The sequence below is a fragment of the Centropristis striata genome, chromosome 7 (assembly GCF_030273125.1).
Source record: "Centropristis striata isolate RG_2023a ecotype Rhode Island chromosome 7, C.striata_1.0, whole genome shotgun sequence".
In the NCBI taxonomy this organism is placed as follows: Eukaryota; Metazoa; Chordata; class Actinopteri; order Perciformes; family Serranidae; genus Centropristis; species Centropristis striata.
Genome location: NC_081523.1, coordinates 34,622,405 through 34,677,849, shown reverse-complemented (window position 1 = coordinate 34,677,849; position 55,445 = coordinate 34,622,405). Strand labels below are relative to the sequence as shown.

At 38.9% G+C, this 55,445-nt stretch overlaps 2 protein-coding genes across 3 annotated transcripts; both read left to right on the top strand.

Annotated features, from left to right (window-relative positions):
• Positions 1-1,665: 1,665 nt before the first annotated feature.
• On the top strand, positions 1,666-9,459 carry ercc6l (excision repair cross-complementation group 6-like). Its single transcript, XM_059336266.1, has 4 exons — positions 1,666-1,829; positions 3,519-3,563; positions 5,028-6,762; positions 7,228-9,459. Exons 1-4 carry the CDS (start codon positions 1,774-1,776, stop codon positions 9,226-9,228), a joined length of 3,837 nt encoding a protein of 1,278 aa, XP_059192249.1. The 5' UTR covers positions 1,666-1,773; the 3' UTR covers positions 9,229-9,459.
• Positions 9,460-14,544: 5,085 nt separating this feature from the next.
• On the top strand, positions 14,545-41,959 carry LOC131974260 (phosphatidylinositol 3-kinase regulatory subunit alpha-like). Of its 2 annotated transcripts, XM_059336498.1 has the most exons (17): positions 14,545-14,737; positions 15,834-16,311; positions 19,259-19,388; positions 21,074-21,166; positions 21,672-21,743; positions 22,885-23,001; positions 24,978-25,176; positions 25,441-25,523; positions 32,462-32,567; positions 33,122-33,220; positions 34,236-34,416; positions 34,515-34,640; positions 35,309-35,451; positions 36,432-36,608; positions 36,710-36,784; positions 37,798-37,968; positions 38,764-41,959. In XM_059336498.1, the coding sequence occupies exons 2-17, from the start codon at positions 16,120-16,122 to the stop codon at positions 38,951-38,953; spliced, it is 2,154 nt and encodes a 717-aa protein (XP_059192481.1). In that variant the 5' UTR covers positions 14,545-14,737; positions 15,834-16,119; the 3' UTR covers positions 38,954-41,959. The 2 variants fall into 2 exon arrangements, with proteins under 2 accessions (XP_059192481.1, XP_059192482.1); XM_059336499.1 differs by lacking the exons at positions 14,545-14,737; positions 15,834-16,311; positions 19,259-19,388; ... (3 more) ...; positions 24,978-25,176; positions 25,441-25,523 and adding an exon at positions 27,771-28,321.
• Positions 41,960-55,445: the final 13,486 nt, after the last annotated feature.

Here is a 55,445-nt window from a genome sequence, read left to right as displayed (position 1 = left end):
CACAAAAAATAAATAATAATGAGGATGTGCTTGAGTGTTTTCTGTTTCAGGGTGTTTCCTTTACACAGATTGTTGAGGGACAAATAAAATAGTTTCATATTTGTGATTTTTCTGCAGCAGATAAAGAGATTTGACACAGTTATCAATGAATCTGTCATTGATATACAAACTCATTAAATTAAACAGAGTATTCAGTAATTTACTAAAGCAATTACATATGAAATAGAAGGAGTCATTGTTTGTGTGTGTGTGTGTGTCCTCAGAGAGAGTGCATCCTGAGCATCTCAGAGTTTCTCCGTCAGAACCCGCGAGCCTCGCAGGCTGAAATCGACACCGAGGTGCAGAAGAGAGTGTTGGTGTTCGCGGCTCGGGTCAGAGCTCTGGAGTCGGCGCCGCTGTTCTGAACTGTTCAAATATTCACCAAAAATATGTGAAAACACATTTTATATCTTCATGGCTGAAACTGTATGCTAATTATAAGTTTTAAAGATTACATTTTATATTTACCATATGTTTGTGTAGTTGTTATACTTAATGTTCTTGATCAACACTTTCCATCCAGAGAGGAAGAAGTGAGACTCTGCAGCTTTAAACTGGATGTTATATTGTACATGTTTGTTATTGAAGCTCTGTGATTCTCTTTACCTCCCTGATCTGAACCTCGGTGACTCTTCACAATAAAAGCTTCTGTAAACACATTAATGGAGAGATGGTGTGGGCTTTTTATTTATTTATTACTTTATTTGTATAACATGGTCATACTGGAGTTACACAGCTTAGAGGAAAAGACAATAAAACACAATATCAAAGAAACAAGTGAGGAAAAAGGTGAAGCATGTTCTTCTGTGCACTAGAAGAAAGATTAATATGGTTTATATCAAATTATTGTCTCAGTTATTATCACATCTAACCAGAAGATCCCATTGGGAATTATTCAAGTTTTTGTTTTTTTTTTTAAACTAATTTCTTGTAATTTGTTGTTTTCTTTAGTTGTGCTGTTACTGGGTTTTAATTTAGAGAAATGCCATATTATTTGTGTGTATGTATATAGTTCAATCTGCAGATAACATTCAGTCTAATATCATTAACAAGTTAAATTCTCTTCATATTTAGAAATAGCCTAAATCAAATTATAATTAATTTCAGTTTAGTATTTTTTAAATAGTATTTAATATAAAATATTCAGGTGTGACTTCAAATGCAGCTGATTAGTATTTTGATAAATGTGTTTCATATTCTGCAGTATGCATAATTAATTTATTATTATTCAATAAATAATTTTAAAAAAGGATAATAAACAAATCAATCAATAAATGCTTGTGATGGGGAATTTCTCTGTTTCGCTCTACTTTTGTATAATGAGCCGTTTTTGTAGAGCAAAGTCAAGGAACTTTCCAGAGCTGAAATTTGGGGAAAATCCCATAAAACACGAAACCCTAAAGTGTAGTGGAGGAAAATGTGACCGTTTAATTCGGAGATCATGTTTTCTTTTCTTGGCTGGCTAGACGCTGCTCATTGGCTGTGATCTGCTGTTAATCCCGCCTATTATTCTTGTCCGTTTTCTGATTGGACAACTGCATTGTAGCGTCACTACAGCGTCCTCTCTGATTCGCTGGGTGAATATGGCGGGGGGGGAAGCATCAGCTTCAAACACAACATTATAAAGTTATGTTCGGCTCTTCCCGCAGTTAGCTGTCTGTCTGTCTGTCTGTCTGCCTCGTATTGAACCACCAAACAAACCGGTCACTCACCTTTGTGAGCCAACACAGAAGGATGGATGTCTCTGACCATAATGGCGAGGTTACCAAGATTTCAGAGAAACTGGAAAAGTAAGTAAGGCTAAGGTTAACGGGTGGCTAACAGTTAGCACCAATGCTAACGCCCGGCTGGTTAACATTACAGGAAGTCTAGCCACGGTTATGCTAATGGTAGCTTGTGTTTGGATTTCTTTTTCTAGTCAGAAAAAACCGCACTGACTTTGAAAAACTATACGTCATATACAGTGATGCAAGAAGTACTTATAACCACTACTTAAATAATAATAACAATAATAGTAACGGTATTTGTATAGCACCTTTCATTCATAAAGTACAGCTCAAGGTGCGTCACAGTGTGGCATTAAAAATAACATCAAAAATAAAATAGAAATGAACACGCAACATAATAACATTAATAATGATACAATTGAGTGTCAGAAAATAGAAGTAGTAAACATGGACGTAGAAAAAAATCAAAACAAACATTAAGATAAGATCAAACTCTATCTGCATTGGGGAAATTTAGTAGTTTAGTAGTCTATCAAGATTACGGAAGCGCATTGCATTCACTGGATAAAAAAATAGACACCTTATCTCATAATTACGAGATCTTTTCTCGTAATTATGAGATCCTGACTCTCGGTTTGAAGAGGTTAACCATACCTTGCATTTGGGCAATGTTTTCTGATCTTTTCTCATAATTACGAGATCAGGATCTGGTAATTACGAGAAAAGATCTCGTAATTATGAGATAAGGTGTCTATTTTTTTTTATCCAGTGAATGCAATGCGCTTCCGTACAAGATACAGACACATAGATATAAACACAGAATGAAGAATAGAAAAATAACACATTTGTTTTCCTGAAAGTACAGATATTTTGCGCATTGGAGAAAATATATTTAAGCATGTTAAATAGGTTGTTGCATGAACATCAATGAATAAATATATTTAAATATATGCAGGGATATACACAGTGTAGTATAAGTGATATATGACATACATAATATAGAAAAAATACAGAAGGTCTAATGTGGTCGGATGTAAACGGAGATGGTGTTAGCAGAATGCTCCCTTAAAAAAGTCTAAATAGTCATAGAAATATTACAGTAAATACTGCTCTATAAAGTTTATTTAATTAAAAGTATAACAGTATTATCAGTAAAATGCACTTAAAGTATTAAAAGTTAAAGTACATTTTTTGTTGTGCTACTATAAAATATAATAACAATTGTTTTTTATAACTAATTTTTATGTTTAAGAGCATTGTAGTGTTGGAATTCATCAATAAAGATACTTTGTGTGCTATACTTTAATTTAAATGCGGTGTTTCAAGGTTTTAAAAGAGCTTGAATTTTGAATAAAAGGCTCAAAATTTAGGCTTGATAGACGGAAAGTCTACTAACATGAAACATTGTTGTGTATTAATTATTTTTGCTGTCATGCAGCATCATTTTGGTTGTTTATAGATCAGTTATAACTTAGACAATGTGAAGAAGAAGTGAAATAATCAGCATGCTGTATATTCTGTGTTGACTGTTAATAAATACACCGTGTACCACAGCTGGAAAGTGCTGGAAAAGCTAGCAAATGCACCTTGAACATGCTTGAATTTAACTTTGAAAAAGTTGTATGAACCCTGAGTGTTTCCCTCTGAAATGTAGTGGAGTAGAAGTAGAAAAGGCCTTGAATGGAAATACTAAAAGTAAAGTGTGTCAGTGGATACTTGACTAAATGTTTGTCCCCCTGACTGTCTCTACAGGTCTCTGTCCATGGACACAGAAGACAAGATGGAAGTCTATCAGAGGTAATTTAAATAATTCACTTTTATCTGTAAATTAAAGCTCATCATCGGAGCATCACAGTGTACCACTCATGTTCCAACATTTACAGTTACAGTTAATTTATTCTCATGATTACAACCTTCTATAAAACTTTGTCACCTTTTAACACAATCAATGTTTTCACTGCTGTTTTTTAACTTCGTTTTATTATGTCATTTTCTTTCTGCGTGTTCTGTCCTTTATGTTTATTACAACAACACGTGACCATAATAAAAGTTAGCGGTGGGGAAGAAATCGATACAGCATAGTATCGGGATATTTTGTGTGGCGATATTGTATTGATTCATGATCGGCAAGTATTTATATTAAGCGTTCCAACGGCCATTAGTATTTTCACCAGATACTGGTATCATATGAAACTAGAAGTTCTAAGGAATCTATAGGCACCATGTGAGTCAGGATATCTGTGTCGTTAAGCTTTAAGTTTGTGAAAGTTTGATAAAATGCTGCAGTTGTTGTTGTCCATACATGTTTGATATCAGTTCAGTTCTGTTTGACTGAATACTGAAAAATCGTATCATGACACTAATATCGGGATAAAATCATATCGATGGCCGATACGCTGATTCACAGCTCTAATAGAAAGTACTGACTTCTTGTATGACATATGGACATGAGCTGTGGTGTTTCCTACAGGTTTGTTTCTCTAATAATGTCAGCAACATGGCGTTTGACAGCAGTTGTTACCGACTATTCTAGCACAAATACAGTGTTGACGTACCGGTGAGATGTCGGGAAGCTGTGATGGTATAAAATAACAATTTATTAAGAACCAAACCAAATCCTGGTGTCGTCCTGTCACGATAACTCTTTTGTTAGACGATTTATATTCCCAGTCCCAGAAATAATTGCAATTAACAATATTATTGTAATCTTAAAACCTATTCATCTCGCTGATATAATGATAATATCAGGATTATAATGCAACAAACTTTTAATTCTTAAAGATATTCACACACAAATGTGAAGAAAACTATTCAAATATCCACAAAAAATTCAAGAATTATGCTGAGGCGCTTCACCCAGGCCTTATAATAGATAACTTAAGATATTCCCTTATTGATACTCATCAGGGAAATTTGGGTGTTGCAGCAGCGCAAGTACAGAGTGAACAGGTTAGGATAAGATAATAAATAAAAATAGAATAGAATAAAGACAGAACTTTAAGACATCACCAAACAACAAAGACACTACATGAGTAGAATAAACTGTGTGTGTATATATCGATATAGATTTATATATTATACACACATCAATAGTCATTAAAACCTGCTGTTTGTCAAACATCATGTTGGATGGAGTATTGGCAACATTGTTAAGTAAACACAACGGGAGATATCCAGGTCAGATGTCATACCATATGTCTATATGGTGATTATTGTGCCAGCCCTAGTTATCCTGTTAATAATCACTGATGTCTTTTTCAGATTATCTCAGGAGGGTAAAGATGCTGCCAGGCAAGGGGACATGAACAAGGCTCTAAAGTGCTTCAAAAAAGCGTACAAGATCCACCAGAGTGAAAAGCTGCAGAACCGGATTAGGAAGATTGAAGATCTTCTTGCTCAGAGTGACTCCGAGGAGGAAGACGAGGAGTTTGTGGACGTGAACGGCAGCGGTTTAACGCTTTTCAAAGAGTTGCATGACAATCTTTACGACTACCAGAGGAATGGAGTTGCCTTTATGTACAGTCTGTACAGAGACGGCCTTAAAGGAGGGATCCTGGCAGACGACATGGGCCTTGGTAAGACCATCCAGGTGATCTCGTTCCTCTCCGGTATGTACGACAACGAGCTGGCCAAGCACACGCTGCTCATCATGCCCACCTCGCTCATCACAAACTGGACCAAGGAGTTCGCCAAGTGGACCCCCGGCATGAGGGTCAAGGAGTTTCACGGTGTGGGCAAAGAGAGGACCAGGAATTTGGAGAAAGTTCAGAGGAGAAATGGCGTCGTTATTACCACGTACAACATGCTCCTAAACAACTGGCAGCAGCTGTCGTCATACTGTGGCAAAGAGTTCACATGGGACTACGTGATCCTGGATGAGGCACACAAGATAAAAAACCCGTCCGCAAAAACAGCCAAAAGCGCCTCCGCCATTCCCTCAAAGAACCGACTTCTCCTCACAGGAACTCCGGTGCAGAACAACCTGAAAGAACTGTGGGCTCTGTTTGACTTTGCCTGTCAGGGCACTCTGCTCGGCACGGCAAAAACATTCAAGTCAGAGTACGAGAACCCCATCACCCGGGCCAGAGAGAAGGACGCTACTCCGGGAGAGAAGGCCCTCGGGTTTCGGATGTCTGAGAACCTCATGGCCATCATCAAACCGTACTTCCTACGCAGGACCAAAGCAGAGGTGCAGAAGAACAAAACGAAGGAAGATGAACGTTCAGACAACAAAGACGACCAAGTCCCAAATCTTCCTGAAGACTCTGGAGCCGTCATGCCCAAGCTGACAAGAAAGAACGACCTGATTGTGTGGACTTACCTGAGCTCCATTCAGGAGGACATTTACCGACAGTTCCTGTCCCTGGACCACATCAAGGAGCTGCTTATGACCACCAGATCCCCTCTCGCTGAACTGAACATCCTGAAAAAGCTGTGCGACCACCCCAGACTGCTCTCTGCTGCAGCCATAGCCAAGTTAGGCCTGGAGGAGAGTGCGGCTGACGGTGAGCAGAACGCTGAGGAGTCGGACACGGGAAACATCGCAAACGTTCCAGACAGCACCTTAATCTCCGAGTCCGGGAAACTCGTCTTCCTGTTTGCGCTTCTTGAGAGGCTCAGAGAGGAAGGCCACCGCACGCTTGTCTTCGCTCATTACAGGAAAGTGCTCGACATCATCGAACGCATCCTAGGCAACAGAGGCTTCAAAGTCATGAGACTGGACGGCACCATTACAAACATTGCAGAGAGAGAGCGGCGCATCACTCTGTTCCAGAAGGATAAGAGTTATTCCGTCTTCCTCCTGACCACCCAGGTTGGTGGAGTCGGCATCACTCTCACGGCAGCAAACAGAGTCGTGATCTACGATCCCAGCTGGAACCCGGCGACAGACGCCCAGGCCGTGGACAGAGCGTACCGCATCGGACAGACTCAGAATGTTGTCATCTACAGACTGATCACCTGCGGCACGGTTGAGGAGAAGATCTACAGACGGCAGGTTTGTGAGGGAAAAAATTAATCCAGTTTCCAGCCTCTCCTGTCCTGTCCTCTCCCCTCTGCTCTGTGTAAACAGATTTTCAGTGAATATTTGTCACGTGACCGTTGGTCTCAGCAGAATCAATCATGTCTTCTCAGTGTCTCTGAGGAGCAGAATTTCAGTAAGCAGAAATAATCTGTTTTTAACAGGATCTGGTTAGTGCAAACACTTTATTTTAAATGACACATGTAGAATAAAGAGATTCTGACACAAGTATCAACATTTTAACACAACTTTTTGTCACTTCTGTAACCGATGATCCATTCAAGGACTGTCGGAAAGTTCAACTTTCGACAATAATGTCTGTTTTTACGGTTTCTTTCTACGATGAACTGAATTTTCTGTGAAGTTTTAAATAAAACATTTGTTTCAGTTCAGAGGGTTAAGAAATGATTAACTCAATCTAAATGTTTCCTTTTCCCACAGGTGTTCAAAGACTCCCTCATCCGACAGAACACCGGGGACAAGAAGAACCCGTTTCGGTACTTCAGCAGGCAGGACCTGAAGGAGCTCTTCACTCTGGAGGACGCGCAGTCCTCGTCCACACAGATCCAGCTCCAGGCTCTGCATTCCAGACATCGACGGACAGACCCTGAACTGGACGAGCACATCGCCCAGCTGCACGCCATGGAGATGTTCGGGATCTCTGACCACGACTTGATGTTCTCTCTCGACGTCAACAACGACGAGGCGCCGGAGGACCAAGAGGCGCACAACTACATCACAGGCCGGGTGCAGAAGGCCCAGGAGCTGATGAAGGCCGAGTCAGAGTTACAGCTGCAGCTGGCAGAGAGCATGGCGTCCAGCACAGAACCGGCCTGGCTCAGACAACCGGCCGGCAGCAGCAGAGAGCGGTCGCATGAGAAAAGACCAAGAAGTCCGAGACCAAGTCCTTCCTATCCACAATCTGACTTCAACGGGTCGCCAGTCGTGGTCGAGTCAGACCAGTCCAGTTCTGACAAGGAGGTCGGACAACACAATCTCAGTGACCGAGTTATTGATCTGACTGCAGATGAGAGCATGTCAGAAGGAAAACCTGTTGGAGAAGTGAGCCATGAAGAGAACCTGGAGTCTCCAAAACAGCCGTCCACCAAGCAGGAGAGAGAAAGTTTCTTGGAAGTGGCAGATGCCTCGTCGCCGGACGTGATGGAGGAGTCTCTGGTGATGGAGGAGTCTCTGGTGATGGAGGAGTCTCTGGTGATGGAGGAGGCCGGTGATGCTGCAGTCGCTGATGATGCAGATGTCTCTCTGCAAGAACTAAAGGACCTGTCTGCGCTGTCTGCTGGCAGCCTGGAGTACGCTACAGCAGTTGATGATGATAAACTGCTTAACGGATCTTTACACTCAAAACACAACTCCAAGATGGACTTGGAGCCTCCACGTGTCACACCCCTGCAGAACAAAAGACTTTCTGTCTTGCAAGCCTCTAATTCCAGCTTCAGAGCGAACACGTCACCCAGAGCCAGCCCCGGGCTCGAGTCCTTCGAAGGGAACTTCAAACTGCAGCTGGAGGACAGCGACATGTTGTTGGAGCATGATGCCCTGGAGGATCAGGAGACTGAGGAGGAGGAGCAGCAGCTGCTGTCTGTGCTGCAGCTGGAGGGCAGCTTTGATGTCAACAAATCACTTTCTGAGAAGCAACTTAAAGACGCACTTGGCCAAAGCCTCAGCGTCGTCCACGCCGCCGAGACAGATGAGTCCGTGAACGACTCCTTCGTGGTTACCAAGAGGAAGAGAGCACAGGTGGTTTATGACAGTGAGGAAGACGAAGAAGAAGATGAAGACCACAGGAGTCAACTCAACAACTCCCTCCCTGTTCGCGGAGCTTCTACGCCCAAATCATCTGGCCCCACCCCTCACCGGTCAAGAAAGAGCATCGGAGGAAACACCTCCGTGGCCTCGCGTCAGTCCCTCCTCCTGTCCCTGATCGAAGACCAGGACACGTCTGATGATGACGACGATGATGATGATAATGATGATGATAATGGCGACATGTCCGGGAGGCGTTCTGATGAGGCTGAAGAGGATGACATCATTGATTCAAATCAAGATGAGCTGCAGCTGGAGGAGACTGTGGGAGAGACACTAATGACGGAGGAGGAGGAGGAGGAGGAGGAGGAGGAGGAGGAGGAACAGGAAGTGAGCAGTAACATGGATGAGTCAAACAGCGAGCCGGAGCTGGCCTCCTCAGAGCAGATGGATCAGTGCACGGTTGATAAAGGAGTCAAAGTGAATGGGATGAAGGAGCAGCAGGAGGAGGAGGAGGAGAGCTTCGACTCCCTGGTCAGCCGGGGGAAGGAGAGGCGCAGCAGAGGGGAGCTGGACGGCGCTCTGACCTTCTTCCTGAGAGCCATCGACATGAAACCTGGAGATAATGAAATCCAGCTCCTGGTCATCCAGCTGTACCGGGAGCTGAGTCAGAGGTAACCCGGCAGCTTCACAAGCTGCAGGACCATCAGGACCAGACAGATCCAGTGTCCCCCGACACCAAACAGCTGAAAAGAATAATTTCCAGTTTTTTTATTTGTCCATTAGGACAAAACTGTAACAGTTGTCCTCATCTGTTGATGTAAAAGATATTTTCTGTGTAACCCGCTCTGGGTGATTATATTGTCAGTCTGACTGAGAAATTAAAATGAAATGTTGAAATTGTTACAATGTCACGTTTGTGTTCAGAAAAACCTAAAGAACATTTCTATGAAGGTGAAAAATTACATAAGTAGAAATAAGTAGATAAATGTAGAAATAGATAGAATAAAGTGTAGAAATAAAAAATAAATGTTTAATAATTAAATACATGTGGAAATAAAGTGTTAAATGTAAAAATAAGTATATAAAAATGTAGAAATGAATAAGTAAATATAGAAATACCAAAAATAAATAATAAAGTGAATGCAAAAATATCAGTTACATTTTCCCCCCATTTATTTATATATTTTTATTTCTATTTATTGAAGAAATGAGAAATCTCAGTTGTGGGCACAAAAGGGAAAAGGTTCAGTGCTGGTGCGATTTTAAATGTGTTTTATCATTTTGGATTTAAAGTATCCTGTTAATATTTTTCTTCAAATCAAGCAAGTAACTTTTTTCATGCTGCACTATAGATGATTAAACTCAAGTGATTAAGTCATTCTATTTGAGGAGCTGCTGCAGTGAAATTGTTTTGGGTGAAAAATGAATAAAAACAAGTTGCAAATTTTTTAGTCTAACAGATCTATACAGAGCTGTAAACCCTCCTTCAAGACAATATAGTTTTTATTCATACAGACACAATACCTATTTAAGGATAGATCATTTACTGGCTTCTTTACTTTATTTTACTTTAATACTTTATTTTTGGATAGGGACAGTGCACATTAATGAACATCGAAAAACATCTTTGTAAATATGCCGGATTATAGCAAGGCTGCTAGTTTGCATCCGTAGTCCCTAAAAAAATCAAAATAAATACAAATATAAAAGACAGCAAGTACATAGGTAAGATACACATAGAGGAGACAACACAACACATAGCAGACCCAGACAGGATATAACTATGCAATAAAAAGTAATGTTCAAGTAGTCTCAAGTTCAGTTAGTGGTCACACTTTTGATGTGATTTGAGCCTTTGTTTTAGATTTCCTTTAAAAGAAGAGTGAGGGGGACATTCCCTTATTGTGGAGGGAAGACTGTTCCAAATGCTAACACCTCCCAGAGTCCTTTTCTTTATATATTAATTCAGCGGAGCTAGACCATGGAGACTCTTGTATACAAAACAGGCAAATCTAAAAGTTTTAAAATTATGGAAACTTTTAAAAATATGCTTTTTAAGGGTCTTGCAGATATGGAAGGAGAAGGGTTTTTATCCAGAGTCTTTAGGGCTTTTTTATAAAGAGATTCTGCGACTTTATACACTGAAATTAATTCAGCTATGATTTATCGTAACTCTTTATCCGACCATTGTGTTATCACAGCACAGCTCACACTTGCCAAGACTCCAACTAAGGCCACAAGATGGCGCTTTAACACTTAAAAACGATGATTATTGTGACCATTTCAGAAATAATTGTAAAACATTTATCACAGAGAATGCTAACTCAGTAGAATACCCTCGAGTCTTATGGGGCGCAATTAAAGGGTTTGTGAGAAACAACTATTTCCTTCGCATCTTATCTCAATCGAACATGACTGGGCAAAATTATTTCATTTGAAAATGAACTACAAAGGCTTGAACAGGCTCAGCAGGGGGATGGCTCAATAAGGACAATAAAAAAGAAAATCGACACAGTCAGAATGAGATTGAACAACATTTTGAGATTACGAGCTGAATTTCAAATTCATCGGACTAGAAGGAGCTATTATTTTAATGGCTTGAGGCCAAGCCACCTGCTCTCTCTCAGTCTGCAAAAATGTGAAAAATATTATAACATTGCAGCTATCAGCTCAAACCAAAACTTGTTGACTGCTCCCAAAGAAATTAATACTGTTCTCCCAAAAATGTATGCAGAGCTATACAAATCTGAAATTCCATTAGATAAAACTAAATGTGAAACCTTTTTACAAGATTTAGAGCTTCCCACGCTTGATCAAGAAGATGCATGGTGCCTGGGGGAGCCAACCACTCTGACTGAGTTGAGAGGTGCTGTAGCTGGTATGAAAACAGGCAAGTCTCCGGGATGGGATGGGATACCCTCAGAGTTTTATCTCACCCTTTGGGAAGAGTTGGGACAATACTTTTGATTCATAAAGCTGTTGAAGTTGATTCCTTTTTCAGTGAAATGAATGCCGCCTTGATAGCTGTACTGCCCAAACCCAATAAAGAAACCACAAAATGTGGAAACTATCGACCATTGTCTATCCTCAATGCAGAAATAAAAATCTTTGCCCGTATACTAACCTCCCGAATAGAACCCCACATAGCCACATTAATCAACAGTGACCAGTCAGGCTTTGTGAAATCAAGACTTGCTTCTGACAATGTACGGCGTCTGCTTCATGTAATTCATGCTGCCAGGGATATTCCCTCTCCATGTGCAATATTGAGCCTTGACGCAGAAAAAGGCTTTGATAGGCTAGAATGGGAATACTTGTGGATGGTTCTACAGCGCTTTAAATTGGGTTCAACTTTTATTAAGTCAACTAAACTACTATACAATAACCCGTCTGCAATGATTAACACAAATGGCATCATATCAAGTAAGTTCATGTTATTACGCTCCTGCTGACAAGGATGCCCGTTAAGAACCTTTCTTTTTATTTTGTCATTAGAGAAATTTGTAAACCAAATATTTCCCCCATCACTTTTAACAACACCACACACTCCATATCGCTATATGCTGATGACATATTATTATATTTCGATAGAGCAACTTTATCATTACCGCATATGCCGCCTGGTCCCTTTTTTTTCTTCTTTTTTTTTTTATATTAAAAAAATAATATATATATATTATTATTAGTATTATTAGTATTATTTATTTATTTTTAATGTACCTTTGCTGCTGTACTTGTTTTTCTTTAAAAGCAATAAAAAAGTTGTTCACAAAAAATATTTAATAAAGTCCATCATTATTAATATAATTATTGTTATTATTTCACCTGCTGTGGTCGTAAAATTCCTGGAATAACATTATTTATTTATTTATTAATTAATTTTTATCCCACGATTTTGTAACCCATTTTTATTTATCACCTAGTTTGTCCTATTTCATGATCCTGGGCGCTACCTCGTCCCTGTCGGTCTGGGGAGAGCCCTGAACTGGCCACATGAGCGTGGGAGGATCACGTTATTCCCACCGGTTCCTCTCCCTCCCATCAGGCGCCCCTACCGACCAGAGGGAGGCTCTATAGCGACCAGGATCAATCAGTAAACACTGATTTATCACTTCTGTTGTCTGTCTTCTCTCACCAGGTGGTTGTGATCTCTGTGAGAGTGAGTGATCATAAAGGTGGATGTGATGAGACACAAAGTCTAGTCCCCCGTCCTCCCTGTGAGTCCCTCTGGATCTGAGTACCATCTGAGTCTCTGGACTGCTCTGCTGCTGCTCTGTCCTCCTACAGCGTCTCTGCAGACACACTGAGACTCCTCCACCTCCCTCTGTTGTTTTATTCTTTCATGCAATCTGAACCTCTGCAGATTAGTTCTGTTTATGACAACATGACTGTACATCAACATGCACATGGAAATAGACATTTCTGCTTGTTTTCTGATGCAGTGCCACCCTGTGGAGTGACGGGGTGTTGCAGTTAATTTCCACAGATTTCTAAATGAAAGAAGTTGATCTTACCTTAAGTTATTACTATCACCATCAGCTGCTTCTCATGTTATAACAGATACCAGATGTTTGCTTGTAACAAACAGATCGTGTTTAATGTTCTCGTCCTGTTACTGAACACTGCTGACTTTATGTTTGCTGGAGTTTTAAGACTGTTGTTTATTTGTTTGCCATTGAAAAGCAGATTCTGATATATCCTGGTACAGTGGTAAAGTCCTCTACTCACAAACAGCTTTCTTTGAGATGCTGCAGTTGGATGTTTGAGCTTTACTGCGCAGTTTGACACCAGGAGGCTGTTTTAAAGTGTGAAAATACTCTAAGTACAGCATACAGTTGAACTAATATTTAATTTTTAAGGTGTCAAATACACTTAGCTTCTTCAAATGGAAGGAAAAAGATACTGACTGTGGACTAATACCTCACATAACCACACTTCCAAAGATATCCCTTAACCCTTAACATTTTTGTCTCCAATGCAGAACTTCATTAATATTTCATTGAATTTTACGCCTTTGATGAAATGAACTGAGGGGGGTTCAACCCTCTTTGTGCCAAACTCCATTTTTCTGTGCATTTATGAATTTAAAAAGAAGATACTTTCGATTGTGTTTTTGTAAGTTGATTTTGTGGTCACTCTCTGATGTGAATAAAGGTTTAATTGTTTAAGTGAACTGTCTGCAGTGATGGATGGACGGAGGGAGGGAGGGAGGGCCATGCATGTGATGAGCAGTGTGTTCTGGAAAAGCCGCAGCCGCAGTCACATGATACGGGACTCACCCTGCTTTTCACTGACACAGAAAAAAAATTCACACACACACACACACACACACACACACACACACACACACACACACACACACACACAGAAGACTGTGCTGCTTGTATAAGAACTGAATAAATGAGGGCAGAATGAATACAGTACACCCCCATCACACACACACACACACACACACACACACACACACTTTGGTTGCTATGGTCCCCTGTCTTGACAGCCCTGCACACTGCATTAAAATCTAGGTCGCCGGATGTGACGCCACTGCCCTGCCTCCCGGCCCAGCTGTAATCGGTTGTAATCTTTTAAATCCGCCTTTACGGTCTCTTAACGAGAGATAAAAAGATGATTCTGCAAAAATCCTAACTGATACTTAAAGTCTGAAACACTCTGTTTCAGAATACTCACATTATTGTGTCGCTGGTTGTGTGTAACACGCATTAATTTTGCAACACATGCTCGCCAGTAGTATCTTATTTTGAAAGCGTACCGGAAATTGTCGATTCCGCTCCACACTGTTATAAAACTAATTTTAGCCCGTGATTCCAGCCAGTAAAGTGTGTAATTAAAGCGGGTTTGGAAGTAAGTTGTTATTATATGTTTCAATAGACCATATTTACTTAAAAAAGTAATCTTTATTTGAAGTTTTGCCATTTTTATACTATCAAAGTAATTTTATTGTGGAAGTCAGCACCGGAAGTGGTAACGTTCGCTATCTTGACGCCAGACTAGCTGCTAAAATCCAGACGGCTGAACCACGAGTGTTTTCTTATTGGAAATAATCCATCAATTTATCGGAATTTACCAGTTTGGATGATATCTGGACGTCGTTACTGCCCGCTGCTCCACAATGGCACCCGTTATTCGCTCTGTTGGAGGTTTTATTTGGTGAAAAACTAAAGAAAAGGTGAGCCGTTTGGAGCGACTGACACCGAGCTAGCATGCTAGGCTAGCACATTGTCGTTTCCCGTTTCCTGGAGGATCCAGGCTGCCTGTGTTTCATGTCTGACGCTTTTATGGCATTATTTCACAGGATTAAGCATAAATGCTTACTATTAGAGTGTCGATTAGGATTAAATACTAACTTTTGCGTTGTTTGTTTAACGCCGGAATCCGGAAAGTTCCGTAAATTCTCAGTCTGATCCGTTTTTTTTCTCGTTTTTCTGTTTATTTAACGAAAGCCCCTTTAAAATTCAACCGTTTGTGTGAATTTGAGGCAATGTTGATAATATACGGCTTTTTAAATAAATACAAATAGTTCCGCATGTTAAACACTTGATATTTATCTTTTCGGCTTTATTAATGCAGTCCTAAATTTCTTTATATTAAGTGTATTCTGCTTGTCAGGAACTGTTAAATGTGTTTAATGTCTAAACCAACACGTTGTTTATTGTTTCATGTGCATATTCGTTCTAAAACGACAAAACTAATAAAAATAATAGATAAGGAATAATAATTTAGATATTATTATTTCATACTAACACGACTCAGAATAGAGATTATTGTTTTCAAGTAATTTAATTAAGAAGAAATGTATTTTTCTCTGGCTATTCCTCTCCAATGGGCAGATTTAATAATTTTCTGTCTTTTATATAAGGCAGAAACTAACTATTAATTGTGTAGTTCGTAAATTAAAAAAAACATCTACCCATCATAGTTTTGTAAATCCAAAGAAGGCACTTGAAATCTGAAATGTATTGTTTTGTAATTTTAGTTTATAATTCAGTTAAAGATATGCGATTATTCTTTGCATATTAATTTGTTAGTTAGTTTATTTTTTCCTCATTATTTTCCCCACTTCCCACCATGGCATCCCAGACAATCCAGCTAAATATAAAGGAATTTCACACTTATTAGTCCTTTTTTGTATTTCTTTAAATATATACGTTTTAATATAATTATAAGCTAAAATGATCAAACAACATGTTCAAAGTCTTTGCCTCTAGTCTAAAACATTGTGCCGCAGCATCCTGTTAACCTTTGCCCTCTTCTCTGTCTCGCAGGTCGATCTGTCTCCTCCACAGATGTGGCCGCCACCTCTGCTGAGACTTCTGTTCATGAACGGCGAGGATGCTCTGATCGCTCGGCTGCGGCTTGGCCTGGAGGGATGACAGGACGTTAGCAGACATGGAGACAGGAGAGACACACAGAGAGCTGGAAACGCCACATTTACTCAGTCTACATTAGATCCACTCAGGATAAAAGCCTATTTTTATAAATATATATCTTTCTTTTTTTAAATTCCAAGCTATTTTTTGTAAGTTATCGTAAAGCCATAGAGACGTCAGGATGAGCTCTGAGGGCTTTCAGTACCGAGCACTGTACGACTACAAGAAGGAGCGTGAGGAGGACATCGACCTGCACGTCGGGGACATGCTGCTGGTCAGTAAAGGAGCGCTGCTCGCCCTCGGCTGCAGCAACGGAGCCGAAGAGCGTCCGTCTGAGATCGGCTGGCTGCCGGGCTTTAACGAGACCACACAGGTACGAAAACACTCTGACTGTCAGACACAGTTCAACGGGAGAGAGGCTGTTTTCCTTTAGACGAAAAGAAGTTCTCGGATCGTTTATTTTAGTGAAAATACGCATGAAAATATAACTTAACGCTCTCAACCTCAACAAGCTGTTTCAGGGCGTTTTTTTTGTTGCTCTTTTTTACATTCTCCTCTCTGTTTAGGTTTATTTGTTTGCACTGTTAGAATTACATAAAATGACAAAGATAACAAATAGTGTAAAGTGCAGGGAGAGTTTTTTTTGCTCTTTTTACATTCTTCTCTGTGTCCTCGTGTTTCACTGCAATATATAAAATCTCTATGAATCTATAAGTCCTGCAGCTCTATGGAATCAGCACAATCAGAACAACTCAAACATGTCTTTGTGCAGAATAACACAGTTAGAATGACCGAAATCAGAAAAAAAGTAGAATTTCTCTGATAAATTGTTTTAAAGTGTCATGAATGTTGTTACAAACACAAAATGACCAAAAAAACACAAAAGAATAAAAAAAGACACAAAAATGATGCAAAATGACCCCGTATAAACAGCATCTCCTGTCCTCTCCTCTCTGCTCTGTGTAAACAGATTTTCGGTGAATATTTGTCATGTGACCGCAGAATCAATCTCTGAGGAGCAGAATTTAATGTTTTTAACAGGATCTGGTTAGTGCACACGCTTTAATTTAAATGACACATGTAAAATAAAGAGATTCTAACACAAATATCAACATTTAACACAAGTTTTTGTCACCCTTTTATATGGGGAAACTTTCATAACCTATGAGATAGTTAGTATTTAATTATATACCATCTTTTATAAGTTGCTTAAAAGGCTTTGATGCATGTTTTTTTAGCGGACAATTTGGGGTCCTCCCTAAAGAAAATGTTATGTTTTCAAATTTTAAAAAGATGCAGTTTCACATAATTTTGGACCATTCTGATGACAATATTAGTATGAAAGCTTGAGCAGGTAATGAAGAGGAAAGCAGCTCTGCTTCATGTCACACAGGACTCTGAACTAACTATTTCATATTTCAGAGGTTAAGTGAAGAACATTTATCACTCAGTCACTGCAGTATTTAAATATTCATGTTTTTTGAGAAATATCCTGTTTCGAGCTTCGTCATCATTGTTTGACTGAAAGCTGCCGCCACTTCACCTCAGCTTTGTTCACAGAAACAAAAAAACAAACAACGTTCTCACACCTACAGGAAGTTTAAAGTTTCCATTTCACAGAACTCTCTGCTGGTAAACAAACAGCTCAGGAAACCGTCAGTTGAGGGTTAAACTCTGAACTGGAGACAATTTTGACATTTTAGTCAAAAAAAGTTTGAGTAATTTTGTTATTCTGCAGGAGACTTTCAGGTTATCTTTGAAATGTTCTTTTTGATAGTTAAACCTGATAAATAACTTTCTCTTTCACACAATCTGTCTTCTTTTCTCCTGTCCTCTCCCCTCTGCTCCGTGTAAACAGCCTCGTTTCAATGGTTTCAGGCAGAGGGGAGGGGACAGGAGAGGCTGTTTACACTGAGCAGAGAGGAGAGGACAGGAGAGGCTGTTTACACAGAGCAGAGAGGAGAGGACAGGAGAGGCTGTTTACACAGAGCAGAGAGGAGAGGACAGGAGAGGCTGTTTACACTGAGCAGAGAGGAGAGGACAGGAGAGGCTGTTTACACAGAGGAGAGGCTGTTTACACAGAGCAGAGAGCACAGGACAGGAGAGGCTGTTTACACAGAGCAGAGAGGAGAGGACAGGAGAGGCTGGAGACATGACAATACTGAGAATATGTACAAGATGTGGAGAAAACTGGTTTGGTCGTTTTGCGTCATATATAAATTTGTTTCTTTTTGTGTGGTCTTTATTTGTGTTTGTAACAACATTCATGACATGTAAAAATCATTTATCAGAGAATTCAACTTTTTTGAGATTTGTCATTCTAACTTGAATTGTTCTGATTGTGCTGATTTATATAGATTTTATATATATTGACAGTAAAGAAAATGTAAAAAAACACCCTGAAACGGCTCGTTGGGGTTCAGAGGGTTAATAAATAACTGGTGAGAAGTCTTGAAACACTCATATTTCCAGGCGTCTTATCATATCTCTGGTTATTAAAAACATTCAGCAGCATATTTCTGCTTTATTTTTATGATTCTTGACTGCTTTCTTGATTTCTTCATTGCTTTACTCGTTACTATGTTTATTTTCACTGTTTTGCACCAAAAATAACAACAAATTCTTCGTATTTAAGAATCTATGAAGCTGTTTTTGTCTCTCTGAGTTTCTGTGTGTTCTCCTCCCCCACACTGATCTTATCAATTCTAATGTCAAATTTTCCTTTCATTCTTCTGATATCATCTTTCTCACTCAAACAGGAAATTCTGAATCCTCCTCAGTTCCTCCTATCCCACATTTAAACTGCAAATAGTTCATTCAGCTACACTTTCTCCTCCAGGTTTCTTTTAAATTAATCAGCTCATAAAGCAGCAAAATTTTAATTATCAAAATTGGAAAGAAAAAAAACTCAATTCTATTGCTTGATTATTAAGCTTCGGCACCCCAATAAGCAGTTTCAAGGCAAACATTTCCATATTTAACTTACTGCAATATATAAAATCTATATAAACACCAAACATGTTTAACAGACTGAGGCCCGTCTGCTGCCCTCACACACTAACAGGTGTTTGACTGTCCCCAACTGATGCAGACTTTGCCCAGAGGGGATTGTGGGTAAAATCTGGCAAAAAAGCCTTGTAGTGTGTCTTCTGCTTCCGTGTGTGATCCCCAAGCTTTCAGTCGTCATATAAAAACCTGCTGAAACCTTCAAGCAGTGTGAACTCCGAGTCTTTTAAAACCTGTAACGGCTGACGGCTGAGCAGTGTGTCCCCAGCTTCAACCGTCTCTGCGTCTCTAATTCTGCGCTCTCTGGCCAACAGGAGAAAGGCGACTTCCCGGGGACTTATGTGGAGTTTATCGGCAGGAAGAGGATGTCCCCGCCCACACCGAAGCCCCGCCCACCCAGGCCCCCGTCGGCAGCGTCTGTGAGGACCGACTCTGAGTCCGAGGGTGAGTACCGACACGTCGTTCAGTGTGTAGATGGGCGTCCAAAATATTAAAAACACCTTTAACAGGTTTTATAGGTGTACTTCATCTGCTATGTGTGTGTGTGTAGCGGGGCATGTTTTTATTTAACTTGTTTCACTGTGTTAGTCCCATTGAGCCAAAGAAAACGCTCCCTTACCATGGTTTGTCATATTTAGTTATGTTTGTTATTCTTCTCTCATATAAATATATTTATTTGAGAAAAAGATTTTATTTCATAGGCTATTTTTGTTTAATATATATTTTTTATTTAAAAGTGCACTTTATGGAGATTTTACTTTAAAAAAGGTACTCTTGTTGTTATACAGTATTTATGTTCACTTAAATAAACGGTTTCAATAAAATACTCGTGACATGTCATATTTGGCTTTGACTGAACATTTGCTCTCACTTTGCAATGAAAATATCGGCATATATATCGTATATCGATATTCAGCCTAAATATATCGGAATATGACTTTTGGTCCACATCGCCCAGCCCTAGCCTCAAGTTAAAGTTGGTGTTAATTCTAACCTGACTTTTTCAATGAAGCGGTTTGTTTAGCTGTGTTGATAGAACATCCCCCCAAGACAGCAGCATAGAAAGTTACAAACCAAACAATAAAACAAGTAAACATGGAGATCTAACAAAGTATCAATATAATTTTGCTGACAAGCCATTTAAATGTGTTATTTATTATTAATCATGTTGTCGTTTGGAATAGTCACTTAAAGTCTATAATCTTTTTCTCTCTCAACCTGAAAATTTGTCTCGGTGTGACTCACACACACTTCAGTTTCCTTCAACTGCTGAGGAAACACTCAAACACACACACACACACACACACACACACAGCTGGGTTGTGGTTGCTGACTGAACAGATCTCCGCTCTGCACCAGTCGTACCAGAGAACACAAAGTGTGTGTGTGTGTGTGTGTGTGTGTGTGTGCGCGCTGCTCACCCTTTCATGTTAAAAGTTTTAAGTTTCTCATGTAACAAGTGACAATCTAAAAGGCAGTTTAACCCTCAAGCCCCCTTTTTTAAAATTAACATAAGCTGCATTTCCACTATAGTCCAATACTCAGAATGAGGCAGGTCTCCCTCGCAGAAACACCACTAATTTGAATATGAGCCGTCCTAAGCAGTTGTTTTACCAGCTGTTTTCTGGCCCTGGGGAAGAGCAGGGACGTTTTTCTCCCCTGAAAAAAGCCTGGTTGCTGATTGAATAGAACGCTAAGCAGGATGTGACGTAGTACTTGACGCCACAACAACATGGGCCATTTCTAAAAGCCAGCGAAGTAGCGAGTAGTCACAAGCGACAATAAACATAAGCCCTTTCATAGTGCATTCCCGTAAAGCCCCACTATATTGCTGGAAAGATCTGTGCCGGCTTTTCATCTTAGGGCGTTCATAGTGATCCCGCGTAGGCAAAGTGATATTCTGCCCTTAAATAGTGCAGTCCGGTGTCGCGGAACAAGGTGCACAGTGCTCATAGGCTAACAGTTAGCTCTGTAGCAGTACAGTGTGTATGTGGTGCTGCTGCAGGAGGTGTTCACTTAGCGATCTCTGATTGTTTACAACAAGCGCCAAAGTAACGATGTCGGACTTTATGAAACAGGAAGCAGAACAAACTCTGTCAACATTTAATGAACACTTTTTTTCTTTTTAGGTTTTGTGCTGCCGGACCTCCCGGAGCAGTTTGGACCTCCAGACACAGCCCCCCCTCTACTCAGCAGACTGATGGAGGCTGTAGAGGCCAAAGGTACCACACACCCACACACACACACACACACTAGATGGAGGATTTAATGTTTTTAACAGGATCTGGTTAGTGCAAATGCTTTATTTTTTAAATGACACATGTATAATAAAGAGATTCTGACACATATATCAGCATTTTAACACAAGTTTTGGTCACTTTTTATAGCGGAAACTTTAATAACTGGTGATGTGTTCAAGGACCGCCAGAAAGTTCAAACGCAGACACATTTGGCAGACAGGTTTTTTCGTTTTCTTTCTAGTATAAACGCTGGATTCATGTCGATTATTTTGAGAAAACATACTTGGTGGCGTTCAGAGGGTAGACATTAAGTAATATTTAATCTTTTATTAGTTGATTATATATCGGTGTTTAATTTAAAAACAAGTCAATTTCACAACGTTTTGGAATATTATTGCATCTTTCTGTGATAAACGGTGTGTTTTTGTAGTTTGTACATGCACATTGGGTTTGTTTTTTGTCATTGATGTTGTGTGTGTGTGTGTAGGTCTAGACAGTGTTGGTGTGTATCGCAGTCTGAGCGGTGGTGGTCTGGACACACGGCAGCTCGCCGATACCGGTGAGTAATAGAGTTGTTCAGATTCCGATACCAGTATCGGAAATGGCTCCGATACTGCAGAAAATGCTGGCATCGGAATCCACGAGTACTGGAGTCCAGGCACCGATCCGATACCACGTAATTGATTAAATGAGCTCTTAAAACAGTGATTTAGAGGGACAAGGAGGAATTGATTATGAAACACAGACACAACAGACACACACGTGTGTCAGAGCAGGTTGACACGAGGCTTGGAGCTGAGCTAAGTAGCACTATCATGTCGGCGGTGTGGCAGTATTTCACACAGGAACCTCCCACCAGCATGCGCGCAGATGGCACTAGGGACGGGGGGATATGCGCCCCCCCAGATTCAAAGTGATCCCGACCCCCCCCCCCCCCCCCCCCCTTCAGCGACAAACATCACTGGTAAAACAGAGAATTAATGTTCCGTTAGACAATTACATTGCAGCGCACAGAGAAAGTCAGGCGGCTAATGGTGCGTTCAAGGTCAACACGACTGTCAGAATTCTCGTTGTTCCGAGCTCCAAGTTTTGACTTTCAAGTTCTGACTTTGAGTGTTAGACCCGCCTTCAAAATAAAAGCAAACACATGTAGCTTTCAAAATAAGAGCACATGGATGTGTTAGCAGAGTCCACCACATAATTTACAAGAAGACAAAATAAGATGCCTTGATAAAATATGCAAAATGCCTTAAATAAAACATAGAAGAATCGTTATTCTCCTTTACAATAATACTCTAAAATATGCAAAGATTGAGATGGAATAGTGGCATAAGATTGTGTGAGAGGCACCAAATTTAGGCTTTTAGGGCAAAAATGTTCTCTGGGGGAGTATGCCCCCGAATCCACAGACTTATTAATTTAAGTTGCTGTTGCTCTACTGTTTTGTATACTGTTTTATTTAAAAAATAAATGTAAAAATAAATGGCATGAATCTGCTCTATTTATTCATGTTTTTACAAAGGGTTTAACCTGAGCCAGGCCAGACAATGATTTTTTTTTTATAACGTACTGGTATCGGATCGGTACTCTGTATCGGCTGATAGCCACAACACAAGTATCGGAATCGGTATCAGGAGGAAAGAAATGGTGTCGGATCAGGAGGACATGCACTGTGAGTCTGTGTGTGTGTGTGTGTGCAGACCTGGAGCAGCTGGAGTTGTCGTCCGTGTGTGACGGCGTGCTGCGCTTCCTGCAGGACCTGCCCGGTCCCGTGCTCCCGTCCTCGCTGCAGGCCGACATGATTCACACAGTCCAAGGTGAGAGACTGGAGCCCGATTTGCTGCTTTGTCCAGGAAATTATTGCCATAAACATTATTGTCATTTTTTGAAGTTTTTTTTAACATTTGTATTTATTGGGTTGTTGATTAACGTAGCAACAAACGTACACTTTAAAGTACATGTCACCAAGTTTTATGATGATCTAAACTATATGAAATGCAAACTGTTCCCCCTGTTTTATTAATTTAAAAAATATATATATTTTAAAAATAAATAAATTACTAAAATGAATTAAATAATTACAAAAATTCTAAATGAGAAAATAAATACATTTAAAAAAAATAAAATAGTTAAAAATAAAATAACTTAAAGAAATTTAATAAATAAAAAATACATAAAAAATATCTAAAATAAAAAACAATTATTTTGAGATCACAGATGCCACTTATGAGATCAATAGCCGTGTTTCCTTTAGGGGGAAGAGTGGCCGCTGGGAAAGTCTCAGGCCACAACCTCTCATAAGTCCACTCACTCAGTGTGTCTCCATTACAAAAAGGCCCCCAGAGGGATTTACGAGACTCCGGAGGTGACGTATGGTTTCGATCGTAGCTTAATTGCTTAGCGACTTTTTCGACCGTGATCACATACGCGACGGATTGAACGCGGGTGACGCAACTGAGGCCGCCGTAGCTAACTGTGCACAACGTCTGCCGCTGATCATAAACATCGTGATCGTGAATTAACAGCATCGCTAACTGTGCACAGAGTGTCTAGTGCTTGTTGTAAACAAACAGAGATCGCTAAGTGAACATCTCCTGCAGCAGCAGCACATACACACTGTACTGCTACAGAGCTAACTGTTAGCCTATAAGCAATTTGCAGGCTGGACGCTAAGGGGTTAACATCCTCTCTGGCTCTGCAGCTGGGAAAGACTGCTGCAGAAGGTCTGTGTCGCTTCGACTGTCTCTCACTCTTCTTAACGAGCCGCCGGCCCCACGGCTCGTAAACAAATAAAAGGAAAGGAAACTGAGAGAAGCTGTGAAGGTCCTCTCGGCAGTTAGAATATATAAAAGGTTTACTTGAATTAATAAGGAAAATCAAAACATGTAATGAAAAGTTATGTAGATGCTTGATTTTTTTTAGAGAGTAAAGACAAGCTTTGCAAAAAAAAAAAGAATTGAAAAGATGCAATAGAACAGCAGTTTAAAATCCCCCTACTGTAAAACAGTGGCTGCATTTGGTGCTGAATTCTGATGCATTAGTATTTCTTAAGCAGGTGTCAAGTAACCTAACCTGGAACATGTTTCACACACTGCATGTGTCTTGGCTGTAGCGCGAATAAAATTTCAGTCAGAAGATTTTTTTTAACTTCAATCCATAAATTGTTTAAATTATTAATGAATCAATCAATAATAAAAAATTTAATACATTTAAAATAATTACATAAAAAAATAAGATTATTTTTATTTTTTTTATTATTGATTGATTGATTCATAATTAAAATAATTTATTTTAATTATGAGTGAATGAATCAATAATAAAAAAATTAATACATTTAAAAAAGAAATACATTAAAAATAATTACATTCAAAAAATAAGAAATTCAATAAATCATTTAAAAATATATATAAATTAATGTTTAAAAATACATATATATAAAATTAAAAATAATTAATATAAATTATTTAAATTATAAGTAATTAAAATAAGTACATTAAAATGATTACATTAAAATAAATAAGTAGTTCATTAAATGATTAAAAATAATAAATTATATTAGTTAAAAAACTATAAATGAATAAGTTAAAAAAAAAATAAATATATATATATATATATATATATATATATAAAATAATAAATGATTAATGAATTAAATCATTGAAAAATAAAAGAGTGTGTTGCACATGCACTTCCTGATGACACATGAGAAATGGTCTTGTGTGCTCTGTGGTGCTGCAGCCTGTAACCCTGAACCTCAGTCAGCCTGTTAACAGCTCAGTGTGTCGGTCTGCAGAGGTCCGGGACCTGGAAGACTGCGCCCAGGTTCTGAGGGGCGTGGCCAGCTCGCCCGCCTGCCCCGCCCAGCATGGCCTCACCCTGCTCAGCGTGGTCCGCCACCTGGCCCGGCTCTGCCTGCACGGGACCCGCAACCAGCTGAGCCCCCGAAACCTGGCAGAGACCTTCAGCCCCCTGCTGTTCAGACAGCCTGCAGGGTCAGTACTCACACACACAGACACACACAGACAGAGACACACACACAGAGACAGAGAGAGACACACACACAGACAGACAGAGAGAGACGCACTTGCAGAGAGAGACAGACAGACACAGAGACACACACACACACACACACACACACACACACACACAGACAGACAGACAGACAGACAGACAGACAGACACACAGACACAGACAGACACACACACTCTGTGTAAGTGACGTTGTGTATTCTGACTGAGTGTTTCTGTTGATTCAGGGCTGAGTCCAGTCTGGATCCTCTTGTTCAGGTTCTAGAGGTTCTGATAACCAGCGAGCTCAACATGAACCAGGCTGCACCAGGTATGTACTCTGTGTGTGTGTTTGTGTGTGTGTGTGTGTGTGTGTGTGTGTGTCTTGATTTGAACTCTGTTGGTTTTGCGTCTATCTTTGTTTGATAGCTGTGTTGGTTCAACATACAGGATATTTCCTTCAAACACACACATTTGACACGTTCCTCATGCAGGAACATTTTATATACAATACACACACACACACACACACACACACACACACACACACATATATATATATATATATGTATATATATATATATATTTATATTTAAATTGTGAATGTAAAAAATTGTGTGGCACATAGAATGCCTGATGTGAGTTCTGAGAAATGGTCTCGTTTGCTCCGTGGTGCTCACTCAGTCTGTTTTGTTTTCTTATTGGCACATTTCAATAACAAGAGACAAAACACATCTAAAGAAGAAAAAATAAGGAAACAGAAGCTAAAATCTAGAAAACTTCCAGTCCTGAGTTAAAATAATTATAAAAATAAAGGTATTATAGTTGTTCAGTGAACGGCAGCTGTAAACTCAGATTTAACTTTCTCTAGCTTTGGGATTAATAAGGATTTTTTACACTCAAACGTGTTCAAAGGGATGAAATATACAATTCATCAGAAGTTGTGTTTCTGGGGGAAAAGGAGCAGGAGAAAAAAGGTTCCCCTGACACACGTTACAAATCACTTTCGGTTCCTCAAAGCAGTGTCACCGTGGATCTGTCACTGTCACGAGTCTCAGCTGTTGCTCCATCTGAAGGTCAAATGTTGGACGTCTGTCACATTTTCCCTCCAGATGAGAGTATGGAACAAATGTGTGATCAGAAATTAATCCAGACGGGCAGTAACGGGGATCTCCTGACATTTTAGTTGTCAATAATTCAAGCTGGAAAGTTGTTTTGTGTATTTAACACTCTAACCCCAACGAACTGTTTACAGGGATTTTTTTTGCTCTTTTTACATTTAACTCTTTGTGTCCTTGTGTTTCACTGCAATATATAAAATCTATATAAATCTATAAGTGCTGCCGCTCTATGGAATCAGCACAATCATGGCTAGAAGTGTTAGGAATGACAAAAATCTGAAAAAAGTTGAATTTCTCTGACATATTGAGTTATAAGAAATGTATTATGAATTCTAAGTGTCATGAATGTTGTAACAACACACGAAAAACAAAACAAAAGAAACACAAAACACCGAAAAAGACAAAGAATTACATAAAAAGACACAAAATGACCAAAAAGACACAATAAGAAACAAAAAAGAAACAATATTACCAACAAAAGACACAAAGTTAACAAGAAAGAAACAAAAGACAAACAATTATGCAAAATAACCAAAGCAGTTTTCTCAACATATTGTCCATATTCTCAGTATTGTCATGTTTCCATCCTATCCTGTCCTCTCCTCTCTGCTCTGTGTAAACAACCTCTCCTGTCCTCTCCTCTCTGCTCTGTGTAAACAGCCTCTCCTGTCCTCTCCTCTCTGCTCTGTGTATATATATATATGTAGATTCTCAGTGAATATTTGTTACGTGACTGTTGGTCTCAGCAGAATCAATCATGTCTCCACAGTGTGAGGAGCATAATTTAATGTTTTTAACAGGATCTGGTGAGTGCAGACACTTTATTTTAAATGACACATGTAGAATAAAGAAATTCTGACACAAAGATCAACATTTTAAAACAAGTTTTGGTAATTTTTTATAACGGAAAAATTCAAACTCTGACGATAACGCCTGTTTTCACAGTTTCTTACAGTGATAAACTGTGTTTTTGGCAATCTCTTAAAGAAAACATGTTTCAGAAGGTTAAATACCTTAAAATTCGTTATAATCTTTTAAAACTAAAATTACCTAGTTCATCCATCTGAAAGTTCAAACTCTAACGATTACACCTGTTTTTACAGTTTCTTCTTCAAGTATTTTTCTTGATTTTTGTCTTTTAAGAACCTTTCAAACAACAGCTCAATAGGAATATTGTCCTTTTTGCAATAAAGGCAATAACCTGAATATTCTACTTATATAAACCTAGTTTCTGCAGGCTGGTTGCTATTTAAAAGCCTAAATATGCAGCATTAATGAGACTTCAGTGTCATGTGATTATTGTGAGTCGTGGATTCATCAGTGTGTCGATCAGTCAGCCGGTCAGAGCGAGCGGCAGCTGAAAAGATGACATCATCCATCCACACGGTGAAAGATGCAGTAGAGGAGGGGAGGTGGGGGGGGGCGTTGCCTCGGTGATATCACTGCCGTCCCAGGATTGGCTGGGGGCAGCGGTGATGTCACACATCTCCAAGCTGCTCTCCTGAGCTTTGAACTGAGAGGCTCAGAGAGGGAGACGGACGAAGGGAAAGTTGCGTCGTTTTAAAATCTTAAACACAGAAGACGGCTGCAGATCTCTGGATGAATGCATGCGGAGGAATGTTTCTGCAGGGCTGCAGGTTTCTCTGCGGACGAGTTTGAGGATATTAACCTGCAGCTGCAGAGAGGAGAGGGAATCCTGCAGATTATCAGTGCGTCTCTGAATCACAGTGATAGGAAAGAAAAGATCGAGCTCCAGGCAGGAGGATGAATCCTGGACCCGTTCCCTCCGAGATGACGTCAGGGTGTTTTTCTCCGGAGCAGCTGTAGTCGGGACATCATGAGATCCAGAACAGAAGCATCCCGGTTTTGGTCTTTCCCCTCTGAGGCGTCGTGGCGGTGGCTGCAGGTTTAAAGGCCGACATGGAGAGAGAAGAGGCAGGCAGAGCTGAGGCCGAGCCGCTGAGGGGGCGAGACAAGATCCTCTGCTACATTAACATGCAGAGTCCAGGTAGGAGCTCAGACCTGGACCTGGAGCTGGGGAGGGGGGGCAACACCTGGGCTCAGTCCTCCGGCCCAGTACAGGCTACTGGGCTGCTTTCCTGCTAATCATGCTGAGACATTATCCTTTATTTTAACTAGTTAAAATCCATTGTGTTTGCTTCTGCAAAGATGCACGTAAAAACGTCTTGGTAAACCTGCGGAGAGCAGGGGCTTCTGGGTAAATATCACACCTGACAAACTTGCGAGCTGATTGGTTGTTGATCCAGCGTCCTGTTGGGAAGGTTTCTTGCAGATTTTTGGGGTTTTGGTGCGTCACAGCTCTGTAGAGCAGGAAACATTGATGTCTGCTGATGAATCCAAATTCCGTTACACAGATTTTGTTCCCCTGAGTTAGCCTGGGTATACCCAGACTGCCTTGCGCGCTCGAATTTAATTTCGAACCTCCAGGCGGTCTGGCAACCAGGAAGGTTTCTTAGCCCTGTTTTAGGGATCCAATCACAGAGCGGGGAGGGACGGCAAGACGATGACGCGTACTACTCGGCACTTGGAAGCTTGTCGTTTTCCGGATCCAACGTGGCTGCTGCAGACGCGAAACTCTCTTTAGCTGTAGATGGTGTTTTAAATAGTTTAGAGCGAAAGTTGAAAGGCGAAAGGTCTCTCGCCGGCTCCGCTGTCCCCCGGCTTGTAGCGAGATCACTGGCGTTATGGAAGCGGGGCTATTAGCGGTAGCGTAACACGACCGTTACGGCGTTAGCGGTAGCTATTAGCCGCTAGCCGCTAACGCCGGTGCTCTCGATACGAGCAGGGGGACAGCGGAGCCGCCGAGAGACCCGCAGCAGCTTGTTTATTGCCCATAAAATCAGTGGATGTGTGTGGCAGAATGACATGAGGGGGAATAAAGCGTGAAAATAAATAATCTTGCAGAAAGTGAGAACTGGAGAAGCAAAGCAGCAAACAACACTCTCTCACAGACACACACACAACAAACATCCATTTCTGTTGCTCTACTACGTCATCTGGTATAACTGATCTGATTGGCTAAGAGCTACCTACAGACGCTTTGATAGACATTCTAAGCGCCCAATAAACGGCTCTGGAGGATCGTAAACCACACCTCCTCTACGGAGAAAAGCATTGTAGGTGTCCAGACCAAATCTCAAATGAGATTTGGTCTGGACACCTACAATGCTAACACCTACAATGTTAGCCAGGCTACCCCTGAGTGAAACTGGTTTCTGTTTTGATTGGTTCATGTTGTGGTCTGATACATGTGGCGTAAAAAGAAAGTCTAAACCAGGGTTTATTAAATGGTGAATTCCTTAATTTTGTGGGATCGGCGATCGGCCGTTCTTTTATGTCAAACCGATCTTATCTAGCATCTTTTCTACCTCGATAATAACCCCCCACAGGCGAAGCAGTGCTCCCAACTTTGTAGCTAAATTTAGCAACTTTTCAGACACCCTTAGCAACTATTTTTCAAGAAAGCAACTAGAGACAAAGCCAGCGACTCATTCTTACTCTTCTTAACGAGCCGCTAACGAGCCGGAGGCCGGCTTGTTAAGAAGAGCCGCCGTTAGCAGCAGTTAGCTACAGTTGGCTCTGTAGCAGTACAGTGTTTATGTGCTGCTGCAGCAGCAGGTGTACACTTAGCGATCTCTGTTTGTTTACAACAAGCATCGGACACTCTGTGCACAGTTAGCGAAGCCGGTTAATTCACAATCATTATGTTAATGATCAGCGGAGACTCTGTGCTTAATTAGCCATGCTGCTTTCAGCTGCTGATGTTGTGCACAGTTAGTCTCTAAATCCCTCTGGGGGCTAACTTGTCCCGCCGTGGAAAACCCTCTCCTCTGTTTGTTTCTTCTTCTACAGCTTGGCATCTAGTCCGCCACACTGTATCATCAAATGCTACGCTGCCCCCGTGCGGAAGGCACCAGTAATACAACTTTTTTTTCTTCCGGATATGATGAACTATTTGATTTTTTTATGATTTAATGACTGAATAATAATGAATATTCGAAAATTGATGCCCATCTCTAGTTGTATGTATGTTGTACTATAACGAAACCAAAAACTCAGGACATCTTATTTATGGTTGCAGTTCTTCTGTTAGTTTGTCCTGTAAATTGTTGCCATTTATTTTAAGTTCAATATTTTATTAACTACCTCAGGCATTGTGATTTCCTTTATTTGTTAAAGAAGAATACTGCTGTGTTATTGTTTTTCAATAAAATAAGATTCAAACATTGAAGGATCAGCTGTGAGTTATAAAAAAATCGGTATCGGCCAAAATCGGAATCGGCAGGTCAGGCCTTTTAAAAATCGGTGATCTGTGATCAGCCAGAAAATTGCAATCGGTGCAGCCCTAATCATTACTCTTCAGTGTCGGGCAACTGCTGACTGTATAAAATAGAATAGAATAACACATTATTAATAAAAATTATTATAACAATGTAATGAAGTTGAGCTCATTCAATCCACAAGAGTCTCAGCTTTCCAGTCAGACCCGATTTATGCAGCTCACAGACTGTTTAGGGACCCCAGGATGCACAAAGATTCACACACAAGACGACACAATAACACATTTTACTGCAGGGCCAACACTGACTGTTATCAATATAAAGTGGGTTTGCATAAGACCGACAATCTGTCATTGAGACGAAGGAGGCTTTATGCTTATGAATGTTGTCATTACATGTCATTTGCCAGTTATGTCACCTATAACCTGAAGTTGACATTGTTTGAGATTTCTTTGACAAGAACAAAGGATTACTTCCTCAAACAGAGTGCCCGACATATTCACGTACATTTTGTACTTTCGGGGGGAAAAACGAGGATAACTTGTCATCATGTATGTTAAAAAAAGTGACAAAACTTGTGTTAAATGTTGATCTTTGTTTCAGAATCTCTTTATTCTACATGTGTAATTTAAAATAAAGCGTTTGCACTAACCAGATCCTGTTAAAAACATTAAATTCTGCTCCTCAGAGACACTGTGAAGACATGATTGATTCTGCTGAGACCAACGGTCACGTGACAAATATTCACTGAAAATCTGTTTACACAGAGCAGAGAGGAGAGGAGAGGAGAGGCTGTTTACACAGAGCAGAGAGGAGAGGATGGGAGAGGCTGTTTACACAGAGCAGAGAGGAGAGGACGGGAGAGGCTGTTTACACAGAGCAGAGAGGAGAGGACAGGAGAGGCTGTTTACACAGAGCAGAGAGAAGAGGACAGGAGAGGCTGTTTACACAGAGCAGAGAGGAGAGGACAGGAGAGGCTGTTTACACAGAGCAGAGAGGAGAGGACAGGAGAGGCTGTTTACACAGAGCAGAGAGGAGAGGACAGGAAAGGATGTAAACATGACAACACTTCAATATATACAAGATGTGGAGAACACTTTATGGTAATTTTGTGTCTTTTTTGTGTAATTTATTTGGTAATTTTGCATCGTTCTTAGGTAAATGTGTCTTTTTGGTAATTTTTTGTCTTTTTGGTAATTTTGTGTCTTTTTGGTCCTTTTGTGGCTTTTTTGGTAATTTTGTCTTTTTTTGGGTAATCTTGTGTCTTGGTATTTTTGTGTGTTTTTGGCAATTTTGTGTCTTTCTGGTGATTTTGCATCATTTTTTGGTAACATTTTTATTTTTCTGACGTTTTTGTCATTTTTTGATCATTTTACATCTTTTTTGTGTCTTTGGTATTTTGTGTAGTTACACAGATTATGGTAATAATTTCTAAATACCTTAGTCAACAACTTAAGGGTACTTTGCTGTGATAGTTTCAGAAATCTCAAACAATGTCAACTTCACATTAAAGGTGACATAACTGACTGAATGACACTTAATGACAACATTCATAAGCATAAAGCCTCCTTCGTCTTAATGAGAGTGTCATGTCAGTCTTATGCAGACGTCTTCAAATAAAGTGTCAGATAAAAGACAGACTGGTGACTCGTGTCTCTGCTGACAGACGGTTGATTCACGCTCCTTACTGTCTCTGCAGCTTCTCTGAACAAAACAGACTTCCTGAAGGATTTTGTGGAGAATTAAAAGCTCAGTTTGCAGTTAATGATTTATCTCACATGCAGAAAGAAAACGGAGGGTTTGTTTTACGGCGTTAAATTTAATTCCTGTCTCTCTCTCTGCTGCAGCGTTGCCTCCAAAACCGGTCAAATCCTCCACTCCAGCACCTTCCTGCAGCTTCAACAACAGTATTTCTCTGCAGGACGCTGAGTGGTACTGGGGAGACATCTCCAGGTAACACACACACACACACACACACACACACACACACACACCTAATATTTATCTGACAGCTTTGGTCACTTTGCAATTTTTGCACACAAAACATACAAAGAGTTTTTCGTTGATTGACAGAAAATTAATTTGGAACTTTTGATGGTTTGAATCATTTTCAATATAAAAACATTTCTTGTTTTTCCTTTGATGTAAATAATGTTCATGTATGTATGTAAATGTATTTGTAGTAATGTTCACTTTTTAAAAAAACCAAACAATCAGTCGATTTAACTTCCTTTTATTCCCCCCAGTTTTGTTACCAAATTTTTCACGCACCTGATTTCTGTTTTGATGTATACAAACTCCAAATCTGTTTTTTTCTGCAAACACATTTTAACAACTTTATAGATTTAATTCATCAAATGATAGGTTTACTGATAAATACACACATGGAAAGGATTCTGATGTTGCAAATAAACTGCACTGGGACATTTTTTGGGTATTTTTACTGTGTGTTATCAGGACTTTTACTGCAGTAAAGGATCTACATAGTTTTGTGTGTGTGTTTGTAGGGAGGAGGTGAACGAGAAGCTGAGAGACACGGCCGACGGTACGTTCCTGGTGCGAGACGCCTCCACCAAGATGCACGGAGATTACACGCTGACTTTGAGGTAGAACATCAACACAGACACAAGCAGCTCTTCTCTTTCCCCCCTAAACCCTAAAACCTCAATATAGGATTGTGAACTGTTGTTTATTATAAATATAAAAAATTATATAAAATGAACTGTGAAATGAGAGACTGTCTCAACCCCAGTGTCCCGCGGGCAGGATGGAAACGTTTTAATAAGTGACCAGAACGAAGCTTAGTGTTTTGTTTTGGGGGGTTTTTTGTTGGACTTTTTAAAAATCTTTTTTTGTTTCTTTTTTGTTAAATTTGTGTCTTTTTTTGGCCATTTAACGTGTTTTTGTGTGTCTTTTTTTACTTCTTTTTTGTTAAATTTGTGTCTTTTTTGTCATTTTACATATTTTTTTTTGCTTTTTTTCGTAAATTTGTGTCTTTTTTGTGTTCCAGTATTTTAACATCTTTTTTGGTCCTTTTATGGTCAATTTGTCTTTTTGTTATTTTATGTAATTTCTTTGGCCATTTCTTGTCCTTTTTGGTGATTTTATGTCATTTTTGAAGTCATTTTGTGTCTTTGTATTTTGGTAAATTTGTCACTTTTTTGGTCTTTTGGGTCATTTTTTAGTTATTTTCCATCTTTTTGTGTCTTTTTTGTCATTTTTACATTTTTTTTTGCGAAATATTTGGGTAGTTTTGTGTCTTTCTTTTGTTATGTCTTTGTCTTTTTTTTGGGTCATTTTGTGTCTCTTTTGTGTCGTTTCTGGTCATTTCCTGTTTGTATCAACATTCCTGACATTTAAAATTATTTATCAGAGGAAATTCAACTTTTTTCTGATTTCTGTGATTCTAACTGTGTTATTTTGCACAAAGACATGTTTGATTGTTCTGATTGTGCTGATTCCATAGAGCTGCAGGACTTACAGATTTATATAGATTTTATATGTTGCAGTGAGAGAGCAAAAAAATGCCCTGAAATGGCTCGTTGGGGTTCAGAGGGTTAAGTTAGATTAACGGGTTTAAAACATTATAACATTATTCTATGATTCTCTGATCACTTTCAGGAAAGGAGGCAACAACAAACTGATAAAGATCTTCCATCGGGAGGGGAAGTACGGCTTCTCCGACCCTTTGACCTTCGGCTCCGTGGTGGAGCTGATCAACCATTACCGCCACGAGTCCCTCGCCCAGTACAACCCCAAACTGGACGTCAAGCTGCTGTACCCAGTCTCCAAACACCAGCAGGTCTGTCCCGCTGCCTGATGGTCCCGCTGCCTGCGCTGATTCGTCTGGTGCTGAGTCGTCTGGCTGAACATGTTGTTGTTGTTGTTGTTGTTGTTCAGGATCAGGTGGTGAAGGAGGACAGCATCGAAGCGGTCGGGAAGAAGCTCCACGAGTATCACCTGCAGTACCAGGAGAAGAACCGAGAGTATGACCGGCTGTACGAGGAGTACACCAGAACCTCACAGGTACACGACAGCAAAACTACGATACAGTTCAGTATTCTGCTGATGTGACCCACAGACAGGGACATTTTCAGTGTAACAGCAGCAAAAATTGAAAGAAGCATGAAGAAATTGATAATAAATGTACCTACAAGTCTCCTCTTTAGAGACTTTATGCAAATGTTGTCCTCTTGTATATGAATCTTTTGTGCATCCTGGGGCACTAAACAGTCTTTGAGCTGCATAAATTGGGTCTAACTGGAAAGCTGGACTCTTGTGGATTCAATGAGCCCAATGAGTGAAACTTGAGCTCAGTGCATAAAATGAGCTGCTGTGACCTCTAGGATAATCACAGCCTCATGAAACTTTACAACCACCAGCTAGAGACCTGGAGCATTCAGAGGATGGATGGCTTAGACACTAGATTCACAATAAGCAGCAACACAACACAAGTACTGACATACAATTGCACAAAATACACAAATATAAATGTTAAAAGTTTCTGAAACCCAAATTCAAAGCATGGATTTTTCTCTCTTGGAGACTAAATCTGGGATTCTGGAGTTTTGACATTTTTATCAAATCTAAAGAAAGAAAGTGTAAATTTAGCACCAGATTTGTGGAACAAATGGAGTTTTAAAGCCTCCTCTTCCTCCTCCTCCTCCTCCTCCTCCTCCTCCTCCCCTCTACAGGAGATCCAGATGAAGAGGACGGCCATCGAGGCGTTTAATGAGACCATAAAGATCTTCGAGGAGCAGTGTCAGACTCAGGAGCGCTTCAGCAAAGAGTACATCGAGAAGTTTCGTCGGGAGGGCAACGACAAGGAGATCCAGAGGTAGGACACACACAAACAATACACACCTGGAAATGGAATAAAGTTGGAGTAAAAGGTCTTAAATAAGTCTTGAATTTAACCTGGACAACCCTGGATAAGTATGGAGGCCTGCCTGTCCTCAGGTGCTGGAAAACACCAAAAGAGAAGAACATTTGTGTCACTGGAACATGTTTAAAAAAGACCAGTATGCCAGATAAAATAATGTTCCCAATCATGTTTAAATGCCTTAAATAAATCATAGAAGAACCCTTATTCTCATTTACAATAATTAATTAAAAAAGGCAATGATTAAGATCAGTGTATATGATGGAATAGTGGCATTAGAATGGGGGAGAGGCACCAAATTTGGGCTTTTATGGAAAAGATGTCTCTAGTCCACACAGTCAGGCTGCTCCATGTCCTAGTGGAAAGCCCTGTTGACTGTGAAAAATGTTATGTGAGGTGTTTGCTTACATTTACATTTTTTTAATTATTTGCTTATACTCAAGAGTAAATTTTTGGTATTTGGCAACTGTTGAGATTAGCAATTTACACTATATTTAGATTTGTGATTGATTTTTATTTTGTTGTACGATTTTTATTTATACAGCCTAAAAAAATATTTTTCTATATATTTTTCAGTATTTTTTAATATCGTCAAGTACATCGTTATCGCAAAAATACTCTGAAATATCGTGATAATCTTTTAGGGCCATACCACCCACCCCTAGCTAGAGTATCAAAATAAATATGAACTTAAACTTAAAATCCATACATATTACCTTTATATACTTGATACTTTTGCTCGTATGACCTCAAAGTTAGTATTACATTTATTTCTTAGTGGTACTAAAAAGTTCAAGTCTTGAATTTAACTTGGAGAACTTGGAAAATATGGATGCCTGCCTGTCTTCAGGTGCTGGAAAACACCAAAAGACAAGAACATTTGGGTCTTTTAAAGTTCCCGTCGCTCTGTCTTTATTATTTTCTGTCTTTTTAAGGATCATGGAGAACTACGACAAGCTGAAGTCTCGAATCAGCGAGATCGTGGACAGCAAGCGCCACCTGGAGGTGGACCTGAAGAAACAGGCCGCCGACTACAGAGAGATTGACAAGAAGATGAACAGCATCAAACCAGACCTGATCCAGCTCCGCAAGACCAGGGACCAGTACCTCATGTAAGACGCACTCACTCAGGATCACATTGAGGCTGTGTGGTGCTACATTAATGATACTAACTGCCGTGTACTCCGTGTACTTTGTGTATTTTTGCTCTCAGGTGGTTGACTCAGAAAGGGGTTCGTCAGAGGAAACTGAACGAGTGGCTCGGCCTGAAGAACGAAACCACGGAGGAGTAAGTTACCCTGAACATGTGTGGCTTGTTCTCTGAACCCAACATGCAATTTTATGGTGTTTTTATTTATATTTTATACATTGCAGTGAGTAAAATATGACGGGAACAAAGACAACCTGACACTGCCTGTTCAGGTCCAGAACAATCAGTTAAAAAATCAGTAGCAAAAGTTAAAAAAAAAAATGCTACTGTGGATTTAAATTTTTCAGAACTCCAGCTTTTAATTGTCTTGTGAGATATAAAGTAAACATATTTTCTTAAAATGTAAAAACAGACCTATCTTCATGGGTTCTGAACATATCAATTGAAAAAAAAGGGACCAAACAAAGCTTATTATTATTATTATTTTAAACCTTTATTTAAGCAGGAAAGGTCCCATTGAGATTAAAAATCTCTTTTCAAGGGAGTCCTGAGCTTAAAATAGTTGTACTACTAAAACTTGGAAAAGTGTTTATTTTTAAATTCTGTTTTATTACAATTAAAAAATAATAATTTATCAGATATTTAAAAATAATTTATGTTAAAAAAAAAAAAATCAAAAGTCAACCAATTTTACAAGAAAAAGTATACTTTAAAAAAACGTGCAGCCTTTATCGTCTGGCCGGGTATAAAGCAAATGTTTTTTAAATTTTATTTTATTCTTATTTAAATATAACAAGCCGTTTCATTTTACATATTTTTTAAGTATATTTTCACACAAAAATTGGCAGAAATACACAGTTTATCATTAGCATTTAAAAAATTACCGAACAACAAGTTTAAAATTGTGATATTTTAACTAAAATGATTTTATTCTACGTGTCTTATTTCACTTAATTAACAAATAAAATACAGATAAAATAAAAACCCAGCAGATAAAAGAGCTGCACATTGGCGCCCCCTGCTAGGAGGGCTCCCTGCTCAGACTGTCAAACTCACAGACTCTGTCCTCTGAGGTGACGGAGAAGCTGTAATAATAATAATAATAGCAATAATAATAATAATAATAATAATAATCCGTGTCCGGTCCTCAGTGAGTACAGCATGGTGGAGGACGAGGAGGACCTTCCTCACCACGACGAGCGTCTCTGGCGTCTCGGAAACATCAACCGCATCCAGGCCGAGTCGCTGCTCCGCGGCAAGAGGGACGGCACGTTCCTGGTCCGAGACAGCAGCAAGCCGGGCTGCTACGCCTGCTCCGTGGTGTAAGAAAAGCTTATTTACCTGCTTATTTATCTACCTGTAAAGCCTTCCACTCCATTATTTACCTGTTACTAACCTGTTAACCATTTAACCCATTTTTTTTTACATATTTATTTTACCTGTAACAGTTAAAATAAATATGTAACTCAATAGGTTAAATGGTTATCTTATAACCCTTTCACAGTTTTATTTATCGAGTTACCCTCCCACCTATTCATCTACCTGGTTATTAACCTATTTATTTACCTGTTTACCTGTTAATGTATCAGCTTATTTACCTATTTGCCTGTAACCCTTCCACTCCATTATTTACCGGTTAATTAACCTGTTAAGCATTTGACCTATTTATTTACCTGGTTATTAACCTATTTATTTTCCTGTTTACCAATTTATTTACCTATTTATCTATTTATTCACCTATTTATCTACCTGGTTATTAACCTATTTTTTTACCTGTTTATCCTTCCACCTTTTATTTCCCCGATTATTTTCCTGATATTTAATTTGTTTACCTGTTTATTCATGTGTTAACCCTCCCACATATTTATTTACACGTTTATTTTTCTAGTTTAGCAGGTAAACAAGCATGTGAAATCATTTTCTTCCTGTTAACCCTCCTACATATTTATCTTTACCTGTTAATTGCTCGGCTGCTGAGCATTTATGTTCACGCGACATCAGACCTGAATTCCGTTTTGGCAGGAAGTTTTTCTGTTCAGGATTATTAAAGACTATTATTATTATAATAGTAGATTATTCTAATTAAATCTCTCTCTCTCTCTGCCTTTCTCCCTCAGTGTGGACGGGGAGGTGAAACACTGCGTCATCAATAAGACGAGCACAGGTTTTGGTTTCGCCGAGCCCTACAACCTGTACGGCTCTCTGAAGGAGCTGGTGCTGCACTACCAGCACACCTCGCTGGTCCAGCACAACGACTCGCTCAACGTCACGCTGGCGTTCCCCGTCTACAGCCAGCAGAGACGGTGACCCGCCCGCCCGCTCCCCCCCAGCTGGCGTAGACTAGCTGCTGAACCTGAACCTGAACCTGACCACATTTAAACCCGACAGCGTCGTCAGAAGTCTGTTGACGTCTTGGAGACTTTCACAAACCGTCCTGGTGCTGCGGATCAACAAATCCAGCTCGCTGAAGACGAAGCTTTACGTGTTACAATCTTATTTACATCCTGCAGGATTGGTAAGAGGTGAAAACAAACATTTTACTGTGAAAAATGGAGCTTTAACTTCCTGCGAGGGGAAAAGGAGCAGCTCCATCAGAGCAGAGCTAGACTTGAAGGCACCAGTTTGACCAGCTGACCTGAAGATTTCCTCTCGTCGAAGCTCACGGTCGTGCTCACATGGGAAGGTTTTTATTTATTTCTCGGAAAGATTTGAGTGCAACAGGAAGAGCAGCAACATTGAGAGTCCTTCAGGGTTTCACATTTAGAAATCAAAAAAACAGGATTTACAGCATGTTTCTGCTTAAAACACACAAAACTCCTCCTGACTTACAAATCCTTCTATTACATTAAGTTATTGTTGTTACCAGTGCAGTTTTCTACTTCAACTCTACATAATTGCAATATTTTGGGTTATAAACCCCGCCCCCTGGTGGCGAGCTGCAGAACGAATCAGAAGAAAACTTTAATCACAGTAAACCCAAAAGTCTTCATTTTTTAATATTTTATACATTTACGTATACATTTGTTATACTTCCCTGTCCCTGAGTGACAATTTATGAGAGGTGAAGAAGTAATCAGATTACTTTACTGCAGTAAAAGTTCTAATACCTCAAATTACTCCACTACAGTAAAAGTCCTGCATTCAAAACTTACTGCAGTAAAAGTACAAAAGCATCTAAATGTACTTAAACATAGAGAAAGATAGATTAACTACAAAAAATGAACAAATAAAAATTAAAAATAAATAAAAAATAAATTGAAGTAAATAAATAATATAAAAATAACACAAAAGTAGAACTTAAAAATAAATACAAAAATAGAAATATTTAAGTGCGCGTACATACAAAAGGAAAAGTACTCATTTAATTCCAAATATATTGTTGGATTATTATTATTGAAGCATTTTGGTCAAGGTAGAAGTCATTTTAATGACTTAATAAACTGTTATGAGATTTAATTTTTGTTTTTTTATGTTAAATCTTGACCCGAACAGTAGCTCAAGCTGTCAGATTTATGTAGTGAAGTAAAAAGTACAAAGCTACATAAAAATATAAAAATAAAACTGAGTAAAGAAACAGTAAAAGTAACAATAAAGAAAAAGTCTGTTTTGCTTGTTAGTCTGTGATTGTTGATGTTTGAGCTGAAACTGAAAGAATATCAACATGTTACAGGGTATTTTTTGCTATAACGTAATCATATTTTGATTTTATATGATTATTTCAAATTATTTTCCCGTCTGTATGAATAGAAATGATACAACAAAATAAAAAACAACTATAAATCTAAATTGTTAATCTCAACAGCTGCCAAATTCTAAACATTTAGAAAATAATAAAATCATTTTGTGGTGGAATGTAACTGAGTTAGTACAATTTTAAGGTTTGTGTACTTAACTATACTACAAGACATTTATGTAACTATATTTTTCTACTTCACCACATTTATCCGACAGCTTAAGGTATGTTTCACATCAAGATTTAACATAAAAAACATGATTCTTTATTAATTAAAGCACCTAAAAGTATATTCAGCAGTTAAAATGAGCGGTTACCTTGACGACAGTAAAATGCTGCTAACATAAATGCATCAAAAATAATTTAAAACATTCTGCATAACGAGAACTTTTACTTTAGTTGCTTAAAGAACATTTTGTCACTGCTGCTTTTGTTCTTCAACTTCAGTTAGTTTTGAATTATTTGACGTCAACAAATGTAGTGTGCAACAAATGTTGCTGTTATCAAGATACAGTCATGGAAAAAATGATTAGACCATGCATGTTTTCTTCAATTTCTTGTTCATTTTAATGCCTGGTACAACTAAAGGTACATTTGTTTGGACAAATATAACAAAAATAGCTGATAAGGGTTTAATTATAGAGCTGATATCTAGACATTTTCCATGGTTTTCTTGATAATAACCAAAATCATTATCAAGAAAACCATGGAAAATGTCTAAATTAAACTCATATGCTATTTTTTGTTGTGGTCATTATATCCACAGCTCTGATATAAACAGTCCCTAAACGTGTCCCATGTGACCACGCCCTGTCCTCGTTTTGTCTCGTGGAGGCCAAAGGTCAGAGCTGGTCTGGACTACAGCTGAACGGACTCCTTTAATCTGCTGATGCAGCTCGCTCCAACAGAACACGGACTGATGATGATGATGATGATGATGATGATGATGTCAAAGAAGAAACGGCGGGACAATCCGGAGAGGCTTCTCTTGTCTGAACACTGTGAACGAGGTTGAACATGCAGGTGAACAGACTGACCCGCGTTTTTATAAATCAGGAGAAAGAAAAGACAAAGACTGGACCACTACATTCCCTCCGTTAGTGTTTTCTTCTTCAGCTTTGTTTTGGTTTGCCACCTCGGAGTGTCGTTTGATTTTTTGCCAATCGGACGAATTCTTTTCATTTCAATAAACGTCCGTCAGCACAAAGATGAACTTTCCAGACTGACGAGAGGCGCATCCTTCTTGATCTACTCAAAGGATTTACAGCTTACAAGGACTCATGGACGAATCGCAGCCTGTTAACATGACACTTAATTTGTCTTTATGGATTTATTTTTCTCTTTTTTTTGTGTGCTTTTGGACACTTCTCTTAAACCAGGTACAGGAGATAAAACTGTGTTGCGTAAGTTTTCCACAACATTGGTTTCGGGAATCAAAAGTGTTTGGAAATGTCCTGAAGTTTTCAAGCTCTCATTTATTTACTCATTCTACTGACAGTCCTGCTCTTTCACTCATTGGACGTTTGAACCAAACAAGAATCTGTAATGTGACGCAGTGAAATAAAACGGTTGGTTTGAAACTCCCGTGTCTCTCTGAATCTCGACTTTTATCTCTTAATTTCGACTTTTTTAACTGATAATTTAGACATTTTATCTTATAATTTCGACTTTTGAACTCATAGTTATCACTATCTCGTAATTGTGACTATCTCATAATTATCACTTTTTATCTCATAATTTTGATTTTATCATAATTCCGACTTATCTCATAAGTATTACTTTTATCTCATTATTTTGACTTTTTATCTCAGAACTATGACTTTTGGTAAAAGGATATTTGTCCCCTGGCTGCTGTGAGTGTGTAAATATCAATCAGCAACTTATAAAGTATAAAAAGTGAGCAAGCACAAGCTTTAGAACCAGAACCAATTGATCGAAGTAGTGGGGTCCTGCCCCCCTGGAGAAAAATTTTCCCTAAAAGCCTAAATTTGGTGCCTCTCGCACTTCTAATGCCACTATTCCATCTTAATCATTGCATATTTTAATGAATTATTGTAAAGGACAATAAGGGTTCTGCTGTTTTATTGAAGGCATCATATTTTGACAGTCTTATTTCTTATTTTGAGAGTTACATGTGTTACAGGAAATAACTTTATTGACACAAAGGAGGTGTGCTCACTTTGTAAATGTAGTCCAGCTGAAATACTAAAATCTCAAACATCAAGAAGCAAGAGCTTTTTCCTTATTTATTTACTTTTACTTGTTTATGCATTTTTTTTTAATTGATCAAATAGCCTTTAAGTGTTCCTATTCCTGTATTCATAAGTGACGCACTCGTGAATTTTCTGATTGTGAAAATACTGTGAAATAACGTTAACTGGAATATTGCTTTTATTTTGAAGGCGGTCTAACCATAGACTGTATATAAATAATGGACGTATTCACCGTGACGTCACCCATTGGTTTGTGGACTGCCCGTTGGAAGCCTCGAGTTCAGCGTTACACTCGCAATCATCTTGTGTCACCATCTTGTTTCCGATACAGCCTCTCTACACCTCAACCTGACTGAGAGAAGTCGCTGCTAATTCATGTTAGCATTAACTGGAGCATTAACTGGGATGTTAGTTTTAGCAAAAAACAAAATGTATGTTACTGACCTCAGAAAACTGTTCTGCTCCTCTCCTGATGATGGCTCGCCTTGTTAGTGACCTGTCAATCAAAGGTAGCCACTCCCCAAATCATACAATTCTTTATCTTCTATTTTCTTCTAAATGGGGCCATTATTAGAACTACCGGTATTAACATCAAATTGCAGATTGCAGAAATTGCAAATCGCAGATTTTTTACTAGCAAATGAGACCATAGTGTTGTCCTAAAAAACATTCTGAGGTAATAATTCAAGTGAGAAATTTTCTCATTCTGTATTGAAATGAATGGAGCCAAATATTTCTGCAGCCAAACTTAGCGCCCCCTGCTGGAATTTTTGGTAGAATGCAGCTTAATGCACTTCCTGGTTTTCCTCACTGCTTGAACCTGGAGGTGGCTGCCTGGGCTAGCCTCCCGGCAGGGCTCCGCTGCTAAATGCATATAGTGGAAACCCTGCAGTATTTATAGTTACTATGTGACCAGTCGGACTACTTTTGGTACTTTTTCCCTAACCAGAACTGGACAAATCCACAATGACTTCCCTGCGTTTCACGGGCATTTGAAAGATCACTTCCACCAGTGTAAGGAGAACTGATTTATACATGTTTAACAGTATACATGTGAAATTCCATTGATGTATTTATACATTTCTAATTACGCGTTGACGATCTTAAAAAGTGTGTATTTTCACATTTTATTGTGAAAGACGGAAGTACGGTCCCGGGTGTGATGATGGTGATCTTTATTTGGCTTTCCCAGAAACAGCAGCTCTCTGTTATTTTGACGGTCAGGTTCATAAAAATTCACTCATAATCTATTATTATTATTCGTATTTTTCATTTTTTTTAAATTAGAAGACATATTTAATAGCATAGGTTTTTTTTATGACAATAAAGAGAAATCTTACAGGGCTACATCACAGTTTTAAGGGCACAGAGAACTTTTTGATGTCAACACACAAGGTAGCGCTCATTTTAATTAGTTAATATGCTGTTTTTTTGTTTTTTTTAAATGTCCAATCACTTTAAATTGATGTTTCTCTCGACCTGTAAAGTAAGCAAAGCTAGCAGCTAAATGTAGTGCAGTAAAAAAGATTATAAATATTGGCCTCCAAATGTAGTGAAGTAGAAGTATAAAGTTACATAAAATGGAAATACTCAAGTAAAGCACAAGTACAAATAAAATGATAGTCTTTAAAAATGTGCAAATAAATCCAACACCTTCTTAAATATTTATATTTTTATAGAAGTTTAAGACATCAAAACCTTAAAAAAAGAATATCTTATATATATTAATAAATCAGATAAACAGCTGTTTGACTTCTCCAATGGATCCAAGAGGGTTTTAAAGAGTTTATTCAGCTGAAGCATGAGGAGAACTTTCTCCACACATAAAGGAACAATTCATCCTTCAGTTTATCACAAACATCAGCCTGGTTTTCAAAAGGTTTAATCTGGATAAAATTGATCCGGATTGGTAATCCTTTTATTTTTTTTTGCAATCCACGATCACGTAATCCATTTTACTTTTGAGACGGTTTTTCAAAGCAACATCGGATTGGATCAATATGATCCGGATAGATACTTTTCAGGATCACCAAATCTGGATAAGCAGCGCTCAAGTAGGAAATCACAATGTAGAACTATAGATATGATACATATAGATATGTAAAGAGCAACAAGGGACACAATAGTTTGACACTATTTCTGATTTGGATTTGTTTTGGATTTCAAAAAACAGTGATGCCATTGCCATTGCTTTGTTATTCTGTTTTATCATTGCATGCATCACTAAAAATAATCTAAAAACAAAACATAAATATCTTTCATTGTGATGAATATACATTAATTAGTGACAGAATTAAATATAATATTTGTGGTCAATATTGACAGCTGTTTGGGGGCAGGCTTGGAATTTCGTCATTTTGGGGGCAAGGCCATTTGGCCTTCCTGTTCACACTTATTTTAGTGGCACAAAGGCCACATGACAGGGCATAAAGGCCGTTTGGTTAAATTACGCTGGTTTTACCTTTCAGATTAATACCTTAACATTCTCATTAACCAAGAAACATTAATGCACAATATATTAAATAGGCCTATATTAGAAAGAACCTTTTTGGAAAATGACAAATGAACCTGTTTTGAAAAGATGGCAAATGCATATATTTTGAAAAGATGGCAAAATTAATATCCTGCCCGAGTTCATCTAAGAGTAAGGAAAGATAAATGCCATAAAAAAGGAACCTGCTGAGGTGAAATCTACATCAGCTAAATGTCTAGCCCTTGTCCCTGAGGTAGAGAAGATGTTAGCGCTATCCCAACTAGCTAGCTAAAGCTAGTTTTAATGAGGCAAAAATGTAAGGCTAAAGAGTCGACTTTAAATAGGCTAATACAATGGTAATTACCTATCAATAGTACTTTCTATAAAAACGTAAATGTTAAGTTCTGTCAAATACTACCACATACTTCAGTCACAACATATCAAAACAGCTTGTCCCGCTAGCTTACCTGTGCTGTGCATCAACACATGGCTCATTGAATATTCAAATGAGCCATGTGTTGATGTGTTGATGCGCATGTCTCGAAGGACGGGGAGTGGGTCGGGTTAACTTGTTTATACAGTAACTTTGACAGAGGCGCAAAGCTAGGGTGACCAAGCGTCCTCTTTTGCCCGGACATGTCCACTTTTTACGTCCTGTCTGGGGCGTCCGGCCGGGTTTTATAAATTCACGAGAATGTCCGGTGTTCACTGTTTTTCATAGGACCAGTAGCCTACACGTGCACGTAAATTGACCGGCGCTTTGCACCCAATTTTGCGAGACGTAATTACCAAGAGGCTGCCTTGTGGGCGGGTCAGCGCCGCACACACACACACAGAGAGAGAGACAGAGAGCAGAGCAGACAGAGGGCAGATCGAACAGCGGAGCAGCATTGCACGGGAAATGCCGAAGCGTAAGTGCAGCTTCACAGATGAACTGCAAAAAAAATTTCGTCACAGGTGGGAGGCTGAGTGCACCATGTGCTATGCTGGCACATATGTCTCAGTGTCTAATAAAGGTGCTGGAGATCTCAAAGCTCAAAGCTCAAAGACAACTAAAGATGAAAAGTATAGATCCTTTTTGTTTGTTCAGTTAGTATCTTTGTGAGACTCTTCTATTATTTATCTTATTGCAGTTATTAAGAGATATATTGTTGAAGCTAGATTTTCTAACAGAAGAGTTCATATTTAGAACATTATTTCATATTATTTATTCATTTATTTGAAAAGAGTCTACGAGAGCTATTATTTTGTTACAAGTTTTTACAGATTTCATTTTATTTTATTACAGAAGTTAATTTTGCACCATTGAAGCACAATAAAGCATGTTCATCAACCTCCGAGAAGCCTGTCTGAATTTGTGTCTCGAGGCCGTGCCGATTGTCCTCTTTTTTGGAAATCAAAATATGGTCACCCTAGCAAAGGCCACCTTGGCCGTAAATTGAGCATTTTTTCACAGGGCATCAAGGCCAGAGTGCCATCATTGCCGTCGTGAAATTCCCACCCTGTTTGGGGGATTATTTTATGAGGCTTTCTACTTTGCTGTGGGCCTATACTGAATATGTTATATCCACCTATTCACTGTAGCCTGATGGATAAACAAATCAAATTAAAACCGTATGAATAAATAGGATATTTTGTAGGCTATACTGCATGATCCAAATGTAGTATTATTTGATACAATTTTAAAGTTTCTTATATTTTGGGCCTGAAATCCACGCTGAATCCATCCTTCTGATGGGATCAGTATAATCCAGAGTTTTTGGATCAAAGTGATCCCAATCTTACTAAAAAGTTCTAAAAAATCCAAACTAAAGGTTTGATCTGGATCAAAACCAAGATTGCATTATGTGACCTAATCCGATTACGTAATCTGTTTTTTGTTTTGAAGAACCCATTTTCAAGATCTGATCCAATCCGCTATCCAAAAGGGGAGGAAAAACTCTCATGTAGTGCAGTAAAAAGTGCTTTATTTACCTCTGAGATGAGCTCATTCGTATTCTTTGTGGGTGGAGATGAGGTTTACTCTTGTGATGTAAGACTTGACTGTTTTATTCTTCTTTTTTCTTTTTTAGTACCTCAAACTTCTTTCTCCGGGAACCACACAGAAGCATAAACCACCATGATGGAAGTCTACAGGCTGAGTATCAGGACAAAAGTGAACTAAGTAGTAAGTTAACTGTAGTTTCGGATATTCAACAAATTAGATATTTTTTATACTGTGTTTTTTAAAATAAATACAGTAATGGAGCAGAGTTTTAGCACACCTGTAGCTTGACATGTGCATACACTGTAAAATAAAGATAAATTATTTTACAGATAATTAAAAAAAAAAATACAGATAATATAAAGTAAATATCTGTTATTAAAAATATATCCACTGTAAAAGTCACTGTCAAATAGCAGTAAGCGGGTTATTTCACAGATAATTTCTTTTAAAAAATTGATAATATACAGTAAATATCTGTATTTAAAAAAAATATCTGTAGACTCAAGTTTTTTTTCTTTAATTTCAATATGACAGTATTTGAAGTGTTAAAACTTTTGCTGCCAGACTTTTCACCGTTTTTTAAATGATTTTGTTTCTAAAATTTAAAAGGCTTATTCAATGATGATTTATTGTTGTTTAGATGATTGTTTCCGTCCTGCTCATCATAAAGTAAGAGAACAAATAAAGGATGTGGCAGTAAGCTAAACTGAAGAGCCTGACAGGTCGTTTCTCTCACTACTGCAACATGATTTACTTACCGTAGAGTTGGGTGGTAACTACCGTGCTGGCATGTTAATGAGTGATTGTAGTGTCATGATGTGGTTGCATTCAAAATTGATATTAACATTTAGTCTTATTTACTTTTTCTGTGTGTACAGTACTGTCGAGGATTGTGATAACTTATACATTGGGAAATTTGGGGAAAAAGTGACTTTTTCATTCAACATTCAACATTCAGGACACTTGTGGGAACTTGAAACTAAACAGGTTCATCTCAACAAATTATAATATCATAGAAAAGTTTTATATGTCAGTAATTCAATTCAAAAAGTGGATATTTCACATTATATAGATCCATTACACACAGAATGAAACATTTCATGTCTTAATTTATTTAATTTCTTCTAATTATAATGATTATGGCTTACATTTAATGAAGACCTAAAATTAAGTGTCTCAAAAAAAAGTAATATTACATAAGACCAATTTTAAAAAGTATGTTTATTATGGAAACGTTGGCCTCTGATTATGTCCATCTATATGACTCAATACTTGGTTGGGGCCGTTTGAATCTAACGACTGGAAATTTACTTTTCATCATATTCTGATGTATTGAGATGATCCTGTACATAAATTCTATTTTATTCCAATTTCAAAAAGAAAATGTATCGGAAAAAATTCAACTTTTTTACTGATTTCTGTCATTCTAACTGTGGTATTATGCACAAAGACATGTTGAAGTTGTTCTGATTGTGCTCCACAGAGCTGCAGGACTTAAACATTTATAGACCTTTTATATGTTTCAGTGAAACACACAGACACGAAAATGTAAAAAGAGCAAAACACATCCCGAAACTGCTTGTTGGGCTTCAGAGGGTTAGTCAAACCACGTCCTGCAACTGTGCTTTTACTTGATTTGATTCAAGTAATTGAATTGATTTAATATGATTATGAAACATTTGAGGACAAACAGTTTTAACAGTCAAAATAATTTGGCTACAATCAAAACACAATATGTAGTTATTAATATGATTTTATTGGTTTGTTTAGACATGTTTTTTCCAAAACCCGGTTGATAGATGGAGATCGGTACATTAAATATACAATCAAGATACCGTGATCTTAAGAAGAAAACAAGGTTTTTCAATTTGATTGACTGAATAGCTTTCAGTAAGTAAGATCAGCCAAAGAAGAATGCAAATCACAAATAATAAATCAAGGTCAAATGATCAATGGAATTCACACTGTCTTTGCTTTTTTTTTTTATAGCTACCACACAACAGAACTTTTTGTCAGTGCCCTTAAGACTGATTTTCTGATTGTGGGTCTTGGGATGTTACGTTTCTGTCATCATAACCTCCTTATGTGCCTGATGTTGAAGGAACATTGAGTTTCTCCAGGTATTTCTTGGATTCCTTGTATTTATCTCCTTCTTTAGTCTCACTTATCTTGTAACGTTTTGCAATGTCCAGCATCCGAGACAAAACATCAGCCGTTATCGTTTTTTTCCACAATTTGTACAGTTTGACTTCTCGCGTTATGAGTGCCTTCAAATCTTTGATTAAATCATCCTTGCTTGGAGGCTTTTTATTTTTTAATTTGCTAGAACCTTCGGCTGTTACTGAGCCACGAAATCCACGCCTGCTTGGGTCAATCCAAGAAAATCCTCTTGCCATTGAATGTTCATCAACAAGGAATTTCAGTCCGTTCCCTTTGATGTCGTTGTCTGGGTTGTTGAACATATCCAGGGCCATAAGAATCAGAGGAAATGTCCGAAAATTTCTAGCAGATTCACTTATAATAGATGCAGTAAAGTATGTGGTGTACCAGGCCTCAGTGGAAAGTGATGCAACAGATGTGGGTTCTTCACGAAGAATATTTTCCACATATTTAGCATAGGGTTCTACTGGATTATCTGTGGTTACTTTACTAATTGCTTCTCGCATGTCAGGGTATTTTTCTTTCTTTATTTGTTCATCGATGCAATCCTTGATTTCCTTAATCTGGTCTTTTTTGTTTTGGTCCAACCTTTTTCCAACTGGAGCGACGTATAGATTGTCATGTTTAACACTCAATATCCAGCCATTGACCATCAGGTATGTGAGCTTAACTTCTCGTGTTTTTGCGTAGTGAAGGATGACTTTTCGAACATCCTCTCCTGATTTTATCTCATAACAGTTTGAAAGAGCAGTTTTCAGAAGCAGCTCATCTTCTATCTTCTTCATGGTCTCTTTGTCTCCTTTTTCTGTTAAATAATACTTTTGGAGATTCACGTTTTCGGCTTTGATTTTTTCAGGAGGGGGCAGCTCTTGGTGAAAAAATGCCCAAGACAGAGCTTCAAGTTCATTACAAGCTTCTTGGTCAGCAGTCGCCAACTGTGCAAAAACATTCTGGTCAATAAATCTCCGAGGAGAAGCTGGCCAGTCGGTAACATCCCTCTTGTTACGATAAACTACCGCTTTCTTGCTCTCGTCTTTACCTTGATATCTCACCCCTGTGAAGATCTGTGAAACTTCCTCTCCATGGCTGACCTGGGACAAAACGTCCCGGAAGTGCACCTCTGTCTTGATGCTGAGCTTCCTCAGCAAGGTTTCCATGAAGGCGTGATCTGATGGGACCTTAGAGGCCACCACATCTATTGTTTTGATTTCATCTGAAACTCTGAAGGTTTTGGAAATGATCGTAGCAACGTCCTGCGCTCGGTACCCTGACAGTGTCATCTCTCCTGAGCCATCGGCTCTCTGGCCTTTGCCTACCAGCACCAGTGTGCTCTCTCCTGTCAGAGGCTTGGACTCACCCTTAATCAGCGTTGGTGTTTTATTTTTAATAATGTAGACAGAGGTATCACTTCGATGCTTCTCATAAAGGACAATAACAGATTTTTCAACAACAGGGTCATTTCCCATAATGAGGATCTGCTGGTGGTCATACTGCCCGGGTTGAGCAGTTGGTGTTTGTTTTTCATAACGAGAAACTGAGCGAGAAATTGGACTCATAGTCTCATAAGTCTCTTTATTGCCCTGGTGTGTTTCTAAGACTGCTTTGATGCCATGATCCATAAGAACACGAATGAACCTATGTCGGAAGTTTTTGGTTATGTTTCCATCGAGGGAGAACACTGCCACGGTTTTCAAAGATGGTTTCAACATCAGCTGAGCGAGTGAGGAGCCAGAGAGGCCAGACACAGTCTGGCCATCTTCTGAAACACTTCCAAATATTTTCGCGACGGTGTTTCTGTCTGCTTTTGGTACACATGACACATCATACAGGCATTCTTTGCTTACTATAAGTGAGTGATCAGGATCCATGCTGTATTCCTGTTGGACATTGTCATTTGTTGACTTTTCTTCATCAGTCATGACCAGAAGTTTTTGAGTGTAGCTGTGGAAGATCTCTGAAGCTCCTGCCAAGAATTGTTCCAAATCCTGCATAAATATTTTTTTAAAAATGACATAAAAATACACCACATCAGGTCGACACAAAATGACAGATTTTTATATAGATGATCATAAAGAAGTTGGAGAACATAAACACTGATCTCAAGACATTTCATTTCATTGTGGTGACATTACGTTTTTTTAAACTTCAAAATCCACCAACCTGTTCACTCTTAATAACAGAAGCTGGGAAATCATCGTTCTGTTGATCCAGCAAACTCATTGGGTTTTTGTCAGTGTCCTCCCTAAAGGAAGATTAACACGTTTATCATGGGGGTGCACAACAAATACCATGATTCAGTAAACAAGTAAAGCAGTAGAACATTTCAGTTTCACAGACGAGTGTTATAGACCAATTTTCTGTTTACCAACAGAGATGACGTATTTTGTGGGTGGAGCCTAACTGGCGGTTAGCTGCTGGTCCCAGCGCTGCCAGCTGCTGGTCCCGTACAGCTGGCAAAAATAATATGAATCGTCCGGATGTTTTGCAGATTATTTTCATGGTTTGTGCCATTCGGACTCCATGTCCCCAACCTCACCGCGGATACTGGATAAATTCTTCCAGAGGTGTGATTTGAAGACCCTGCAGACAGTTCACCCTCACTACATGTTTGGGTTGCCAGGTCTGTCCAGCATCCTCCCCCGCCACCTGATCCAACTCACCACCAGGTGGTGATCAGTTGACAGCTCTGCTCCTCTCTTCACCTGAGTGTCCAAAACATGCGTCCGCAGATCTGATGATGGTACAATAATGAAATCGATCATCAAACTATTTCTAGCTGGTAACACTCGACCTCCCGCACAAGCTCGGGCTCCTTCCCTGCCAGTGAGGTGACGTCCCCAGAGCCCGTCGGGGGCTCAGCACGCCCAGGTACCCGCCGTCACCTGCTGCCCAGCTCACATAACACCTTACCCTTGTGCCTTACTCTACGGGTGGTGAACCCACAGGTCGCGGATCCAAGTAGCTTGTTGGGGCTGAGCCCGGCTGGGCTCCGTGGACAAAGGCCCGGCCAACAGATGCTCACCTGCGTGCTCCCCTCTCGGGTCTGGCTCCAGGAGGGGCCCCGGTTTACCCGTGCTGGGCGAGGTACGCTGATTTCTGATAGTCTGGCCCCTCCCCTGGGACCACTTTGCCTTGGGAGACCCAACCAGGAGCTATTGCTCCCCATAGGTCCCAGCGTTACTGGGGCACACAAACCCCTCCACCGCATTAAGGTGGCGATTCTTGAAGAGGTACCAAAGTACCAGAGTACCAAAAAGTTCCTCTATTCACAGTTTTCTTCTGGGTGTAGTACCCCAACAGTAGGTTGGGCTTCTTGCAATTGGTCAATTTTGGATGGTGACACAGCCAACCGATACTGGACACCTTGTTATATTTCATTTTAAAACTAGACAATGATTGTCATTTCACAAAATGACACAAAATGACTGAAAAAGTCATAAAAGAGCAACAGTAGACATAAAACACATAAAAATACAAAATTACCAAAAATGGACAAAAAACCCCACACAAAATTACCCCAAAAAAGAAAACAAATTACCAAAAAAGTCATAAAAGAGCAACTAAAGACAAAAATACAATAAATATGTGAAAATTACAAAAAAAAGGACAGAAAACACCAAAAAAGACAAAATTACAAAAAAATAAAAAAGTTAATAAAACAGCGACAACAGACACAAAAATCCACCAAAATATGTAAAAATTAACCGGCAATATATTTACAAAAACAGATATGCCTATTACAGTTGGAGACATTTATTCAAACATTTCTTTAACACACCTTTGGGGATGCAGCGCAGCGATATCAGGGCTGAGGTCCTCCCACTCGTCATCTCTCACCTCTGGGAAACAAAGTGAAATGTAAAGATCAAAGGCCAAACCTTAACTGGACTTAAAGAGTAAATAAAAGTCAAATAATATATGAAAACCTTTTCACAGGAGCAGCTTTTCCTTCTACATTTTGTTATTTTTCTCTGTCATTGCCTCTGCATCATTTCCAAACAGGCCATATCATATCAACTGTCCTGTAAGATGCTGTTCCTTCCTCTCTTCTTTCCTTCCTTCTTTCCTTCTTTCTTTCCTTCCATCCTTCCTTCCTTCCTTCTTTCTTTCTTTCTTTCTTTCTTTCTTTCTTTCTTTCCATCCTTCTTCCCTTCTTCCCTCCTTCCTTCCTTCCCTCCTTCTTTCCTTCCTTCCCTCCCTCCTTCCTTCCTTTCTTCCTTCCTTCCCTCCTTCCTTCCTTCCTTTCTTCTTCCCTCCCTCCCTCCCTCCTTCCTTCCTTCCTCCGTCCTTCCTCCCTCCCTCCCTCCTTCCTTCCTTCCTTCCCTCCTTCCTTCCATTCTTCCTTCCTTCCTTCCTTCCTTCCTCTCTAAGGTTGATTTATCATGTTTTTACTCTAAAATAGTTGAGAAAATTCTGTATCCAACCCTTAAAAATCCCTTGTGGAGAGCAGCCGGTAGGAGGAGCTGTTGGTCATGATTGAGAGACGTAACATTACTCTGCTAAAACAGCTGCTTCTCAGTGGAGGCAACTGTAAAGGTAGAACAGAGCCTGGACTCTACGGCGGTAAAATGCCAAATATTTCTCACCAAATTGCTCATTGAGGCTGAAGAGGCTGAGGAGGATCAGGAGCCTCAGAGTCTTCCAAGTCTTCATCCGGCCAGCCATCACCCTGCAAAATATTATAAAGATAGTGACAAAAACATGACCATGGAAGACACATTGTGGTAATTTACTAACTCTTTCAGGCACATGTTCAATCAAAGTGTTCACAGACAGCTTGTGAAATGTTCCAACTGATAAATATAAACTCAAACGCAAAACTGTTTTGGAATAACCACTAAATATCACAGGAATAGTTGCATACATGCATAATACATAACACAACCTAAACATAATTTGCGATAAATGTGAAATTTAGAGTTTCCTGTCTGTAGAAAAAAGTATTTTAGTTTGAAGGCTTTTATTTTTACTCACCCAAATCTAATCTTTGTAGATTGGACAAGCAGAGAACGTCCTGCACTTTAAAGGACACCTACAAAACAGTTAGTGTCAGTTTAGATGCAATTTAATAAATATATTATCACATTAGAAAAAGAAGAAAACACAGACAAAAAAAATCCATAAAGGTGCAGGTCAACAAAACATCTGGACCCCAAAGAGACGTTTCAGGGTGTTTTTACTCTTTTTACATTTTCTTTACTGTAAATATATAAAATCTCTATGAACATATAAGTCCACAAAATGTCCACAAAAAAAGGACATAAAATGACAAAAAAGACGTAAAATGTTATAATGACAGAAATTATATATATATATATATATATATATATATATATATATATATATATATATATATATATATATATAATTTCATTATTTCTATATTATATAATTTTAGCATTATTATTTTTTAATTGGAATAAAATAGAATTTATGTATATATGTAACACTTTTCCTCCAGGATCTGGTTAGTGTAAACGCTTTTTCTTTTTTAAATGACACATGTAGAATAAAGAGATTGTGACACAAATATCAACATTTAACACAAGTTTTGGTCACTTTTTATAACTGATGATCCGTTCAATGACCACTGGGAAGTTCAAATTTCGTCGATAATGGCTGTTTTTACAATTTCTTTCTATGATAAACACTGGATTTAAGGTGATCTTTGAAAGAAAACACAACACAATTTTGATGACAAAAAGAAACCATAAAGAATAACTATCTGTTCCCATGGGAGAGGATCAGGGCCAAGTAGAAGAAAATAAATAATAAGAGGGGGGAAATCATCATGCACTTCAAGAAAAAACTTGAAATGACAAGAAATAAAGTTAAAATGTGGCGAATAAAGTCGCTTTTTGAGTTAGTTAAGTAGACTGCAAGCTACAACCTGATTCTCCTCAATATGTCTGATATTTGTTTAAAATTATTCACATAAATTACATAAAAGCAAATTTTTCCCAAAACAACAAAAAGTAGCTTCTACTCAGAATATCTCTTTTATGTGTCGGGGATTTTAGTTCTGCTGAACCTTAAATATCGTATTGCTCATTTTATGACATGAGAATCAGCTTGTAGCAGCAGTGAACATCTTTACAACTTTATCAACTCAAAAAGTGACTTCGACATGTAGACTTTTTTCTTGAACTGCATAATGACAAATAAATTTCTTCTCATTATTGTTTTCTCCCAGCTGGCCCCGGTCCTGTTCCGCTTGTTTCTAATATGACCGG

What these genes read in the sequence shown, in the direction of transcription:
- ercc6l (XM_059336266.1), top strand. Translation starts at nt 1,774, where the DNA reads ATGGATGTCTCTGACCATAATGGCGAGGTTACCAAGATTTCAGAGAAA. An exon ending in AAGATGGAAGTCTATCAGAG is followed by an intron (nt 3,564 to 5,027) that starts GTAATTTAAATA and finishes TGTCTTTTTCAG; the next exon opens with ATTATCTCAGGAGGGTAAAG. An exon ending in AGAAGATCTACAGACGGCAG is followed by an intron (nt 6,763 to 7,227) that starts GTTTGTGAGGGA and finishes CTTTTCCCACAG; the next exon opens with GTGTTCAAAGACTCCCTCAT.
- LOC131974260 (XM_059336498.1), top strand. Translation starts at nt 16,120, where the DNA reads ATGAGCTCTGAGGGCTTTCAGTACCGAGCACTGTACGACTACAAGAAG. An exon ending in CATGAACCAGGCTGCACCAG is followed by an intron (nt 25,524 to 32,461) that starts GTATGTACTCTG and finishes TCTCTGCTGCAG; the next exon opens with CGTTGCCTCCAAAACCGGTC. An exon ending in TACTGGGGAGACATCTCCAG is followed by an intron (nt 32,568 to 33,121) that starts GTAACACACACA and finishes GTGTGTTTGTAG; the next exon opens with GGAGGAGGTGAACGAGAAGC.